The 72,089-nt window shown below is 35.8% G+C and overlaps 1 protein-coding gene across 1 annotated transcript; it reads left to right on the top strand.

Annotated features, from left to right (window-relative positions):
* The first annotated feature begins 30,079 nt into the window (after positions 1–30,079).
* On the top strand, positions 30,080–69,327 carry tnr (tenascin R (restrictin, janusin)). The gene is made up of 21 exons (XM_088927072.1): positions 30,080–30,554; positions 31,015–31,491; positions 38,258–38,521; positions 40,215–40,330; positions 44,618–44,768; positions 46,823–47,092; positions 47,452–47,637; positions 48,673–48,762; positions 49,232–49,495; positions 50,200–50,466; positions 52,727–52,846; positions 53,413–53,556; positions 57,349–57,468; positions 58,036–58,179; positions 59,860–59,990; positions 62,677–62,809; positions 63,417–63,568; positions 64,068–64,164; positions 66,802–66,963; positions 67,776–67,939; positions 69,148–69,327. The coding sequence occupies exons 1-21, from the start codon at positions 30,080–30,082 to the stop codon at positions 69,265–69,267; spliced, it is 4,047 nt and encodes a 1,348-aa protein (XP_088783198.1). The 3' UTR covers positions 69,268–69,327.
* The last annotated feature ends 2,762 nt before the right edge of the window (positions 69,328–72,089 follow it).

Here is a 72,089-nt window from a genome sequence, read left to right as displayed (position 1 = left end):
ATTTATATATCAGTGTAAAAGAGAAAAGCGAAAAGCCAGGTACGAAGCCTTGTGGTTCCATTTGAGACAATTTTGTCTGTTGTCAGATGCATAACCACTTATTTTAACAATGTGGATACTTCTGCCATAATAATCGCAGTAATAAAGACAGGAGCTATGTGAAAATCTTGAAAGATTGTTTATATACTGTATAAACACTATGTGTACTATTGATGATATTGTTTTGATCAATATTTTAAAGCTAACGTAGTTTTAAAATAATCTTTTAGATTAGTTCTAATGCTAGTTCTAATGTACTGTTCTATTTACTGTACAAAAACCCAATGGTTCAACAGGAGTAATATTGTGGGAGAAGTCATCTCCCTTGAAATGTAATTGTATTGTTTCTTTTCCATCTTCTCTAATTAATCCTCCACAATCAGAAACATGAGTCTAAAACCTGTCAACAGTAAGTGCCCAGCTTGAATTCCCAAGATGGTATTAAAAGCATATTTACACTCTCGTCTTCTTGCAAGATGTAGCCTGACAATATTCAGCTTTGAACTCTCTGACTCTCTTATCTAAGGAGTTCGACTACATCATTAAAAAAGTTTATGCCTCATATATAGAGTACCTTGCAACAGCTTTCATCCTCTTCCAATGATGTCCCATTTTGTTGAATTCCAATGATATATGCACAATTATACAGGGAATATTTTTAGTCAAAACTTGAACATTCAAACTGAACGCTTTCCTGGGTGAAAGAAGTTAAAGTCAGCAAAAACTGCAAAGAAATATAAAAACCTAAAATATGTTGATTGTAAAAGTACCCAATTCCTTGGCTATGGCAAACCTAAATTAGTTCAGGTGCACAAATTACTTTGACATGTAAGTAATTAAATGGGCTTTGTTTGTATGCAATAATAAGATTAAATACATTAAATATCTGTGTCTGTAAGGTCCCTCGTTCTGGTAACAAAAAAAAATGAAGAAGCTTTCAGAACAACTCAGGGATCAAGTTAACTCGGGGATAAAGACTATAAATACATTTCAAAAACATTGAACATCCCTTTGAGCACAGTGAAATCGATCATTAACAAGTAGAAAGTGTATCATACCACCCAGACACTGTAGATCCGACTGAGCACCCAGGCACTTGCTCATTTGTGTGAATAAGACATCCTTACCAAACCTTTCAAGATGACCGTATCAGAAGGAAAGTGCTGGAACTTTCTTAACAGGTGTTTATTCTTGGTGACATGCATATAAAGGCATTTAAATGGCTGGCAGAAAGGGAATATGTAATTCCCTGTGGATTTCCAGAAGGTTCCAGTCTAATTTAATATTGAAACAAGGAAGTGGAAGAAATGGTTACGATAAGATGAGTAAAAAAGGCTCTTAGAACTTAAATCAGAGAGGAGGAGCATCTGACAGGGTTGAAGGCCCACATGTCAGGTCAAACCTAGAAAAATCTGAGATTACAAATTGAGGGAGATTCAAAAGTAGGTCTTTTCATTTATTCTATCTGTGCTTTGCTTATGGAATATTGCTTTAATTAACATGCATGCTAGCCTCAAGAAAGAAGATAGGACTTTAGTCACAGAGGTTTTCCAGCTTAAATTGATTTGCTTCTATATACTCAAGAATCCAATGGTTTCCATGCAGAGATTGTTTTGTGTATGTACTACATTTCAATTCTGAAGAGTCTAAGGGCACACAAATAGCTTCATGTGCTGATGGGGATGAAAGCTGCCTTCCCTAATGCATATTCAGATGTAATGAGGACTTGATATAAATATCATGGCACTTCATTCAGCATAAAATATACTGCTGCAGTCTGACCCCTAGAAAAGAAGCTTGTTTTAAATTGTTTTTTGCCTGTAGTCTTAGGATGTCCTCAAAATAAGTCATGTTGTCCTAGTGAGTTATATACAGTACTTGCTTGCTCTAAAATGAATGAATGCATCCTGAAGTTGCATTGTCTTTTATGCTGTTGAGTATATTTTCTGAGCTAAGAGTCTGGTATGTGATGAAAATAAAGCTTAGGAGAACACAGGAGACTACATGTTAAAGATTCCCCCTAGTCTGTTTTTACCCTTATTAGGCACTGCATAAATTCTGGGAGTCTGGGTCCATCCATCTTCTAAACATTAGAGTAATTGTATACTTGTTAAAATAAAATACCTGCGCTTTAGCTCAAGGTGATCTCAAGTAAATGTAGCCTCAGGGGACTTAAGTATAAGTGAGTGAGAGCTCAATGTATTAGATAGAAAAACATTATTTAAGATAAAATGATCACTGTTGGTCAATGTCTTAGTACAGAATGCACTCTTTGTGAATGAACAATAGCTATATTCCATAGTTTTCCATGTTTTTTTTGTATGCAATTCTTTCATTAAGTTACTGAGCTTTTTTTCCTGAAGAAAATGCCAATACAAAATGGTCAAGTTTCCCTTTCATGTTAATTCTTGTACAGTACATACAGTAGTAAAAATGAATTTTGAAAAAAATAATACATAAACGTTATTCCTACATTAATATCTTAATCTCTAGTGCCCCTTCTATCTGTCTTTCTCTCCCTTTGTACTGCCAGGTAGGGATCCCTAATATACCCCCTAAACATGCTTACAACCATGTTTTTGCAAGACAACATAAGTCTGGATCTGAACCAACACAGCATTAGCAATGGTCTCAAGTAACTGGACATGTGCAGTCCTGTTTTAGATGGGAGTGTTGCATCTCACTGCAACAGTCCTGAGTATTTGAATGCATTATGTTGAATCTACTAATATGTTTATGCAAAAAAAATGAATTACTCAGAATTAAAAGTTTATTTGGACATCAAAAAGAAGAAATACCATAATATTAATATTAGTGTCCCTTTTTGTTTCATATCCCTTGCTTATGCTTTTGCAAAATTCCAAATTTTGAACTGAAGCTTTGAATGTTCTTATGAATATACTGTAGGAGTGCATCTATCTCAATCTCCACATCCCGGAATTCCGCTGTAGAACTGATCTACCGACTCCATGGCTGTCGATCCTCATGACTGACTTGCAAGTGATTTGTACTGTACTGCTCATACAAAGCCCCGCAGGCAAATCATGTATTTTCAATAAAGGAAACTGCAGGCAACAACAGAGTATCTTACTGGATGTGTAACTAGACTAAACATGGTTTCTTTTTATTCTCCCTTTGGTCTACCACAGAATAGATGCTGGATGGCATACCTATTGATATACAAACATTATTATAAAAGTGCTGGGTAGGGTGCCAGTATCAGAGTTTATATTTGAGTATTACTCAATTAAAATTTTCTGGTTAATATACCAAATTAAAGTTTATGGTGTCAGCAGATTAGTCCCATGGTGCAGCTTTGTAGTGTGTTGGCTGAGACAGATGCTTTTGCACATTTAAAAATATTGAAAATTGCACTAATGGGCACTAAATGGGCACTTACTGATACATTCAGTAAGTAGCGGTACAGTATTTGATATTTTCGTCCCATTGGATATTTTGTAATATTTTCCTTTCTTTAACTACAAGGCATTTCGTCATCATGAAACCTTTCAAAATTGCATTAATCTGAAGACAGGTATATTCCATTTTGTAAAGGTTTCTCCAGATAGATAGGGCACAGTGAAAGGTTCAGAAGATGAGGCTCAAAGATGTTATTTGGGAACTATACATAGGGTTATATTTACTTTTTCTCTGTGTCCAATAGATTGGGTCATACTTTGTTACTTTTATTATTAGTTTGTTACTTTGATTATTGTAATACAAGACACCCATTAATGGGATTCATGTTATTGTAGGGAAGGTTTTATACTAAAGGATAGTCGATTTTCCCAATAACATGAGAACAGCCATGCTATTATTCCACAGCTATGCCTGGTTAATAAACAAGAGAAGTAACTTTTGCATATCTTCTGCAGTATATGTTGTACTTACTCACTGCATTGATGTGGTCAAATGTGATGCCACAGAATGTCTAGGTGCAGCACAGTGCTGCACATTCCAAATGAAGACTGCAAGTTTTACAATTACATCAATAGCTACAATTTAGCAAGGCTTGAAAAAGATGCAGAAAAACTGTTTTTAAGTTCAAGATAAGCAGGAGGCTGTTGAGTGTGTTGCTCCTCTCAATTGGATGCCTTTCTTTGGTAATTGCTTTGAATGGAATTGAAAGTCCGTGCTGGTGCTGAGGAGAGGTTATTCAGCAGGTGAGGGTGCAGAAAGGACATTACCCTTCACAGATGGAGAAGTCAAGCTCCGTGAAATACCCAGAGATTTAATTAATGACCGAGCACTTCTGCTCTGACATCCCACATAGACACATACCAGGTTGTAAGCTAGGTCTTTTTTTGTGTGCTTTCGTTTTAAAGTGATAGTTCATCTTTTCAGGAAATACACAATATCAATTTATTATATTGCTAGGATGCCTCATCCAATGAGGCTGTGGATAGTAAATCTATAATGATCTTAAATTGTGATCATTTCAATAACCTAAGTACTGTAGGTGTTTTTTTCGCTATGCTGTGTATTATGGCTAGACTCCCTCTACTGGCCACATGATAACATTGCTCCAAAGCACTTCTTTTTGAAAAACATCTCAGGAAAGACTTTCATATATGCGATAATAATAAACTTAATATATGATCTTATTAAAGTGTAGTTAGGAATTTCTTATTGAAAACAGCTTATTGAGAGAGTACATAAAACGTTATGTCCTGCTATGTTGTTACCCTAATATAGTTCTACTGTACACCAAAGAAAGCTTATACAGTATATGTTTAAATGCATTTTCATGTACTGTATAAAGTTCATAAATAAAGAGGAAACAACTACATCTACAAATTCAGTTTTGTACATAGCAAGTAAGCTTTGAATCTGGTTTAAAGTTTTCTGGTAATATTCAATATTTGGTAACCATCAATTTAGCTTGACCACCTGTGTTTCTGAGACAGAAAAGGATACAATACTGTACGAACACTGTAAAAAAAGGAATTCCTAACCTTTTTTGGTATCTTTTGTTTCAGCTCAGTGGCATCTGCCACAGCAATGATGTGTGGAAGTAAAAAAAAGACAGGTTTCCATGAAAGAACTTTGCTGAGTCACTTGACTTGGGAAGCCAGGGTTTAAGGACAAAGGGAATATACAACAAGTGCCATAGCTGGAGGAGCTCACAAGCATATGTAAAAAGTAGTGAGGTTTTAATACTCTACTTCAGGAAAAAAAGGATTTTAATAATCATAAAGTAATATATTTATAATATATAAATTCCTGTATTGGAATACAGAATTAATACTCACACCTGAAGAAGGCTCCATGGCCGAAACGTTGTGTTTTCTTTCTTCTTTTTTTCAGCATGGAATAAACCTATTACTTGTTCCTTTGCAGCCTACACATGCTGACGCAGCTACCCACCTGAAGTTATATATTTATAGGTCAGTTGGAAAATATATAGAATTTGGGTTTTGTCATTGTTTTCATAGTTCTAAAATGGCATTGTTTTTTAAAATCGAGAAAATCCAGGTGTATTCATTTGCATTAAAGTAGGAATGAAAAAAGTGTAACAATACAGGAATGAATAAAGTAAAATAATTTCTGAAATACTTTTTTACACACATACTTAAACATGTAGATGCATGGACAAAAAGATATGTGATTGATTGTCCCTTCCTGAAATATAACATTGGTTGTTAGGACATGTATCCCTTCAAAATAGTTTCTCCTTGTATGTTTTAATTATTTACTCAACAAAAATTAGGCATAAATGCTTTTTAAATTAAGCGCACTCCCTTCTTAGTGTGTTGCTCATATATTGTACAGAAAATAACTAAAATAGTACTAATACACAGCAAAAGCAAGAAACATTGTAAAAGTTTTAATTTTGCGATCATAAAAAATGAATGTTTTGTATTCTGATCACATACAAATACAAGCAGGTTAATAAAACCTTGCCTGAATTAAAAGTTTAAATAAATATTGATTTGGAAAGTACTGTATGTACTTGATGTGTGAAAAAATATTGCACTTACTACAGTATCTATGCTTGTACACTGTAGAGCAGATAAAAGTTTTGCATTGCCCTCATCTTCATATAAAAATAAAAATATTAAAAGTGCAATCTAAAGCCATATTTTCTATATTTCTGAAATCTTGCCAAGAAAGGTCTGAAAGATCATGGATAAACATGGGATACTACAGTGTGTTGAGTAATTTGATTTTCATTGTAGATCTTATATTCTGGATTTATTTAAAAACAATGAGAGCATAGGTTTTCAGATGAAAGGTTTTTTTATGCTACATACTGTAGTTTCTTTTCCTTACTCAGGCTATTTGTTTCCTAGTTTTATTTTATTTAGCTACTCTAAGTCTCAGGTTTGTTTATACTGCCTAATTAAAAAAACATATTTTAATTCAAAATGTTTGTATTCTTCTCCCAAAGCTATGGAACTCTGTCTGAAACATTTTGCTGACAAATAGCGGTAAAAGAGTGCTTGAGGTACTGATGTACTACAGTATATTTTGTGGACTGTTATAATTTTAACCTTTATTAATATGTAAAGGGAGAGAAAAGCCATGAGCATCCTAGAGACATCTTGGTGCCATGATGAATAATCTTTCGCCCAAAGGCAAAGGTAAACATGAGAAGTCAAACAATTGTGTCGTTCAAAAGTGCTATGTAAACCAGAATAGACAATCAACCAACTTTTCAAACATGTGACTATAATCATATTAGCAACTTTACATATTTATAAGAATAACAACTGTCATGTAATGGGACTATTTCCAGTAGGTAGCAGGAGAGTTGTACTATAAAAAGACAGCTATATTGCCTATTTCCTCTTAGTGAAAACCTGAAATACAGTTTTTAGACATCTTCAAAGCCTGGACTAATGGACTAATTGTCAGCCAACCCTGACTAATTATAAAGTGACACCTTTTCACCCTTTTGGTCAGGCTGTCATTTCCCTTATCCCCTTTGGTCAAAGACTTGTCTCTCAAATTCTCTGCACTCTACAATAAAGCTACTGGATTCAGATTAGCTGCAGGTAGGGAAACTACTGGTTTTACAGAGCAGGTTTTCCTGTACTGCTTCTGAGCCAAAACCAAAGGAAAGCTACATCCGAACATTTACATGAGACATACAATTTTAATATAGATCAATACTTCTTGTAAAAAACTTTGAAACCATTCAGAATGACAAAGAGTTGTAAAAACAAGGATGACGAGGATTATTTAATAATAATAATAATAATCATCATCATCATCATCATCATATAGTGATAGTGATTGGAGACACATGTACAGTAACTATGATGTGTAGAACATGAGTGGTTTTTACTCTGTTATTCTGTGATTTTCAGCAGTAGCTTAAATTTAAAATTTGTAGCGTTTTGTCGGTATAAAATTGCATTGTGTCCACTGCATCTCAGTCCAACTGTTTACTGTATACTCTATGTCAGGAACAGGATTTCACCTTTTAATTTGCACTAAAAAAAATTAGAAGATTTTTTAGTCACAGTATCTGTGGAAAGTAGAAATGTACAAAGCTAAATTATGGATAGCCCCTATGTAATTTGTCTCCATCTGTCAGAACCTGAGTAAAGTGAAACAATACACTCAAAAAACACACACTTTTTTTTTATGTGAGGAACACCTAAAACACTGGTACTGTAGCTACTGTATAACACACCCTGCAGGTTAAAAGCTGTTTTAAGAATATGCACCATGTTGTTCTGTGTCGAAGTTTTAACAATGGACCCATTATGCATTCAGCAGTAGCTCCACATAAATCCAGCCATGTTTGCTTGGGTTTTGTTTCCTGCTGATTTCTGCTTCAGTACCAGCTGCCTTCTTGACATATAGCCCTTTACTGCACTGCTTCCCCTACTGCTGCAAGTATGCCTAGAATTACCACCAATCTCCAGAAAGGAAATGCCTTACTCCTAGTCAAGCTCATTGTTATTCACTATCTTCTAGATGAAGTGTGGAGCACTTAAATTGTCACATTCCATGTTAGTATCTGATTCGGAGTTTGGATGCTGCCCTAGACCTTGTAGGATGTCAGCACTTCCCCACAACTGTCTAATCAAACTGGATAAAAACCATGTTGCAAATGCTTTCCAAATCAGGTGCCACCCAGGTCACTCTCTCATTGCATTCCTCTGAAATCATTGAAATGCAATCCCTGCAGCCACAGACAACATTGGAGGCAGGAGAGCAGCTCTTGGTTTGCCAAAGCACTCACACGTGTGGAAGGTTATGTTGCTGAAAGTGATAAGGATGACAGTAGCTGGTGTCAGTTGTGACAGAACCTGTCAACAGCCTTGGTCTGCCTTTATCAAGCCATTTAATGGGTCCTTACATTGCTATATTCACTGAGATTGTCAACATTAACAAGCTAAAGTTGTGCACCTGCCTTTGGGCCTTGTCTATGTTTTTTATTCTATTACTTTTCAATCATTAAAATAGGCTGTGACAACGTCTAGACAGTTTTTGCTAACTTTATTTCTCTACGAATAAATTAATTTGAGCATAAACAATGAATGAACACCATAAAATACACTTCTTCTAATTGATTTAATTAAGGAGGTTGTATTTTTTGCTGTACAATGTTGTGTTACCTTAAAATTCAGGTATCACTTATTTATTAAGTCACATCTTTCTTGAGAAAAATAGATAGTTTTACTGTACCTACATCAGGTCGCCTTGTAGCCTTCTAGTTCCAGACTAAAAATATTCAAATATTTTACCCTGTATGTCTGACATTCCTTTGATCCTGAGAATGTATCATGTTGCTTTTCTCTGGACTGATTACAGAGCTGTAATATCTTTCTTCCATTTTGATGTCCCAAATTATACACAATATTATAAATGAGGTCTAGTGCATTTTAGTCTCAGAATGGTATCCCTCAATTTAAATGCTACTCTCTTTTAGCTATGTATCTCAACATTCTGATTGCCTTTTTCATTGCTTTCCCACAGTTCCTGAAAAGATGAAAACGAAGTGTCAACATAAATACCTAAGTCTTTCTTATAAGTAACCTTTTCAAGCTCAGCGATTCCCATTTTTTATTTGTAATATATGAAAGAACTCCTTGAAAGTCCTGTAGTCTAAAATCTTTTTAAAGGTTTACTTGAACAGTCATAGTAGAATACTAATGCCACAATTAATAGTATACACTTTAACCCTGTATGTTATTGATTAATGATATTGAATAACCGTTGACTCGAATTTAGTGTTACTAACATCTCCAATTACACTATCTAATAGTGCTTTGGTATTTAGAGAAGTGACTATAGATCAGGTAGTTTTTTCTTACATGTGATGGAGAAAAGGAATCCATCTGTTCTGAGATGGAAAGTGCATGGGTTCATTTTTCAAAGTCACGTGTGTTCAAAAGCTAGGTTTCAGACCCAATTTGTGCCAAAGCCTCTTCCCAAGTTCTATCAGAAGGAGGTTTGTGAAAGTCAAGCATACTATAAATTCAAATAAAGAGCCTGGTTTTGATATGACAGGGAGTTGGTGCTGTAATATATCCTTTATGAAGTCTCTAGATGATGCAGCATGTACTGCTGTTTGGCTCCTGGTGTTTGTAAGAGCTTTTAATAGAAAAGATAAAAAAATGCAGATGCATCAGCTTGTGTTTTCAAGAATCTTTTAGGAGACGAAATAAAAACAAATCTCACATCTGGAAGGATTTTTTCTTTCTTCCATATAAAGAGAGTTAGGTATTGTCCGTGGTCTGTTTTTCATCAGTTATACTATAGCTATATATCAGTTATCACAGCTCATGATTAAATAAGACTTTTCCTTGAATTCTGTGCTTATAATGATGTGGGAGAGGTGATAATATAAATCCATAGTGCTTCACAGAATCTAATTATAATTGGTTTTGCTGTACAGAACAAAGGGAATACTTTGTCTGCATGGGCTTTTCATCAGTTTCTTTTGAAAATCCCAGTCTTTAAAGGGATAGGAAAGTACAGTGTTGTCTGTACTATTGTATTAAGCTACAATAGACTGACAATTCCACAATATTGTATATTACACATTCAAACAGAAGGTATAATAAGATTTCATCAAATGTGTAGATGTTATATAGTGCAGAGGAAAAGTTTGCAGTTCGCCCTTGAACCATGCACTGTAAGAGTGAAACATTTTGTGTGAAGACGTCAAGCATAGTAGTGGGAGTATTATGGTTTGGGGCTGTTTTGTTGCCTCAGGACCTAGAGAGCTTGCCATCGTAGAAGGAACCATGCATGAGTTTTTTTCTGAAGGAAAATGTCAGGCCATCCGTTCATTAGCTGAAGAAGACCTTCAACAGAGGAAGAAATGTTACTATTTGGATTGGCCAAGTTAAAATCTGGATCTAAACTCAATTGAAATGTTACAGCAGGACCTGAAGTAAGCTGTTCATGCAAAGTAACATTTAAATGCCATTGGCAGATCTGTAAGGAAGCATCAGTCAAAATTCATTAAAGCCATTGCAAGAGACTGATCCAGGAAAATCTAGCTGAATTCATTGTTTCTCAAGGAGGTGCTACCAGTTACTGAATTTAAGGAATCACAAACTAATTCATGTGAGTATGTTTACTGTTGGATCATTTTATTAATTAAGTAGTTGAAATGTATCTTATGTTTTTGTGTTTAATTTGCATCTGTTATTAAGACTTTCATGATGATCCTGGGAGGTTCACAAGCTTTTTCTCAATTCTGGATTTTGAAAGAATTGGTTTTGGTAAAATTATCCCCCTGGTGCAAGTGTGTGCATTTTTGTCTGTGTGTGCCCTGCAACAGATTGATGTCCCATCCTGGGTGTATCTTGCTTTGTCCTGGTTGATTTCTCAGATAAACTCCTGCTCCCCTGTAACCCTGTATTGAATAAAGAGATTAAAAAAGAAAATAAATCTGTCTTAAATTCATAACATTTCACCTCAGTAAATAATAATTCTGATCCACAGCAATAAAAGAAATAATGAGATGAGCTCAAATTAAGATCTACAATGACATCTTTAACTTTTTTTTTCATTTTTTATTTAGCTTGTATCTTCTACTGCAAAGAAGTTCAATAGGGATTGATTGCAACATTATCTTTGTTTCTTATGCCTTTCCCTCTATATTATCTGGGGATCCACAATATTATCCACAATGTTCTATCTTTTAACGTTGTGAATATTAAATGTATTCAGAGCCAATGCATCAATCAATACTCTTGCCTTATGTGAGCATATATTTCTTAGAATTTCGTGGAAAAGTACTGTGTACAAAACATTTGACCTGAGGCAAAACTTTTTAGTTTCTTTTAAAAAAGGTTATTTGTTGCCCTAGAATAATATGGTGGTCTTGATAGTGTTTTGTGTTATAATATTTAACTTGTTCTAATTCTTTGGTAGTCATTATCTGAAACTGTCTTCAGGTTATACTCCCAAAATGGGCAGCTTTCCAATTGTATGCATATAGCATTTGTACAGAAAATGAGATCATGCCTCAGGCATCCTTTTAACACCTTTCTGACACCTTACTAATTTCTCAAAAATTCACACAAAAGAACTGCAACCATGCTGATATCTGCACTTTTTGCTTTACACAAGTTGTGTCAGGAATCTGGAACATTTGTTTGTTAATCACCAGCAGAATGTGAACAAACCAAAAGCATTAAGCACATGAACAAGAAAATTAATCATGTACACTGTCTACACTCATTTAAGATAACTTAATAACTTTCTGCCACAGTTTAGGTACTGCAGTTCTGAAATGCCCTCTTCTGCAGTATATCCTTTCACTTAATGAGTACCTTTGACTAGTTAATATTTCTGAATTGGTTTTCATTTTTTATTCAAATTAAACATCACCTCATTAAAGCCAAAGTGTAATACCTCTGTAGTTACATCTGTACGTTTTTCACTCTGCATACTGTATGTTATTTGGTAAAGTGCACATCACTTTGAATAATAGTAATACTTTGAGTAATAGTGAATAATAGTAATAATAATAATAGATTCACACAAATAAGTGTGAATAATGAAAGTGCATATTTTGTCATGTGTTTTTGTCATTGTTTTCTTATAAACTATTAAAAATGAAAGTATTTATCTATCATCTAATATCAGTTTAGTCCTGATTTGAGGGCAAATTGAAGCGCCAATTATGTTCCAGTCTGGAGTCAAATTGAAAACAGCATTATGGGTCAGATTGGGTCACAGTGCACCTTGAAAAGATAACAAATTCTATAGCAATTCCAGCATGGAAGCATGAAGAATACTCACTGTTGAAAGTCAAGAGTCTTAAAGCTGCCGAAACATACAGTATCTGCATTTATTTACATAAGACTAAATCTGGCACACATTGAGCTACAATAGTTAAATAAGGGCTTGGCTGTGTGTTTTCTACATACAGTAGGGTTTGTTGTGGTTGTGGGGGTTTGGAATTAGCCACTTTACATGTAATTGAAGAAGGCACCCAGGCTTCTTTCACAAAATGGCTGGATAAGATCCCTGGATGAATTAGCTGGTAGATCCCAAATGAGATAGATGGACAAAATGTGTTCCTTTCATCTGTCACCTTTCTTATGCTTCCAGTGTCACTCTAGGACTTTAAATTGCTGCAGCTCTGCTAAGTGATTGATTTATGGATTTTAATCAGTTGTCTTATCTGGCATTCTGAAATGTCAGATAGTCACAGATAGAAACTGCCAATATTGGTTCGGGCCTGCTGGGATTCAGAGGGATAGGAATTAATGACACTCTACTTGAATGGCTTTTGGTTAATTCTGCCTGGACTTGACTCCAGAAGCAGTGTGGAGGTCCTGGCAATTTGGTTAGGGCAGTTTTTCTAAATTGGCATGCAAGTTTAATTTATCTCAGTAAACTCTACTTTTTTATGTTTATTTCATCAATTCCCAGATTAATCTGTTTTTGACGGGTGTAAAAAGTTGATTATCAAAAGTGCCAGTCAAAGTTACTGGAATTCAATGAGAATAACAGAAATTAATAACACATTTGCTTATATTTTCATATACTGTAAATTAGCCTCAAAACTACTAGCTTTGAGTCTGCTTCAATATAAAAAGTGTATTTGAACCACTGGCGTACACTGAAGTTATTAACATGGAAAGTTAAAGGTTTACTTGTTTAAAAAAGTGTCATGTTATTAGTCTGAAAAAGATTAACAATTTGTTTTGTTTTATAACTCCCACAAATTTACTTTATATACAGTAGTGTGACATTTATTTTAAATGTAGACATTTAGCCCCCTTTAAAAAAATCATATACCTTAATTTTGATAAACTATTATTTTTGTTACACAATTATATCTCCAATTGAAAGATAAATATTTTAGTATTTTGTGAATTGGGGAGGGAAAGATCTTTATCTCTTAATTCTGATTTATCTCTTAACTCTATATACTGTTGGTGGCTGTTAACTGCATATACAGTAAACATACATACATTATTCTAGTGTTGATATGCTTTATTCAATACATTCACAGAAATATGTAAATTTCTTTTTTAAACCCACCATAGGTACAATTAAAATGTCCTCATTTTAAAAAGCTAGCATCTCTCGCATTAGGGAGTAGCCATTTTTTTAAAAATTAGAAGCAATTGCAATTATATTCTAAGCAGTGAGCATAAAGTAAGCTTATTTACTGTATATCGGTGTATAAAAAGTCATTCATATAATCTTCCATCTATACAAAAAACTTGACAATATAACCCCAAGATAACAATGGGGCAGTAAAACTATTGAGGCATACTTGCTTTGTATTTTTAATTAAACCCGCAGGTGAAGGTACCAATTCTATAAGATTAAAAACAGTAAAAATCCTGAGAGAAGAAGACATTGTTATCAATTTCTATAATTAAAACAAGGCCAAATTGCAATTGTTTCATGACATGGATTAAGTGCAATATGTGCCTAGTTATATCAACACAATTATTTATACATATCTTTGAATGTGAGGTTGAAATAGTCTTCTTTATGAATAATTCTCTTCATATTGTTGCCTTCAATAATCTCCAGAGTATTATGTATTTATTCTTAAGTGCTCTGTATTGCTTCATATTACTGCATACAAAATAGCATCTGCAATTTTTTATTTATTTTGAAGACAAATATTAAATAGCCTGCACTGAATTGGTAGTCAAGGCAAGTAATTTCCAGTGTTTACAAATTCAATGGTCATTTTGCAAATGCTTGGAGCAAAAAGTTAGAATCTAAAAGCTCAGGAAATTCTATTAACAATTCCTGAAAAGAACAGAACAGGTTGGTCTGACAGCTAAAACATTTAGATTTTCTTCTTAGTGTTTTCAGGGCACATGTATTTTTCTGCATGTAATTTGTTCCATTTCCCAGTTGTGTTTACTATTTATGAAACCTTTGTGGAGATCTCTTAACTTTCAGCTGCAACCTCAGTGATTTTTATCTTTCCATTATTGAAAAGAAATCTAGCAAATAAAAACAAATCAGCAAGATCGTATTAAAGCATAAAAAGATAAATGGCATGCATGAAGAATATCATGTACTTTAACCTTGCCTTATCTACTCTAAAGTGCATGATATAAGCATGCAAATCAAATTAATTTAAGGTACAGTGCATGCTGAATTTGTTATTAATTGCTGCAGAGGCATTTTTCCATAAATTGTTATGGTTTAATGCAATAATCCATTAATAATAGTATTATCTCTTATACAGGTTTCCACTTTAAATTCACCTAATTTAAGATCCATTCTATGCTTTAACTTAATGTATGTAATTGCAATCCTTAGTCTTTACTCATTTACTACTGTTCAGTAAAGCTTTGTGGAGATCTCGTAACTTTGCAACCTCAGTGGTTTTTATCTTATATGATTTTAACATCATCCATATGACCCTCCTGTCCATAAATGCTGTCCTTAGTTCCTTGTTCATTTTGTACTTATATTCAACATCAATGACATTTGTGTCCTTTGGTAATTCTTAGCTGGGGAAAATTTCTTAAAGAAAAGAAGTACAAAGAAATGCTTTTTGTATGATTTGGTACCCTAGCAACGCTCCTTAGGATAGCAGATTTAAGTGCAATGTGTACAACACAAACCACAGTCAACGACAATTACTTCACCAGCAAGAGATAAAGTGTTTCTTGGAACACTAAATGCTAAAGTTAATATTCCTGTATGAAAAAATTCAGACTAAGAATATACATGAATTGTAAAGCCACATGTAATAAATGTGTTTCTAGGTGAAACAGCATTAATTGCTGCTTGCTGTTTTGCCACAAGGCAAAAGTTATTACGTCTTTAACTCAAGTATCAATTTAAAGTCTTTTATACTGAGATGCAGGTGACAGCTACCCCCTAGCAGTCTTGACAGAAACATGTCCTGGATATCGTCAGTTTCTTGTGTCAAAGAGACTTATAATTTCCATTTCATATCATCCTTGAAAAAAGGTAAAGGGACTCAGTCCAACAATTTATTATAATTGCTTAATTCCAAATATTTAGTCTAGCTTACTTTACCTAATAATTTGCCATATAATACATTTCTTTTGCTATCCAATCTCTACCATTTAACCTCACACTATTGGAATGTCAAGGGCCAAAAAGAAGCTAATCGTGTCTACATTAAGAAAATATTTCAACTCATCAATCAAAAAGAGAGCAATGGTCATATGCCAAACCTCCATTCTGCTGAATTCCCTCAGTCTATTAAAATTAGAATTATTTTTAAACAAGTTGCTTCTGCACAGTACAGTAATTGTATTAGGGGCACAGAACACCATGAGGAGTTACATCTTCTGTTTTATGTTGGTGTCTTGCTCTTCCTTGATTTGAGCATTGGAATAGGATCTACTGTTACAGTAAGTAAACTCTTTCCTCGATTTGATTTTCACAGGCCCTTTTTTGAAGAGCATTCCTCAAAGTCTCATTTCTCTTTATAAAAAAAGCTTTCCTATGACAAGTAATAAATTGCTAAAGTGAAGTAATAAATCTGCTGTATCAACAGATTGGAAATAGGATCTCTAAAAGATAAACCACTGCAGGAAAAAGTGGTATTTCTCAGAGGCAAACCATCAGACTAACAGTAGTCATAATTTACTAGAGGTGTTAAGAAAGCGATTGTCTGAATTTTATATGAAGAGGCCTTGGTGAATACATTTTCTATGTACAGTACACACTTCACAGGATCTCATATGGTAACGTAGATCAGATAGAGGTTGAAATTAATGTTTCTATAAAGGTAAGCAAAATCTTACATTTTTAAGATTTTATATGTTATCCTTTTAATTGCATTTGATCTTGTCTTTATCTTGTAAACAATCTATTGCTTCTTCACCTTAGTAACTAATTTCAAACCAGCTTTTAGCTGTAATTCATTCATTGAAACAAGCAAACCTCATGTGGAGTCTCCGCAACGGTCTCTGCATAATGCTTGCTAATAATAACCTAACAATGTGTCCATGTATTTAAAGTTTTTCATTCAAGGGCAAATGGGACAAATGTTAATAATTAATAGCTTAATAGTTTCTTTACAAAATCAGAGGACATGGATTTTCAGGGCTGCTGCTCATTTGACAGATAACAGGGCTCAAAGGCAGACAGGAATGGAGTTTCCTAATATCCATGTAAAAACGTACTTCTTGTGCTGCTAATTAAAGCTTCAGGTTTGGTCAACTGATCAGTTAAAAATGATTGTTAGTTTTTTAGCCCTGTGGATATATTTACAATGTGACGATGTAAAATAATATACAACAAGATAATATGGAATAATACAAGGAAAACTGCTGATGTACTAAATAAATATTTCACTCATCTATTCACCAAGGACGAAGTCTAAAACAGGCCTCAGGCAGAGGAAGGACAATGTTCTGTATTATATACAGTACTACAAGCTTAAAAGAGGCAGCAGTGTTTTGGGTACAAGAAGCACTCAAGATTATTAAATCCCCAAGGCCTGATAGTTTTGTACCAATTGTACTCAAAGGAACAAGAGAAGTTCTTCAGAAACCATTAAAACAATACTTTGCTCAAGAACATGAACTGGAGAATTGCAGAGAAGTGCCTGAGTGTGAGAAAGTGAATCCAGAAATTATAGTTTAGTCTGACTTCTATTACATGTAAGGTTATGGAAACAAGTATTAGAACTAAACTAGATGATCATATGTACTATATGGAATTCAGACAATAGTGAAAAGTCAGAATGTATTAGGACAATCCTAGCCTAACTAACACGTTTGTTCTATGATCAAGTGAAAACAAGAACATGATAAGGGTTGTTTACATTTTCAGAAGGTACAATTAGTTCCCATAAACAAAAGTTGAAAGTTTCTCATAAAACATAATTTTCAAATTGCATTCAGGAACATATAGGCATTTGAACTGAGAACTGTGAAATAATAAGACAACAATACTGGCAAGAGGTGAATACGTACATTGGGTTGATATACTGTAATTAGTTGAGTACCCCAGGTATCAGTGCTAGGTCCAATTGTCTTAGTTTCTATCAGTGGTTTGCAGTTAAAACCAAATTAGGGGGACTACTGTAGCTAACACTATAAGAAACACTATAAAAAATAGAATTTTAGACTAGGCAAAATAAAAGACTAGTTTGTACATTTAATTTAATGCAGTTTTGTGCAGAGATGCAAACACTAGCAATTTATAACAAAAACATAATTTAAAAATACAAAAAAGGAAAAAAAACCTGAGAGAGAAGATCCTATTTATGATGAAGAGGTGTTTATGTTGATACAGTAGATTGTCTTCTAGACATGGGGAGTTAAAAGGGTAAACAAAACACTTTAAACAAGGAGGAAATGCAGCTAAAACTGAGACCAGGAAGCACTTTACCCAAAGGGTTGCGGAAGTATGGAAAAAGCAACTCAATCATGTTGTTGAAGATTATGCCCTTGCTTCTTTTAAGAAATGGCTCCATGAGATCAATAACCTACTACTAAATGGACTAGATGGATGGAATGCCTCCTTTTGTTTATAACCATTTTTATGTTCTTGTGATAAAAAAAAACATGTATTTATGCGCTGTGATGCACAAATCTGATTAGTAGATCATGGTAGTTTGTCATTTGTTTCTTTTCGGTGTACTACTAATAGCTTAAATGTAATCAAAGAAAGTTCGATACATAGGGCAATAACCTCAAAGAATGAGTTATTTTTAAATGATGCCAAATTAATTGTCATTCTGCTTGATATCAGCTTAAGTCAATTTATTGAACATTTTTGTATTGTAGCAAATAGTCCACAAATGAAGGACAACTGCAGTACTGTATGTGTGGTGAGATTAAATAAGGTAGTGGATGGGAATGCCAGATAGGATCCACATTTGTATGAACTAGAGTAATTCATCAGGCATCTATTTTCCTTCATGATCAGATTTGTGAAGATGTTTGCACGGTTCTTATGATGTCTCTTTCACCACCCTGACATGCAGAATAATGCAGTTGCATGCTTTATCATCTCTGGCATAAACCCATAGGATCCAGGCTTATTTATACAGACTATATATTTTTTTCTGTAGTGTTATCATTGCTTTTAATTGATCTGTGACATCAGCAACAATGAATCTGATAAATAAAATCAGAAAACATGTAGATTCTCTATAAGGATACGCTGGGTAAGGATCCGATATCTTTTCAGAGTGCTAGCTGCAGAGCTAAGGAAAATAAATTTGCCAGATGTTTCATTTTCAAAAAAGGGAGAAAAGGGAATCTTTGGGGGTTTTGCTTTTACACCTAAAAGGAGAGCATATTTATAGATTATCTTGACTTCTATTAACCAAGGGGTTTCCAGCTTTAAGTGAATATTTGCTGTTTCTATTTGGCTCTTAACTGTTTGTGACAGGTGCAGTAGCTAGGCACAGATTCAGTTTCCAAGGAATACTGCTAGAGAGGAGGTAAGAGCTCAAGAAAGGAAGGGCATCTCTCTCACAGAAGGTAAGAGCAAAAAGACTTTCCTTCCTCATTTACAATTACACTTTTACCTGTCATCTTCCAGCATGTCAGTGTCTTTTGCTTGACATTTGTCCTTTAGTTTTCATGCTCTGGATCTGCTCTCTGTATTGCCCATTAGGGTCTGATGTACAAATGAATATAAGGGATCACTGAACAGGAAGGAGTGACAGGAATGTATATCTTATTCTTTACGTGTGATTACAGGAATAGCATCCGCCAGACATCTTCTGTTCTGTTTGTGGTCATCTGTTTCAAACTGCCTTGTTAAATTGTTTTTTTTTTTAATTAAGAGTTTGTTGATGAAACAGTATGAGTATGCACTGTATATAAAGTTAAAGGAAAAATACATTTTCTTTACAGACTGATAAGAAGATAGGCATAGCTATAAATCACACATTTTATACTCTAAGAGGTTTTGGATCTTGCAATATACTTCTCAGATATACATTACAGCACATGTACATCAATATACAGTCTCAGATCCTTTTGTTGTATGTAATGATGGTTTTCTGTACTCAGAGATACGGCACAAGAAAAGCAATGCTTTGAATAAATTACTACCATCCAAAGTCCCTAAGGGTAGTTATTTAATTTCTTTAACACTTTAAGTTAAATACTTTAAATACGTCTTGAAAGTGTTAATTGCAGCTGGGAAGCTCTTTTGAAAGATTAAAATTCATAATGCTTTCATGTGTATGTGCCAGACATGATTAGGGTAATAATAAATAGACTCTGCAATGATGAATTGCTTTACTAATACATAGTAAACCGTGCCTAGCAGCGTGCTGTGTCATCTACCCTTTTGTGTTGTCTGCTGATGAATTACACCATTGGTCATTTCCATTGGAGGTAGTGGGAAATCTGATTAAAGGATCAAGGTTTAAACACTTCATGCAGTGCATGTAGGAGAGGTCATTTGTTATCAGACTTTGTTATGCTCTTGTCAAACTGTGATTGCCAAGTGGAGACATGCTTGATCAGAGCTTGGGTGGGCTTTGCCTTCTGGAATGCATCTTCCTTCATTCAGCCTGTTTGCAAAACACATGACATTGATGATTGCTCTGAAGTCTGGAAATCATTTATCAATTCCCTGCTCTTCCCTAAACTCACCCGTTATCTTTTTTGACCAGGACCTTGAATGGTATAATGAAATTCAGTTTGTCAGAGACAGCTATTAAAAATTGACTTCTTCATAAGCCTGGATCATATTATACATGAGATAAATTGTTTCTGGAAATTGAATAAATCACTAATAAAATATGTAATTCACTCTCGAAAATACATTGAACATATTTACAATGTCATTCTATGTACTAAAAGTTGATATTTTTTGCATTTTGTGTTGAACTGCTTTAATTAAGGATCTGTAAAGAACCATTTTGTTGTAGTGTATGTGAGCTGATAGAAAACAAGAATTTATCATCTATTTTAATAGCAGCTTCATTCTAAATACACTATCCCTAGCTTGGGTAAGTGATGTCTGTAAAGAATTGATCAGGATGAGCAGGATTTCTCAGATCTTATATCTCAAGCACATAAACAATGAGATGAATTCTATGATTTTACGTTTATTTTACAATCTGGTGTGACACCACTTGGTATTATGTTACAGCTAGTGTCTGATCATTTTAGAATGGTATTGTACATCACTGAATCTGTCTGCTTTCTTTTGAGGTACAAAAGCAGAGCAGAGACAGTTCATATATTTCCATGAATAGCAGAACAATACCTGTCAGTCAAGGCCCAGAGGATACAGCACACCCTGGAATACAGAGATAAAAGGACCTGTATAGTTTGTAAAAGGTGGGGGAGTTTGGTTGTAGAGACTGTCAAAACCAAGTGCTTGCACTGACAGACAGTTCAATGCTTTGTTGAAATTAATTCCCTTCTTAGTTACCTAGTCAGACCATAGGATTTTAAAATTATTTTTGATACCTTTATCCAATGTGACTTGCAGTGACGTAAAATATGAATAGTGAAAAAACAAGCTACTGTATAAAATTAAAATATTAAGTTCTAAATTGAGATCTGTGATAAATGAAACAAAAGCAATACAATATAAGGCACATAAATTGCTAAATGTTAAAATAGTGTATAAATTAACATTGCAATAAAAGAAGCCTTCATATCTTATCATGAATTAACTGACAACAGGAATAAACAACCTTTAGTCAGTTGCAACCTTTTATCAAAGGCTAAATACAATCTAAGCAACATTTAAAGACAACAGATGTGTTTTGTAAGACATTAAATTGGCCTATAGCTACTAGATGTTTAGGTTGATGACAAATTAATTGAAATTATGTACTTTTATACACAATTATGCTGAAATGTTCAATTCTTTGACAGATAAAAACATTACATTATCATAGAAATCTCCCAGTCCATATTTGAGGTTTAACAATCTTAAAGACAAGCTTCCGTTAAATATTTTTTGTCTTTCTATTTTTGCAGCAATAAATCTGAAACAACAGTTAAATAAAAACAATAGTATAAATCTGAGCACTCACTCTACCGTGCTAACTCTGTATTGTGCCTGGAAAAAGCAATTAGAATTTTAAGTTTATTAATATCATCAAAAGGTACATTTTCATATTACTTGAAAGAAAATGTTTCAATCCATGCTTTTATTCATTCACTTAAAGCAAATTTCACACAAAGCGAACACTGGAGGAATGAAGAGGTAAGAAAAAATATAAAAAAATAACTATATAGCTAAAAGCATAAAATTGTGTGCAAGGAAGAATGGAGCAGTGTGAGAATAATTATTCCAAAGCCAGAATGAAAACTTCTGATGTAGAACAATATAAAAATTCAATCCCACACAAAGCATGGTGGCTTGGCATTGAACACGACAAGACTGTAGCATCTAAATGAGGTTTGTGCTCTTATACAGTATGTCTCAGTATAAAAAGAGTGAATAGTCTGAAGAGTGACGTTTTTCACGTATTACATCCAGTTCTCCTGCTGTTATTCAAGAGGAATGTTAGTTCTGCCACCAAGTTACAAAATGGTGAAACATAGACCTAGAGTTACTGTACAGAATTGATGATTTTTCCATTTTAAGAGTTAATCCGTCCAGTTTGGGGTCTTGTCTGATTCTTTTCATTGCAATTCAACAGTGTTTGCTACTCCTCCTAATAAGGCATCATCTGCAATCATGACAGCTTTACTAACAAGATCAGAAGCTAAACAATGGATACAAATTAGGAAGAGCATTTTCGTGATACAAATCCCTATAGGACTCTACTTCTGACATCACCTCAATTTGTGTATTCCCCCCTTAATTATACTCTGTCTCCTATACGTTAACCAGATTTTAATCTGCAGGCATGCTTTACATTGAATATCTACTGCCTACTCATAAATAATTAAGAATAAATCTGTTAGGAGGAATATTATGAAAAAGCATTCTCAAATATATTATCAGGTGCTTATTTACAGTATACAGTATATAATTTTTCAAAGATCTGTCAGATGTTAAAAACGCCTGTAAACGTATTGACTAACCCCTTAGAATTCTCTTGTCATACACATGATCCTACTTTGATATCTTGCTATTAAAATACAGATGAGCCTATTTTGATTCTAATTATTGTTTCCATAACCACACATTCAATAGAAGTAAGAATAATTGTTCTATAATTAGTTTGTTCGGTTTAGTTGACCTTTTTACGGATGGATGCTACATCCATTATTACATCCATTTACTACATCCACTAATTTTCCAGTCAATGGGTATTACTCCTGTCTTGAGTAACTGTTTTGTGAGGAGCGAGGAGCTTTGTTAACAGTCTATGAATAAGATCTATTGTTTAATTAAGTACAATTTGTAGATTCAGAATCACCAGGCTCTGGAGATTGGTTAGTCTTAATTACTTCTAATACCTGTAAAATCCTTAACTAGTCTATGCAAATATTGTTTGATATAAAACTTTGTGTTTGCTCAGAATGGGACATATTATCAGTTTCTTCCTTACTAAACAGATGAGTGAATATTCATTTAAAATATTAGCGATTTTCCTTTCATTTTCTATATAGGTTCCCATTAGTATCTCTGAAACCCTTTACTTCAGCCTTCACTGTTTTTTGTTATTACTGTCTTTTAATCTTCACGGTAATTATTTTTCAATATTTTTAATTAGTCCAATATGGAAGCATATTTGATTGACTAAAACAACATCAGATACATAATGTGTAAAGTATTTGGATTTTACTTTAATATAACTGCCTCTGGATCTATAATATTTAAATTGTAGAATATGATTCTAAAGCACCAGGGGTAGTGTTAATATACAAGAAATAGGTTTATTCCATGCTGAAAAAAAGAAGAAAGAAAACACAATGTTTCGGCCATGGAGCCTTCTTCAGGTGTGAGAAAGACAAGGCAGTAAGCAAAGATAATGTTAATATAGTTTGTTACAATGGTATCATTGCAACAAAATTGAACTTTCTTCCCTGTTGCTTCTAAGCATTGAAATCTTACTCCATAAATATTTATTTTTATGCAGCTGTATCCAGAAACTACTAGTCTACTAGTCATTTAACTAATAGCTTCTGTTTCTAAACTTGTGATTCATAACCAAGATTACCTATCCACAGTTTCTGCTTTTTTTAAATATAGACCACTGCATTGCATGTCCAGTTCTGTTCAAAGGTTGAAAGAAATGGATTTTAAACTCCTAGGTCACAGGTAGAGGAAGGGAACAGCTTTCAATGATCCTGAAAGACAAGGTAATTTGGCAAGTGCATCCGCAATAATGTGAATCCAATCATAAAGTAGCATCACAGGAATTTACAACCTGGGGGAAGTGCATGCCAGCGGAGGCCAGGTGATAGCTATGCCTACATGTTGAGATGTTTGTGCATTAACCTGCTGCAAATAGAGGTCATGGATTCACTTCCCAGTGTTGATGTCTGTCTGTAGATAACATTTCTCCTAGCAGAGTAGCAAGCTATGTGATCTCTGTCAGAGATACTGTATAAAGATCTCTTCATCCAGTTGTTTTCTGCAAAGTTTTTTTTTTCTGAGCAGCAGAAATACACAGCCTTGTGTTCGCACAGTACAAATTATCACGGCAGGAAGCCCCTCATTGAGGGAACCAGACATCTAAATGTATTTTAAGCCACAGAAAGTGCAAAATGAGCTACAGTAGCTACAGGTCATTTAAAGCCAGTGTATATCTCCAAAATGCACTAAGTGGGAGGTGGAGCATGTCGAGGCTGAGGTGAGCTTGAAAGAAAAATTAGCTAGCTACCTGTTTTTTTTGTTTTTTTTTTGTGGTGGGACGACATGTCCAAGTTTTTTTTGCCTTTTGGGAGTCCTACAGTTTCAAAGAGCTGGGTGACTTTATAAACTGCACCTGCTTAAAAAGAGTTATAAATGCAAGGAGTATACTTGACACACCAAGTCTGTTTGGTCATTAAGAACTAATTGTATCTTTAAAGAAGGCAGGGTATAAGCTTTAACAACATGGCTGGGCAGCTTTTTCTGCACCCACACACCTGCAACTCTTTGCATTAAGAAGCGCCTTCTGGATATGCAGTAGTTCTAAATTCCACACAGTTCCCCATAGTTTCTACTTTATGTTTCACTCTTGATTCGCAGGAAGTTCACTGGATTCAGTTTATCAGTGCCTTAAAGGATTTTGAAGACTTCAATCATGGTGTGTTCAGATAGAATTCTATGAGACAGATTCTCATAGTATGCTGTGTTCAAGACGAAAAAGGTTCAGTTGTTTTGTCCGTGACTTTCCTTTAAGGTCTGGAATATACTGTATTTGGTTCCTTTTCTCTGTATGGATTCCAGAGCAGCAATATATTTAATAATGTGTACAAAAGTGTACACAATATCCTAAAAGTGCTCCTCTTTGTGCATTTTTTGCTTTTCAACTTAATGAATAGAATTGATTAAAATCATGTAATTTTCATTACACTGTACTGTATATGCTGGGATGTTATTTGCCCATTTTTTACTTCCTCACATTGTTTAGAAAACAATGCATTCCACATTTTGTACTCATAGTTTAAGACTTTTACTGCCTGCATTTGGCACCCTGAACTTATTTACAACACAGTAATCAGAGAAATCTGTTTCCCCCATCTTGCATTTTATTTGCTGCTTCTACAGTGTTTGTTAATCAACCTCTGTATGAATCTTCTGCAAACTTGACTCAGTTTCTAACTATACCAAAATCTAGGATCACTTGTATCAATTAAGAAGACCAGCAGTCTTAGTACAGATCCCTGTTGTACTCCTCTACATTATCCCAATTTCAGCATTCCCTTACCTTTACTCTTTTTCTAATTAATTCTCAATGGAAACATACACATTTCCCCAAAATCTATTGTCTGTCATTTGCACCACAGAGGAAGTTCATAATTCAGATATCAAAATCCAATCAGCATACCTGTGCAGTGCAGTTCAATATTTAGTGTATTATCTGACAACTGCTTTTATGCAAGAAAGATGAATGCCAGCAGAGCTACAATGCAATTTCTTTATTTCTTTGATCCCTTAAGCTTCCAAAAGATTTTTTTTTCTTTTACTACAAGACTCTCGCAGGATTTTGCATTACAATGGAAGTGCATCAGAGTGAACTCAGGGAAGCACTTATTCAACATTTCCTCCTTCCTGTGGGTCCCTTTTATTAGTATTTCTTTATTATTCCCTTGAATATATGAATATATTCCTCAAAAATGTCAGCGAATAAGAATATGTAGAATCTGCAGTGCGACAGGAATCTCTCTCCAGATGACATTCATGTCCTGGGAAGAAGCTACATGAACATGATCTTGAAGAAGCCAATGCAAAATGACATGAACAGGCAGGTACTGCATGGAAGTTGTCTACATTTACAATTTGAAGTGTCTAGAGCTCAGTAAAAGACATTTTTTGAGTGCCACCCTATTACATTTCTGTCAGATATAGATTACCTCAATGTCTGAGATAACCCTAACCAAAGCTTAGTGGAGTCATAATGTGTAGCACTGTTTTGCCACTGTCTCCTAATAAACATGGAGCTCTTCTTCATGCCAATTTGGAAGTAAATGTGTAAATGATCTGTGATAATGCTGGACAAAAGGCCAGCTTAACCACCTGTTACAGAGGTTACTATCCTCTGTGCCTGTTGTTAAAACACTTGGCATACATATAAGGGAGATTGGGTAAAGCCCCTGCTAAGCTTTTAGTCAGGCTGTTAAATTAATCTGAATAAAGCAAGCAAAACACTTTGATTAACAAGACAATGGGAAAATGCATTCTCTTTGAATTTATTTTGTTCTTTTGTCTTTGATGCCTTTGGCTTCCAAAAGAGAAGAGTTTTTTTTTCTTTTGCTACAAAAGTTAGGCAAGACATTGCATTACAATGAAATAACATTAATTAACTCAGGGATGTATCTGAGAAACACCAATAAGATACTACAGATATTTTACAAATAAGTTGTGAAATGACTTTAGTGTAAGGCATCTGCCCCTAATGAAACAAGATAGCACACAGATTAAAAAAAAAACTAATTCTAATAAACTCATAGTGACTTGGTGAAAGGTTTTGACATGCAAACTCCCACACTGACATTTCAATCCAATCTGTATAAGCATGTATACTGTAGATGAAGGAGAAAACCGCAATAGTTGTCAAAGCTGATGATAAATTGAATTGCCTGTCTTGATGTTAATATTGTTTTCACATCAAGGTGAAACCAGATGCCCTGGATACATGTAAGGTTCAGTAAATGTGTTAAAGAAGTAGAGATTTCTCATATGACATGTTTCAGGTTTTCATAAACACCAGTGTAGATAACTTGCATTATTCAGTTTTGAGACATAGTAAATGACTTTACATCCGTCTCTAGACACATGTTTATTAAATCATTGCTATATAGCGTTTCTTGATATTAGTACTTTCAGTGTTAGCACTTCGGTGTCAAGCAACACTATTGAAAAATTGGGAAGCATTTATTTTTCTTTCTGAAAGCCCTCTTTGTATTACAGCTCAGACATCATTAGTGGGAGCTGGATGGCTTAAGAGGTTTGAGCAACCTTATCTGCTACCATGACAATTGTTTGGTGCTCCATCCAATTTTTCTAGGCATGAATACCATATTATGATTACTGATTTCAGAAGTTCCACCTTGTGTTTCATATACTTTTTAGACTGGGGACGACAAAAGTGTTCTTGCTTTCATATTCATATATGTTTGAAAATAAACGTGTGCTATTTCTATAGAGATCAAGATACTGTATCTTAGTAACCCTCATGATTGCTTCCTTGCTCTTAAATGTAAGCTAAAATCAATCTTGTTTGATAACAGGAGTCTTGAATTCTCCTTGAGAAATAAATATAAGCAACACAAAGCATTGAGTGCACTCATGTTCAGTGGGTTTCTTGATGTGCTACATTTTGTTGTTAATGTCATTTTTACATCAGCTATTATTCTATGTTTTGTTTTTTTGGACAAACACTTTCAGGGTAGGTGCATAAGAGCAATGTGTGTGTTGGGTGGTTTTCGGTTCTCATCCTCCAAGCAGATAAAGATGTCCCATCTCTTTCTAACCTGCTGTTAATAGCCACTCAGGTTTTGTAATTTACAGAAATGGGTTCTTATCGATCTCTACACACAATTTGTTGCAAGCCTCTGAAGACTCTGACAATACTTATTAGGTATGATAGTGGCAGTGCAGTCTTCATCAAAGCAGAGAAAAACAGTGAAAATAAATAACCCTATAAGGGATTCCTGCTGCTCTTTCATATCACTTCACTTTCCCAGTTCAGGAAAGAACCAGCTCATGAGAAAGCAGTAAAAGCTGACCATGAATTCTGCCACTAGAAATACAGTAGGTATATACAGAGCATGTAGCTATTACTCCTTAATGTGCTGTGCTGATTTGTTATTTTAAGCATCTCAGAGAATCACTTTCTAAGAAAATAATTGCTTTAGTAGCAACATACCTTTAATTATATCATCTTATTATTCAACTAAACTGCAACACTATAACATTAATATTACCATCCATTAAAACATAGTCATGAAACCTAGGTCATTTAGCTTGTAATATGAACATTTTGTGGTTTTACAGTTCTATTGGAGACAATGATATGGGCAATATAATTAAAATGCAGGCCTGTGCCACAGTTTTGTTCCTAGGCTGCAAAAAAAGCTTTCAACATTTATTTCTATTTTAGTATGCTCACTAAATACCCCCTGACTTATGCAAGTTACAATCCACCCATGAGAGACTGGTCTTCAAAAGCCACAGTACCTTATTGTGAATCTCTAGACTGTCACTTTTAATTTTGAGCATAGCATTGGAAAGCGTATTTATGTGTGGAGGGTAATTCTAGCTAAAGACACCAAGGCCCACTGCACTGGAACAAAATAATACAGCAGTAAATTGGGAGCCAGGGACGGCAGCTCTCCAGCTCTAAAAATTCTAACACTTGTCCTTGCAGGACAGAATGCCTAACTAAATGGGCTTTGGATCCTGTCCCAGTAAGATGGTACTGTGTTTTTAACTGCTGAAAGCATCTAGTGTGCCAAGAAAGTGAATCTCAATTGGTTACAGTCCTCCCATTAAGATACACATGACAGACAGGAGAGAAAAGAAGGCACCTCAGCCTCTTAATGATGTGAGCTGACCTAGCAGGACATCTGCCTAGTACTGAAAAATAAGAGATACTGCACACGAAGAAGAAAAGGATGCTCAGTCAAATTTAATTTTAAGTTCCTGCTTTCTGAAAATTTTATTTGTGTGTTTGTCTGTGTGTGCCCTGTCTGGCTCGTATTCTGCCTTGTGCATTGTGCCAGGAGTGGGGTGCTGGAGCTAGTTACAGTAGGCTATTTTATCTTTGATGTGACAACAGTTTTCATTTTAAGTGCAAGTGACCTAGAGCTTTGTTTATAGAAGAGTTCTAGGCATAAACTAAAAATTTCACAAAAATAGACAGGTCTTCACCCTTTTCCCAATCCCTTCACTTTCTTTTGCCCGGCTAGTCCCTCTTCCTAGCATCAAAAGAATTGCGCCAGCAGGAAAAGATGGGTCTCAACAAAAGATGCAGATTCAAAAGCAGAAACGCTGTTTGCCATGCTGTTTTATAGCATGTAACACTAAGTTATAGCCTTTGTTGAAAATATCAATGCTTAACCCAGGTTTTCCCCTACTCATCTTCTCCTTTTTTCCTTTTTCCCTTCCTTTTTCACTTACTGTACTGTAGAACTACAAAATTCAGTGAGAACAGTTAGAAAGAGTAGAGGTAACACCCTCAGCCCACGGAACACTCTCTGTATCTTTGCCCCATGTTTTGTCATAGACTGAAGGCTCACAAACTTCTGCGTATGAGGTGATGAAAAAAAGAAGCGCTTACACTTAGCAAAAAAAAATAAATATCTCAGGCCTAAGATTAAAGGGGACACAGAACAAGTGTGCATGATGGTAAGATGCTACTGGAAAAAAGCTAAAAAATGAAATTCAGCATCTACCCTTTCTTACAGACTCTGAGGCTTTTCTTATAAGCCTCAACTAAAGCCTCTGGATTCAATACTTCTAAGTCTTTTTTTATTCTGCAGGTTTTCTTTGAAACTTGAAATAAAATGGATTCATCAGAGTCAATCTGCCCTCTCCTGTCCTGACAGAGATCAAAAGTGGCACTGCATTTTCATCACATTTCTTCCTTGGCTGTGACTCAATTTTAGGGCATTAGAGAACAGAGACATTTATTCTTAGAATTAGCTCCTGACTGTTGCGTTTTCTAATATGTAATATCTGCAATAACGCAGTCACCCAATAACTGTGTGTTCAGCAAAAACACATATACTGTATTTTTAGATTTGCAATAAAAACAGTATCCACAGATGCAATATTTATGTTTAATTTTTTTTTCATTGAAGAAGAAAACTCATAAAATTTTGTTCTGCAATGCATCTTATGTAAGTCTATAGAGCAGGGACAATTCTATTCCGCCAAATCATAATATATACTGAATATTCAAATATCTAAATAGATATAAGGAGTTTAATGTCTTTGCTTGTTGTTCATCTTTCTTTTTTTAGATTGAAAAGAGATCTGAAGTCCACAACATCTCGAATGTGCATTCGTATGCTTGCCGTCCAATTTTAACAAGACTATTCAACGTGGGAGCAAAATGACCAGAAAAGGGCTTTTAAGTTTCACAGCAGTTCTTCTGGGTGTCCTTATAATCCCTATTGATGGAGGGCTGGTTGTGAAAACTACTAGAGTCAGGAGAGACACAGCAGAGATCGAGGGCCATCTTGCCAACCAAAGTATTCCCATGAAGGAGCAGCCAGTGGTCTTCAATCACGTGTACAACATTAATGTACCTCTGGAGTCCCTCTGCTCTGTTGACCTAGAGTCGGCACCTGGCCATGGAGTGAAAGTCGAAGAGCAAGGGGGGGCCACACAGTACACTGAGCAGACAGCAGACCGAGAGAACCAGGTCACCTTCACCCACCGCATTAACATTCCCAAGCAAGCCTGTGCCTGCCCTGGTGCTTCCACCATCCAGCAGCTGGCTAACCGCATTGAGATGCTGGAGAGGGAAGTGTCTCTGCTGAGAGCGCAGTGCACCTCCAGCTGCTGTGGGGAAAGTGCAGCAGTAGGTAAGTTAAGAAGGCCTGCTATGGCAACAGTCTGCATTATAGTGCTATTTTGCCAAGGCAACGTAAAGCACATTATACCAAAGCCTTTATCTATGCTCCCCACCCCCACTTCACATGTTCAATTAATTTCAAGTCACGTGAGATCTAAACATATCCAAGCTTTATCCAAAGTTGCAGTGGGTGAGACTAGAAAAGTAGAATCGGGCTAAAATTAAGTTAGATGAGTAGTAGAGTAGAGGAGTTTATTGCCATATGTCCATTTGAATTCTTATTCCTTCTGATCTCTCACGACCTGCATGGTACAGCGGCCGACAGTACATCAGACAACGCCATACAATGTAGACATTACAAATCGAACACCTAGTGCCTAATAAGTGGTAAAATGAAAAGGTTGGTTGAGCTGGTGGAGAAGGATGAAGGCCACAGCATCGGTCCTTAATTGTTTGTTTTTTTTCTCCAGGCCGGCTGGACTACGTCCCCCACTGCGGTGGGCATGGAAACTTCAGCATGGATGTCTGTGGCTGTGTCTGCGACGAGGGCTGGACCGGCAAGAACTGCTCTGAGCCGCGGTGCCCGGGCGACTGCTCAGGCCAAGGCACGTGCGTGGAAGGGGAGTGCGTCTGTGACCGAGACTTCACTGGAGACGATTGTTCGGAGACCCGCTGCCCGGAAGACTGCAGCGGCAGGGGGCTGTGCATCGACGGCGAGTGTGTTTGCGAGGAGGCCTTTTCTGGGGAGGATTGCTCTGAGACCCGCTGCCTCAACGATTGCTCAGACCAAGGAACGTGCCTGAATGGGACCTGCCGGTGTAAGCATGGCTATGTTGGCGAAGACTGCTCCCAGGTCACCTGCCTCAACGACTGCAGCCAGAAAGGACACTGCAAGGAAGGCATGTGTGTTTGTGACGAAGGCTATGTGGGTGAAGACTGTTCGTCAGGTAAGGCAGAACTGAGTGGTAGAACTCAAAGCACTCGAAGCGCTGTATATTTCTGTGTTTTCATCTAAAGTAAATTAAATTAGGTCAAGTAGGTAGCCACGTCAGCCTGAGTAGGCTGCAAAGGAGCAAGTAAAAGTTTATTCCATGCTGAAAAGAAAAGAGACACAGCGCTCTGACCTTCTTCAGTTGTAAATTAAATTAGAACTGATAAGTCTTTGAAAGAAATGCAGTTAAATCCCTGTTTTTACCAACATCTTACCAACCAATCAGACAGTTGGTTAAAAATAGCTTTCCTGAAATGACTTTGCCTACTGGGAGAGAAATCTACTGTGCCACTATCCAAAACGAGATGTTGATGATAACTAGTGTTATTAAGTTGAAGAATGAAGCAAAGTTTTAAAAATGGGACTGATGTCTTTCCAAGAAAGAATGTGGTAGATATTCAGTCTGAGAATTTGGCACTCCCCTGCCTATTTCAGGAGCAATACAGCTGTTGGTCGAGTATGGGCCATGTCTTTCACTAATTGTGCTTGGGATTCCCCAGGTAATACAGCACAGTTGGCTGAGCAGATCTGGAGTGGGGGGTGAGCTTTAGTCTGCCAAGGGCTTCCAAGCTTTTACTGCACAAGTGAATCCAGGGACCTGTCAGGCCCCTGCAGGCAGCAGTAATCTTAATAAAAGATGCACTGCACCTCCATTTGGTGTTCATTCTCCTGTTAGACACTGTGGAGCTGACAGTATGTCAAATGATAAGTGGTGCTGACAGCTGTGCATGTTTGGAGGAACATCTCCACAGACCCTTATTCTCCCATGAGCTACAGGTACTGCTGAAATAAAGTTGAATCATAAGACCATAAGGAAGGTCCAAAAAGAGAAAAGGTCATTTGACCCAGCTAGCACGTTTTGTTGCTAAGAAAGTGCTGGTGTCAACAAATTGGGTGGGCACAAAATAGCAATTAGCACTTTACATTTTTAAAAAGAAGTCAAGTAGCTAATGCTAGGGTATGGATGTTGTTTCACTTTATTAGGAGCAAATGTTCTTTGACTTCCATTAAAGGCTTTGCATTTTTTAAGAAGCATACACATTTTTTGCAAGTCATACATACAAGTACAACGTGCTGTTTTTTTACATCTAAATGTACTTCCTATATAGAAGAAGATCTAAAACCGACACCAGGAGATACTTCTGTAAACAAAAGGTTTTGAAAGTATGGAACAAGCTATACAGTCATGTTGTTGAAGCTCATTTGTAGCTGCTCTTATGTCTACTCAGTTTGTGCTTCTTTTGCAACGAACTGTCCTGCAGAGAAGAAAAACACCAGTTGGTAATTGGTTGCTTATTAGAATCACATTATAGAATGGGATGCTTTTAACAAACAAAAGCTTTATTTCTGCTATGTTTGGGTGGAGTTACATTTATTTGACAAAAATTGCACTTGTATCTAAAAGTAACATTCTCTCATAGAGGCTCTTATAAGCAGATATTGCAGATGGTAGCTGAATCTGTCCTTAGTCAGGTTCAGACAGCTCTCAGAAAAGATCCAGGAGCACAAGGCTCTCTTCTGTTATGCAACTGTGGACAACTGTCTTCTGAAAGTGTTAAGTTTCTTGGCATAAAAAGCTAAAGCTTGGTATAATCAGGGCTTTCACTGTGTTGCTTGTGAAGCAGGTTGTGGTTATTTCATTAGAGTCAGTGGGAAGACAGTAGGGGAAGTGTGATCAGAGGGAGATAATCAGAAAAAAAACACTGTTCATTTACTAGGCAGTACACAGGCACTTTGAGGTTCTTGGCAGTGTTATGCTTTATACAGCTCAATAACAAACACTATTTATGGGGTTTAGCTTGCACTGAAAAATCCCTCTTCTGAGATTCCACTAGAAAAATGAAACTATGGAAACAACGTCGCATATGCAAAGGATTGTGCCACCTGCGTTAGAAAATTTAGCAGTAGGAAAAAGCAATACCATTTATGTCATAATTGCATTGTTCAATCTTCAGATATTACTTCGCACTATTAGTAAATCGCTGTTTTTCAAAGAACATAGAAATGTGAATTTATGTCAGAATATACTGTATAAAATAAAGATGACGATAATGAACAAAAATGGTTCCTTTTAAATATGTGCTTTTATTCCAAAATAGGTACTTATAGCTTTAATCTCAATTAAAGGAATTTACCTATTTTAATTTTTTCCCAAGACACTACTGTCAATGTTCACCTATTTCAATTATTTTTTGCCACCTTCATGTAAACAGACATACAGAGACAGCAGTGCTCCTTTAAATGTCTAATTATCTGTTTTTTTCTTAGACAAAAGACAGTTATTCCTTTTCTAAACCTTTTTCTTGTGATAGACACTTAAGTTGCAATTTCCATCATTTTTAAAAGCAGACTGCAAAGATGTTATTATGTTAACTTTGTCGATGTAACAGCGATTATATCGTAATTGATTACACATAGTACCATACTTTTAATATCAAGAGATTAAGAAGTACATTTTTAAAGTAACTGGCAATTTCCTTAACAAAAGGGTTCCAGATTGTTTTGTGTTTTTGAGAATGGGGATTCTGACATTTTTTGAAAATTGGCATAAGTTCGTTGCTAAAAAAAAGTTAAGTTAGCTATCATTCAGTGCAAACACCAGCTCTTCCCCTCCTCCCCTGTCACTGCATTCTGTCAGCATTGTATACTGCCTTTCTGACAAGATCACTGCACAGAAGGAGAAGCATAGACAGCAGGCACAATTAAGCTAGTAGTCTTTTCACATACAGTATATGTAATTATTTTAGCAGTGTTTAAAATTATTCCATTTAAAAAAATAAAATCCTGAATACATACATGCATAATGAATTCAAAGAGCAAAATAACATCTTGTAAAAAGAGTGCCCCAGTCCCTAATAGTCCATTTTCTGTAATAATACCTCATGCAAGAGGGAGAGCTTAAAAAAAATTATTCCCTTGTCTCCAGTAATACCATAGAAGTGTTATTTATATTCAAAATGACTGAATGTCAAGAGCTGTAAAAGCATTGTAACAGACAAGTGCTGTTTTTCCTCTTCTGACCTCTAATTTTAGGGACCATTTACATGGAAAACAAAAGCCGTTGGAAGAGGTGTTTAAAAGCACACAATTTATTTATTGATCTGGAAAGCTTAATAGTTTTTATTTTTAAACACATCCTCACACATTGTGAGATAATGAGGAATATGTATGCTTTCCTTCAAACACGCATTTTTCAGAGCCACTCTACAATTTCCACAGCATTTACAGGAAAGTTAACAGATGCCTCTTCAGCATGGCAAAGGCACCAGCTACAAGATCGACTTCAAATGAGGAGCTAATTCACCTTAAAGATACAAAAGAAAATTCTATTTACTGTATGAAATCTGTCTTTGGTCGGAGATTAAAAAGTGTGCTGCTGAACACAGTCATGGTGTTAAAATACTTAAATGTTCTTGGTACAGCATAGCAGACCAGTATACAAGATAGCACTGAAGGAAATGAAACATCCAACAGAAATGATTGAACCTGAACATAATTGTAACGAGTAGACATGTGAGTGCAGAGCAAATGAGATTTATAAATACAGTATAATGATATAATAAATGCTCCCAAAGCTGTCTGCTTAATACAACCGAACTTGCAAATGAGTTAACCACAGCAATAGAAAACTTGCTTCATGTGTTCCATACTGTACATGAACATGTGCAACTGAATTTTGGCCAGTGGGGCCAAAAGATATTAATTGTAGTCAGTTTAACTCTCTTGAAAATTATTTCATATTATTTCATCTATAATATGAAATAATAGGGATAATGAAGCAAGTGAAAAAGAATTCAGGTGTTAACAAACTAATTGTGCTTGTGCAATTAAATATACAGTACCATTCATGCAATTACAGAGTCTCAAATGGTTTAATTTGTTTTATGTTGATTGGAATTGAATATTTAAGTGTTTTAACAGAATGATACAACACAAAGATTAAAGGTTGATGCAAATTGTGGTTTAACTTTGTACGCATAGACAGTGCTATGACAAAAAGAGTACAAATAACTCAAAGATCATTACTTAAACATTCAAGGGCAGAAAGACTGATGATTAATGGACATCAAAAACCAATAAACTAATTATTACAGTGTTTTGGTTTTAAGTGACAGACAAAATGTCAGAGATTGAGTAAACTGCTTAGACTTCTCAGAATGACATGAATCTGATTGGCAGCCACATCATTTCACTGTATTTAAAAAATCTCAGAGAAAAACAAACTGAAGAAAACCAACAAAATGTTTAATGGTCTCCTTTGTTTTACGCACAAAAGTGGTGGGGTATGGTAATCATTTTCATGGTGCAATAACCGGTTCTAGCATGATGAATGGTACAATGACATTACCCAACAAAAGACTAATTAATATGGCACATCATTTTGAATAATTTCTTTTTTAACATAAAATTATGTACCCCTGAACAATTACGGACAATTCATTCTACCCTGCATGTCACACAGTTTAGTGATCAATGGAACAAGTCATTCCCTCTGCCCTGGAGTAGATTAAAGCACTAATCCAACACCAGACAACTGAGTTGGCTGAAAATCATTTTTACGTAAAGGAACTGATGAAACGTGCCTGCCAAGATATGTCTCTTCATCTTCTCTGCCTGTCTGTGGCGGAGGATACCTGTGATCTACATTGTCAGCCGATAGAGAAACACAGTAGAAATGTTTATGCTGCAAAAGATGATACTGAAATTGTAAGCATGAAGGTGATAGACGACTGTTTGCAATATTTTTCCAGAAATACGAAATACATTAACCACTGTTTTCCAATGTGGTGTAATTATTTTAAGAATTTCTAAAAAAAAACATGGACTGTAAAACTACACCAACCCTAAGTACAATACTTGATTTGTAAATTTGTGTACATTTCTACATTTCAGATTTTGATACAACACTGAGTATACCATGATACATAAATCTTTTTTGTGATATATATTTTCAGAATCCTATTGTATATTTCATTTAACATGCATATGTTATACAGTTGAAATACATTGCAATCCCAATAGTGTTTCACAGATACAGGGCTTGTCCTCTTAAGAAATGGCATTCTTACAAATCAAACTTTCTGCTCTTTCATGTGGTCTTGCAGGTTAGCAAATAAAAAATGGATATGCAATGCTGCCATACCAAGTACTTGTAAGGATTATGAAACAGATCATTTCTTAGGAATTGGAAAATATGCCATAAAATAATTTAAATTGTATTACGTTTTTGCAATCCAATCGATACTAGTTCCCGTATTTTATCAAGAGCAACCTCCAATCTCATCAATTTATTTTAATAAAATTTCAAATTCTGGGGCATTTTAATATTCTTTTTTTCCCCACTCGTATACCATAATACCTCAATCTCTGCTGATGCTTTCTGATGGCCCAGGGATCAGTCTGAAACACCTTTGATTTTTTGGCTTTGCAAAATGTAGTCATTATACAGTTCAAGCCTTTTCTTAAGCTAAAGAAAGACATTTGACTTTTAAATGACTAGTTCGATGAGTTGTTAAAATCGACCTTTCTTGGCTCAGAGAGGGTCCTACTTTGCGTCTGCTGGTGCTGGCTGCTTGCCTAGATGTTGACCCTAAACCTCCAAGTAAATGTGCTCCCAGTTCTTCTCTACTTCATTTATGATTAATGGACAGCAAATACTCTAACTTTGTCCAAGGGCATTTAAGCAGAACACTTATATCAGTGCTTTGCAATTGCAGTATATGTAAATCACTGTAGCCTTCTTTATTTTTCATTTGTTTAAGGGCAATTGCATTGATTTTTACAATAGTTAGACACTATATTTTGCTTTCTAGTGCTCCACATCTGATTAAGTCATCAAGGTGCTGGATTATTTCTCACAAAGAAACTTATTATTTCCTATTCAACAAGCTTTCCCATGATTTGAAGACACAGTAGACTTTCCCTTTGCTTTTTTGAGGGGACTCTTTTGTGGGCAAGAGTTAACCATAATTCCAGATTTTCGTTTTGTAATTTTATCTGGAGTCACTTATAATTTTCTTCTTATACCCTGAATTATTGTTGATTGCTCATTTACTTATTTTCTGCAACAGCTCACGAGCATAATGGTTGCTTGTTTCCTCTGGAACATCCCCTGCCTTTCTGTGACTCTTCATGCCCTGTACACAAACAGTAGATTTAAGTGTCAACTGGAGAAATGATGCAGCTCTCAGTGATTGCAGTGCATGCTTGCAGAGACCCTACAAGACACAAGGCTTGCTGTTGTATAGCAAACTGAGGAGAAACTGACTCATGTCTAAGCCACCACACTAGAGTCAGCCAACTGTGTGTCGTTGTTTGGGGATTCCAAGTCACAGTTACATAGCTCAGATTTATTTAAACAAGTAATTTCTGGGCCCTGTCTGCATTCCAAACAAGGATGGAGAGAGACTATACAGTATACGATCTATGAGACTCTATGACCCTTTGATTGTTTCAGTCATTTCAAAAATCAATGGCAATACTTATGAGATTCTAAAGGAACAATGAATGCATTATGAAAAGTGAATAATTATAATCATGTTACATCTATATAAATATGAATTATAGTAATTGTTATTTTTACTGAAAAGTGCAAAAATACAATCGGATATGTTTTTATTAAGTTTTGTAAAATTGATTTAATGTGCAAGAGATTTTATTTTATTTACCGAGTGTTATTTCAGGTTCTTTAAATGCATTATTGTTTGTTTTTTTTATTGCAGTTGCACCTCCTATGAAGCTCAGAGTGGTGGGAATCACAGAACACACCATTGACTTGGAATGGGACGGCTCTGTTGTAGTGACTGACTACCTCGTTACTTATGTGCCAACCACCCCAGGAGGAGTCCAGCTGGAGTTAAGGGTGCCTGGAAACACTACCAGCACCACCATCAAGGAGCTGGAGCCTGGCATCGAATATAATATCAATGTGTATGCTGTGCTCATCGACATGCTCAGCGTTCCGGTTAATATCCAGGTCTCCATGTGTAAGCACACTTTTTCTGTTTAGATTTTTTTTTTATTTTCTAGCCATATGGTAGGTAGGTGTACCATAGGAAATACTTCCTTGCACTTCTATATCATATAGATAGATAACAAATATCTGTAGATAATAGATAAGTTCATTCTATAGCTAAATGCGTCATTTCATTAATTTAGTTAAGGGATGTATTTTGATAAAGCAGTTTAATTAATTATCAAGCCATAGTTTTATCGCCAGCAAAAGGTTAACTTCTCTTTAATGTACTTGCACTGCAGAGGTGGGTAGGTTAGGGAGGGCTGTGTTCTTGGAATAACATTTAAAACAACAGAATTCAGCATTTCTGTGCAGACATCCTTTATGGATCGTATACTTCAACTCAGCTAATTGTTCCCGGGAAACAACAATGGACACATTTAGTATTTATTTAAAATGGAGAAAGTAAAAAGGTACGCAGTCTACAATTCCTGTTGTTTTGTACTGGCCTGTGGGTTTTATTTATGTGACACCTTTTACCAGATATTTTTGCTTTTATCACAGCCAAAAAAAAACTCTACTCTTTTGTCAGAGGCTTTGATTTTCGAATAAAAGAGCAGAACTCTTTGTAGAATGTTATGAAAACAAACATGCTACTAACATATTTGATCGGGAAATGTGACACAGATGAACTTTGTCGGCACAATATACCTTAAAGGAAAATGCCCTAAGTCTGCCAACTGTGAAATGGGGAAACATCTGTCACCTGGTGTGTGAAACACCATCTTGGCAATCTGGCATGCAGACATGCTTGTGGGCATGTTTTTTTGATCCGAGACCTGTCAGTGACATTCAAAGCGGTATCCTGAAATGGAAAATTCCATTTAACTACAAATGTTTAACTGTTCCATATGGGCAAGTTGGGCATTTTGTCAAAAATTACCTCGTGCTTTTGGCCTCTGTTACAGTCATCAGCGATGTGATTCCTTAGATTGTTACTAATTGAAAGATAACAAAGAAAATTACAAATGAATTAGGTATTTTCTTTACTGTTATTAACTTTCCTTAACAGGTTAAAATAATTGTGATTATTTGTGAATTTGTGAATAAATGTGATAATGAAACGAGTTTTGAGGTAATACTGCTAAGACCTTAAATGCTGTCATATGAGGATTCCTCCCACATCATCCTGATGTATTGCCATGTTGCACTACTGCTGTGTCGATTGTAAATTAAGAGTTGAGCTAAAACTAACGATTACGCAGAAGTGCAGAAGGTAAATCTTTATTGTAGTAGATAGGCACTGATTAGAAAATCCAGAATCCAAAATCTAAGAAATGCTGATTAAATAAGGTCATCGTTTTATGGATACTGTAGATGTAATTACTTTGTACTGTAACTGAAAACTCAAAAGAAGCTCCTGTAAGAAAATAATAAGATTTCAGTTGAAATGTTGCTCTTCAGCCGTGTTTAACAATGACAAACCGGATTGGAAACAGATGAATAGTTCTTTCATTCTCCCGGTATATGCAGCACAGTCAGTGACTTTTTAAAAAACTGATCCCCAAATACCACAAGCACTGAGGTAAAACAGCACATGGTTTACATATTCCCCTGCAAGCCGCTGCCTACATCCATCCCCTGGGAATAAGATGGGCCTCACAGCTGATTGATTGAGCATATAGAAGATGGAGACCGATAATATATCTCTTGTTGCCTTATAGATCTCTCCACTCCAGAAGGTTTACTTTTCAAATCCATCACTGAGACATCAGTGGAAGTGCAGTGGGAACCATTTTCTTACTCTTTTGATGGCTGGGAAATTAGCTTCATTCCGAAGGTAAGAATTACTGAGGTAGTAAAACAAGAATTTGTTTGTGACACAACTTTATTACAGGAGGGGAATTACTATATGAGTGAATATATATACAGTACATATACTTGCAGCAAGCAGTTTATTTCATTCTTGTGACCTCGGAGTCCAATTTTACATTATCCAACATTTCAATTAGCAATTTATAGTCTCTCTAAAGGGTGGGATTCATCTGGTGACTTGGGGACCTGTAGCATGATCTGACCTTTTCTTATTTGATTAGAGTTAAGAATACACAAAATCCAAGGAAATATGCATCTAATGTTCCATAGCTCATGTAATGCAACCAATATTCCTGTAAGCATTTGTTTTTGTTATGTTTTAACATGAAATTGCTCACCTGCTGTTATAGAAAAATATTTTCCTTTTTTTTAAATTGGTATTCATTTGAACAGTGAATTTAGTGGGATTTCAAAGTGTGACCTTTGTGAATGTCCGTGCATAATTAATTTTGACTCTCAGGTGACAGTTGTAATGCAGCTTCAACCACCATTAATATTTTTTCCATTTATATTGTTGTTCGTTTTGTTTTTGGAAGGGTGCTTGCAGATTGCCAGTGTTGTAAAAAGTTACATGTGATTCTCGGTTCTACATACAGTTGTACGTTTCTGTTGATTACCATAGCTCTACTAAAACAAACCAGTTTGATTTTTTTCCTGCACGTTGTGACATTTACCTTGGAGAGAGAATCTATGTCACTGTATTACAGGTCTACATTTTGATCAGTGTCAATTCACAACACTCTTATTTTACTATGAAGTACAGAACTCACAGTCAGCTCCAGTCATATGCATTGCAAATGAATGGAGAAAACAAAACTCCACAGCAGAAGCCTTGCTTGCTTTGTGTTTGACAATTGCTTATTTCCTCTTTTGAAGTAGCAGAACAATTGATGGCATCAGGTGGCACGACTAGTCTTTCACAATGACATCATTATGATGTGCAGTGCAGGAGCAAATTACTATTATCTACAGCTATTTTTTTAACAAAAGGCAATGTGAGGCTCTAGTGGATTTGTAAAGAAAACCTCTGGACATTTCATTGTCTCTCTGTCTCCAGGGGTGCACTGTTAATGCGTATATATATATATTTCTTTTTAAATCCAAGTGAATTTCTACTTGATATATGCAAATAATCTTTTCAATGAATTCTAATTGTATTTGCATACTGGAAAAAACTGAATTAATGTATGAATTCCCATAATGCCCTAGCATTTGATCTCTTTTATTATATAGAATATAATAAGAAGCCCAGACTGATCAATGTTTTGGCTTTTTTTAAAACAAAAATATTGGAACAGGCTATTTGTTATTCTTATTTTAAGGTTCTTTACTCTCGAAAGCTATACTGTAAATAGTAGCTTTTTTCAGCTCAGTTTTAGCCTAATAAATGAGATTGTCAGCTGTTCAATATCTGTAGAATATTTTTTTAGGCTAGAAATATTAGGGTCATTGGCATTGAATCCCTGAAAACAATAGTGCGCTCCATCACTAAAACATCACAGAAAAGATTTTAAAACCTTGTGTTAGAAAGGCGGAAATACTACGAATACAAATTCAAAAAGCTTACAACTGACTTGAATACTAAAGAGGAATATTGTGGTAAGGAGAAGGTAAGTGCTACTGTAGGTGCCTTTGTTCTTTAAGATGAAAGTAGAGATGATGCACAGTATATACTTTATATATAATATTGTACATTCTAAATAAATCAGTTGTTCTTTATACAATAATAGCAGTGCGAACATTGAAAAATGTTTGCCTATTGTTTTGAAAGGAATGCTGTTTGGAGTAAAATGGCCCAGCAGGTTCAGTAATCCTTTGTCCCTGAAGAGAGAAGCTGAAACCCAGCTCCTGTCACTTGTGAAATTACATTTTTTTAGTCTTTTCCCAGTGGATATACAGTAAGTCCAAATCATGGAACTGTCCCACAATTTCACTCTTGCAGACAGTGCAAAAGCAGGCTTAATAGTGGTTAAGCAGAGAGGAAAAACTAAAATGGTAACTCAAAAGGCTGTTTCTCTAACAGAGTTTGTAATAAACATTAAAGAATAGCATAGTGCATGTGTTGAAAATCTATATAAAATCTTAAAATGCCACATAATTGTAATAAAATCAAAAAGCCCAATTTCTGCACGGTATACTTCAACACTTCATATTGGAAATTACAGTGAAACATGCTTGTTATTTCACCACAGAAGAACCACTTTGTTTTGGATTGATTCTGGAATTCCAAACTAACTTCTAAACTTTAGAGAAGCTGAGCAATTTTGTCATAAAGTGTCAATAACTGCCCTAGTCTTATTCTAAAGTCTTTTTCTAGCTATTTCACACCGAAGTGCACCAAGGATGTGATGAAACATTGATACAACAGCCCACTAGCTCCCTCTGTTAAGGCACTCATGCTACAAAATGAAACCTTCCAATTTCCACTATCTTTGCTTTCCTGACTGTCATGGATGCAGCACCCTCTCTTGTCTCATTTACTTTACTTCTAGCTGCAGCTTCTCACCAGAAACACTGCTGAGTCGGGTGTCACTGTGTTCCCACTGGGTGTGTTTGTGCTGGAAACTCTGCTTACTCCACAAAACCTATTTTATAATTTACCATTTCAGCTTCCAGGAACCACAGATACACATCTGGTTGCAGTGAGACAGCAAATATTTATTGTACTGTATGTCACACCACGTTCTTTGGTGAGGGTATCACTTGCGAACAATATTACCTCAAGAACTCTGAAGTCATTCTTTTTTTTTAGATTTTTTGCCTTTAAGAAAGTATAAGAAATCTTGTCCTGTTAAATAATATGATATGTTTGAATTATGTTCTAATCACAATTTCTACTGTCCAGACAAGTGCTATGTTCAGAACAAATGTCTTACATGTCTTGTCTCAGATTTTCCTTCGAGGTATGTCATAGTCTCAATGCAGTTGATCAAATTATGGTGTCAAGTCCATCCAGTACACTAGCCACAGGCAACAACTCTAGCTGGAGTGTCATAATAACTTCAAAGCACTGAATACAGTGGGAGATCTAGCATTTTTGAAAGCAGTATTGAACATTTGTTAGTTACAAACTGAAAAAGGAAGAATTGAATACACGTCAAGGTGAAGGTATATAAATTAGAACTGACTGCATTGGCACAGAGATGGATGCTAGTTTCTTGTTTTGGGAATGTGGTAGTTTTGGCAATGTAATGCAAACCTGCACTTTTTCTATGTGTATACACTATATACAGTATTGTAGGTGTTATTATTTGTAAAATTAAGGATGATTAAATATGTGCACAATTAGTTCTGCAAGTATGATAGTTTTGTTTTAAAAATATTTTATAAGAAAATGTGTGCTTCCTACTTTTGACACAAAATGTTCTTTTTAAAATCGCAACTTTTTAATATCAATATCGACAAATGTATTAATATCAACAGCTTGTCAGGTTAGACCAGAATGTCTACCATTTTTTGAGGTGAGTTACTAGGGAATGGCTATCTAAGCTCTTTTAAAGGTCACAGTAGAGGTTTAACTGCAGTAAAAACCCAAATTTTCCTTAAATTTCCTTTCCCAAGTCTCCACAGTCCATTAATACTACCTGTGTAATATGTGACGCGGGAGATGTTTTTACATTCTCTGTTATAAGGAATATGTTTGTTCTTGTTTCTTATTTAAAAACATTTCAAATAATCTCACAGCCTCTTTATAAACAATAAAAGCTAAGGTCTGTTAATGGCACTGCATTAACCAAGTAGAATGTAGACATCACAAGTATTTACTTTCAGCATTGGTTTCCAAATAGCAACAATTCCAAATTCTAAACACTGAATATAGAGATGTGCCTTGCTGACCCTAAAGCTGAAAGTTGAGGTTTTAGAGAACTAAAACAATACTTAATAGAGTCATAAGAAAACCATAAAGAAGGTCTGGTAAGACTTTAATTGCTGCTTTAATAGGTGATTAATGATAATGATTAATGATAGGTCTCAATAAAAAATTAATAAAGTATAAGAGGTATGTTATAAATATGAAGTAAGCACAATGTTGAGAAAGAACACATGTATTTAAAGACATATTAGATGTGTTTTTAAAACAAGTTAAAGCTAAATGTTAAAGCAAGAATGAATGGCAAGGGGGAAATGAACTGTTTTTCACACCTGTATGTTATGACCACACCAATTTATTTCAGTATTGAATGCAGTTAAAAGCATTGGTGTAAATGTTACTAACATATTAACAAGAATAAAAAAGGTTTTCCTTTTTCAGGATAATGAAGGTGGAATGACTGCACAACTGCCAAGCACCATAACCTCATTCAACCAGACTGGCCTGAAGCCAGGGGAAGAGTACACTGTCAATTTGGTTGCGCTAAAAGACCAAGCTAGAAGCCCGCCTGTGTCAGCAACTGTCTCAACTTGTGAGTGATGGCCTCTAGAACTTGTGTGTCTCAAGTAGACCTTTCAGTCAGTTTTAAATCAGTGCATAAACCACTTTTGTTATTTTTGTGGTTAACAGTGAAATAGCTCAGATGAGAACTGGGGTGGGACAAAATCAATAAGTTATTGATCTGTCTGTCATTCAAAAACGTTATAATGATAAGAATATAAGAATGATAATTACCCCCAAAAAACCTTCAAGAGTTTTAAAGAAGACTTTAGTACAGTTAGATTTAATGGGAAATGTCAAAGTGATGAATGGGTCAGTCTTAGAGCAATTATATACTTAATGTATAGTTCAACCAAGTATTCTTCAGTCTGTCAGTAAAAGAAAGAAGGATTCAATTTAATTGAATGATTCCATAACACTTTAAACTAAGTGTTCACAGTACAAGTCACATTTACAATCACTGTGATAAGAATCACTGGTGGTTGCAATTAAAGCAATTTTCATTATTTATAAACACTAGTCAGTATGAAATAAGCATGCAGCAGTTCAGTGCACAATGTTTTTGTTCAAAGTAACACAGTGTATTGAAATGGTAATAGGGTGAAAGATTCATTTGTGATATCCAATATACAGTACTGTACTGTATATGTTCATCAACATACAATATAGATAACACCTGATATTTCAGATTTCACATTCATACCCTATCAATACAGTAATTATGAAAAATACTTGCAAGAAAGTTACCAATGATTGTGAAGCAAAACAAAATCATCTATATTGTAGTAACCTTTTCCTTATTTATTCCGTATTAGAAAATAAGATTGAATAGCAAAGTTTTCTTTAGCCACAAGATATGTCTATTGATATCTATGTTTTTATATGATCAGTACATATATTTCTATATGTTATTCTTAATGTAATTTTTAACCTTTTTATTTTAACTTTGCCTTAAATTTGCTCTTTAAACCAGATTTTTTTCCAACTCTTTCATGCTACAATTCTCATGTAGTGGAAAAGATTATGCCATTTAACATGTCACAAAATCACAGATCAGCATAATATTTAAAAATAGACTCTGTGTGGGAGGTGCTGAAAGCTCCCACACTACTATTGATCACCCACATTAAAATACTAATATTTTAATTTATGATTCATCTCAATTAGATGACATCAATAATAAGCAGGCCTCTAAATCAGAAAGCGCTAACACTTCCTTGTTATTAGACTTCTGCTGCCTTAACTAACTTACCCTGCTGATTCTGTATTTTATGGTGAACTGCCGCACTGAATTCTGTATTAGCTTTAGAGAAAGGTTATTTTCTATCGACAGCTCTCTGACATTTGACTATTGAACTTAACAGCTTACAACTGGGCCCCCAAAGAGTACAGCTTTTAACAGCTTCAGGCAAAGTACTTATCATAGAGGATCTATGTTTTATGGTATTAAGCAGAATAATGAGAAGTCACAAGTAGGCAGTGTATAAGGGGAAAGATCATTTTAGAAAAATCTAATATATGTATCCTGCATCTTTATATGTTTTATATATAAGCAAATAGTGAATTGTTTACTTCACCCAGAGATGTGAATGTTTTTTTTATTTCCATAGAGAGATGACAGGTAACAGCTAAGCATTCCCCATCTTTATCCCCCTTTGCTAACACACACATTCATTGTATGAACAGTAGGCAGGAACAACACAAACATATAAGACAGGCCATTTATGTTTGTGGATACTAATATACAATCCAGTTGTATGTGTGTTACACCATCAGATTGAAGCAGCCAGATATTTAAAATTAAGAATTTCTAGAATTTCATCATCAGTCACTGATTGTGGCAAAGAGTGTTTTCTAATGCTCTCACACATAGGACAGTTGCATCATCCAGTCCAAGCTGTAGTCTCAACATTTTAACCTGGTGCTACCAGGTTGGTGTGACCTTTTCCAGGAATAAACAGCTTTCTGACAATGGTTGGGTGGCTGGATAGATGGATGCCTAGATGTTTGTTCTGTACTGCTAGAATTGTCTGTGTGGAGCTGCATGCAATGAAAATTGCTGCTCACAGTAGCTGTTGTTCACAGTGATCGATGGGCCAAGCCAGCTGATGGTTCGAGATGTCTCAGACACAGTAGCCTTTGTTGAGTGGACTCCTCCTAAGGCTAAAGTGGATCAGATTGTTCTGAGGTACAGGCTGATCGATGGAGAGGGCGTTAGGACCACCTTCAGACTGCAGCCCACTTTGAGCCAGTACTCTCTACAGGTTCTGAGGCCAGGCTCCCATTACGAGGTGTCAGTGAGTGGTGTCCGGAAAGGGAACGAGAGCAATGCTGTTTCAATTGAATTTGTAACTGGTAAGGCGTGACTTCACCTAATACTGTGCGTATGTATTACTGTGCTTACTCAACCAATTCCTAACCTCAATTTTGAGCAAATAGTTTGACTTTCTGTCTTGCTTTACTTTTTTGGGGTCTGGAAGTGGTTCCTTTTTTGTGAATCCCAATATATTCATTGGGGTAAATGTCAGTTTTTTAGATTCTGTTTGCTAACTGATACAATAAAAACAATAGTTAAACTTACTGTAGGAGAGCTTTGTATAATCCTATGCTTGTTTGGTCAGGTTACCATCAAACCAGACAACAAAATAGACAACCACTCCTAAGACAGTCTTATAGATTCAGAACAGTATTTTCATTTTTATTTCTTTTCGCAGAAATTGATGCCCCCAAGAACCTGCGTGTTGTCTCAAAAACCTCCAGAGTCCTGGAACTGGAGTGGGACAATAGTGAGGCTGAGGTGGAGAATTACAAGGTGGTTTACAGCACATTAGCAGGAGACCAGTACCATGAAGTCATTGTCACCAAGAATGATGGGTTGACGACCAGAACCACATTAACAGGTATAAATGACAAAAACAACAAGGTCAGGTTCAGGTCAGTGAAGCTGCCGATGATGAGGTTTTGTAATCAAATCCTTGTTTTCTTTCCGCTTCATTTTGTAACAGTGACACTTCTTTATTAAATTTGAGCACCGTACAGTAGATGTGGATAGGAGCACAACTAAAACTAATTCCAATCGCTTGATTCAAGCTACTTTCTAGCTGACCAAATATAGCTTCATCATTGTTAATTTATGTTTTTAAGTAATTTCTTCTACAAGAATCACACAACAAATATTTTGAAGATCAATTACAGATCGTACATTAAGTACTATTCACTCAGATCTCAGTTTAATGTGATTTCCTTTATATTTCGGGCGGCATGTATGGTCTTTTTTAAGAAACCGTGCATTAGTAGCACTGGGTGGTAACACTGTTAGCAACTCTTTTTTTTTCGGTAGGACATTTTGAAAAAAAATAATGAAAGCCACAATCCTTACAAGAAAAAAAAATGCTCTAGAAGCGCCTGACCTGGAATATATCCAGGTTTTGAAGTGCATTGTCGCCAGATCTGTGGAAATCGATGCCCGCTTTTGCTGTTCCTGTTAACTGATAAGCAGGATGTGGTCAAATTGATTTTTGTTTTACTTATTTGTTAAAAAGGGTTTGCTCAAAATGGATTAAAATTGCTCATTTGCAGTCTTTCATTATTTAGATGTATTTAAAACATCCTTAATGAATGTCTTCTTGGCAGTCAGGCTTTTTTAGCTTTTCTTTCTTTTTTTACATCTTGGGCCATGTGATCATACGTATCTCTCTCTAGTTGATTGTACTTTAACGTCTATAACGTGCCACAGTTCAGTTATCTTATTGATTATTTCCATTTAATATTCACAACTTACAGAATCACCTTGAAACACCAAATCCTTCCTCTTTGCATATGTGAAACCTTAGAATGACTTCACGTTACTTAAAAAGACAGACTTTTAAAACACTGCCTTATAATGGCTATGGGTAATATTGTTATCACAATTACTTATTTTCTTTTCTTTCCAGACTTAGTGCCTGGAACAGAATATGGCATCGGGATATCAGCCACTATAGGGGGCAATCTCAGTGCCCCTGCGACAATGAATGCCAGGACAGGTTAGAAATTTAATTCAGCATCCAAAAAAATATAGTTCTAAGAGTAGCTCTGTTACGTATATGCCAACTTATGTTGAAACCATACTGTATAAAGCATTTGTTTTTCTCTATCTTCTATGTGTAAAGGAATAATAGTTTTAGATTCATTACTCTGCTTTTTGGGGAAAGCTTTCTTGTCAATGCAAGAAATAAACAGACTGGCAAAGCTACATGTAGAATTTTATGTAATCTGTAGAAATACTGTCCTCATGCACTGGTCTTCTCTCCCCTCGCCCAGAGCATTGACTTTTTGCCGGTGCTTGCCACGTGCCTCCCCCTCTGCACTGTCACATATACTAATTATATATATACTGTATATATTTCCTTACAGTACACAAATCATTTGACTTTATGTTTAACAGCATTGGTAATAATATACTCCTTATCGTAATCTGTATTTTCTAACTACATTTTTTACTCATTCTTCAAGGTCTTGACAGCCCTTTGGATTTGACAGTGACGGACTCCACAGACAATACTATCTCCTTGGTCTGGGGGAAGGTACACGGACCCATTGACAACTACAGAGTTACTTACACCTCATCCGCAGGTGTTACCTCTGAGGTGATAGTGTCTAAAGACAAGTCAGCAGTGACCCTGACTGACCTTGAGCCTGGCACAGAATACACCCTAACCGTGTCTGCACAGCGAGGCAGGCAGCAGAGTGCTGCAGCCACCATCGACGCTTTCACAGGTACAAGAAACTCATTTTCAGCATCTCTGCTTGTCTTCTGTAATACATTATAAGGACCTTCCAATCATACATTTTGACAGTTTAGCATTGTGTCAAAGCCAACTCTGTATGTCATATATGTAAATAACTACAGTTTAAAATATCCACTAGTACAGAGTATCTTAATCGGTGAAAAAACATTTTCCCAGCTCTGTTGTCTCAACTGGTGAGCACCAAAGAATCAGATTCCCTAATGCAATCATGCTTCTGTGTGGCCTAGGTTCCCCATCATTGCCCCATTGCCATTTTTGCATACGCCATGCAAACATCAGCATTTCTCCTCGCTTGCTGCCAAGTCAGGTGCTTCTCTTTCTTCCCTGCTACAACCGAGTCGTGCTCTACCTCCATGTCAAGATTTGTCGTTCTGATGGACACTCTTCCATCTTCACCTGCTGCTGAGCGTTTTGCATCCTGTACACCACCGAACTCATGAAACCCCATCCCGTAGCCAGCGCAGTCAATGCTTCAGGTGCCACAGAGGTTCCATTGCAGCGAGCTTCTGCGCACTTGCTCATCCTTCATATCCTTGGTCATGAATCACTGCGCTGCACCTGCATAACAGACGGAACGCTAAGTCTTTGCAAGTGCTAATCCTTCTAATGTCAGACTCAACTGCTTACACTGTATGAAGAGCATTCTCCTTGACCAAAAGCTTTGGGTTCCAGGATTCCGACCGGTTACGCAGCTGTACTTCTCCGACATCACTTCCTCCACAGTGACGGTGGCGTGGAGTGCCCCCGCCCCACCCGCTGACATGTTCGTCTTAAACTACAACCCCCAGGACCATGGCAAGACCATGGAGATCACACTGGAAGGCTCAAAGACACAAGCAACTCTCACTGGCCTGCAACCATCCACAGAGTATATTGTCACCCTGGTGTCTGTTCAAGGGACTAAAACCTTTGAGCCAGTAGAAGGCTCAGTTATCACAGGTACACCTCAAAACGCAATAGGATATACAGTACAGTACAGCATGATTTGAAATATCTGATATCTGTGCATTGTAGAGTATCTAGATCTCATGAAGTACTGTGTGGACAGAAAGTGACAAAAATCTTTCTTAGCGACCCCCTAGCCCCAGACTTGGTTCTCCAAAAAACAATTATTTGATCAAGTCCTAATCAGTGGTTTGTCAATGCAGTGATCAATCAGAAAAGGAAGAGATATTTCTGATGTTTATTTATCAGGTTTTACAATGAAAACTTCAACATAGATGCACTTTTTTTTAAATAAATGCCTTTCTGTGTAAGTCCAAAGAAATACTAGAAGGTTATTAGGCTACTGTGAAAATCGGCCCTACTGTGAGTGAGTGCATGTCTGTCTGTGTGTGCCCTGTGATGGACTGGCATTCCCTCCTGGGTGTTCCCTGCCCTGCCCCCATTGCTTGCCCAACACTCCGACTTCCACCTCAGCCCTGAATTGGATGAAGCAGTTAGAAAGTGGATTGATGGCTTTTCTGTGTAATTCGCTCTTAACTGTCACTCCTGGAATGTGGAAGTAACTACAATTTCTAACCAAGGGAAGGGGGAGCTGTAATTTGCAGCTGCCAGTGTGAGATATAAGACTTATTATCATAACCAAGAGCTTACTCGAATTATGGCAATACAAAGGTCATAATTCTGTACAAAAAGACCTGCCTGATACTATTTCTCCAAGGCCTGTCAATACACAGACCTATAATAACTCATTTCAGAGGAATGGTTGTCACCCAATAGTATAGAAAACACTTCATGTGAAACATATTCTGCAGGATAAAACAATTTATGCTTACAATTTTCCTACATTTGATCTGTTCTACAGGTAAAAAAACTTTACACTGTTTTATTTTCATTGTGTAGAGGTTTTCATCAAGGGCTCTACATAGAATTTAAATAGGCTAAGAAATTAATGCAAGGTATACATTTATATATAAATGTGTATACAAATATATAATGTAGTGCTTTTATAGCTTGCTATTGTCTGGCTCCAGATTGTATGGTTTCCACATATGTTTTTGAAGAAAATTTTAATATTCAAACACATTTTTGAGCATTTACTGTGATTGACAGTCACAATGAATAAAAATATTGGAAATACGCATTCATGAATAATTACAATTGAATTGTATCAGGATGCTATCTTCAGCCAGAATGTAAATGAACTTGAAAAACATTACTTTACATTGGTAGCCTATTTCAAAAATTACAGCTGTCATAATGACATTACACAATAGACAGAATAGCAGTTGTTTTTTGTTTTTTTCAAAGCTATTCTTAAAACTACTCTGAACCATCATAGAAAATTCAATCTACAGTGCTGTCATTAAGACATTATTCCTCGTTCTTTCAATTTATTTTAAAATCTATTGTTTTTTCTTCCTAGATTAACTGAATCAGAGCAATTACATTTACATAAGGCTTTACAGATAACCTTCCCTGTCACACTAGTCTATTGAAGCCAGAAGAACAAAGCCATACAGAGACAGGTTCAGGTTCTGGTGGTCAAAAAAACTCATATTGCAGATCATCTGCTTTTTGTCTGCTTGTTTGTTTTAATCCTTCTTAAACAAAGCACAGACTTTGAATGTGCCTGCATTAATGCCTTTGTAACTTTTCGTGCTGCTTCTGAGGCATATACAGTACAAATAAAAATGTTTCAAAATAGACTTTAATCCGGCAAAATTATACACTTTCTCATCCAGAACTGGCAAGTAGACAAAAAAAGCAAAGTCTCTATTTGTGAACAGCATCTTTGCAGCTGCAAGTAAGCTGCCATCTCCAGTACAAAAGACATTTAATTTCAGTGTAACTCAATACATTTGATTGCTGTAATTGACATGGGTTATTTGTTGTAAAGCATGCTTTTATGTCATGCAATTTGGAGGAACTTCCCTTTGAAATATCAAACAGATAGAGCAAAGAAAACATTGTGTACAGTTTATATTTACTGCTTGGCATATACCGTACTGTAGGTACAAAGGGGAAAAATATCATCATTTGGAAGAAAACTTTCCATCTAATAAATTAAAGATGACGCCATGATTTACTGTATAAAGTAGAATGTAAATAGTTCAAAACTGACTACACACCTATTATCTTCTGTGACTCTGGGATTCAATAGTAACAACAGTAGCAAATAGTAACACTTTGGAATGTGGGTTAAATTCTATTTATGAGAGTGGCATTCTGAATAGGTTCATCTATCTTCTTCTAGGAATGGATCCTCCAAAAGACATAGCTGTGTCTTTCATCACTGAGAACTCGGTTACTTTATCCTGGACCCCACCTATCGCACCATTTGACTCTTACAAGATGTCGTACCAGTCATCACGAGGTGCCTTCGCTTTTATTTTTCAATTTGAACTAACAGATCTAACAGCCTCCTTTTCAGTTCGGTTTAATCGGATGTAAAACTCAAACGTTACACAAAAGACATTAAAGCAAAAACCTCTTTCAAGTTTTCTATTTTAAAAATAGCAGGAAGACATCTGTAAGAGAAGAAAGAACAAAAATGACTTTTTTTCTGCTTTCTTGTACAATAGCTGCTGATAAACTTCAATTTAGTATGAGAAAAGCTTTTGAAAAATTGACATGTTCTGGATCTAGAAACAGAAAATTCATCCTGCACATCTGTGATGTTAAAAATCCAGCAAGGCTTTATTAATTTAATAACTTCAATTAATGTGCATAACTTTCATAATGACAGTTGTTCTTATTGATCTCTGCTTCAGATACAAATAAAAGGCATTCATCACTTTAATTTCTTCATAAATATGTTTGACCAGCTTGTGCAGGTTGGGCCAGAATACATAATATACACTGTCAAAGGTGCTACAAGCTTGAGGCATTAATTGTCTTCTTTTGCAGTCTAACAGTTGTTTGTGTTGTTGGGTACCACAGGGAGAGTGGACAGCCTGGTGATTGACAATGATGTGACTAACTACACACTCAGCAACCTGCACCCAGCGACTGAGTACGAGATAAATCTGAACGCAGTGCGTGGGAACCAGGAGAGCGAGCTTGTCAGAACCAATGTGCACACAGGTCTGTAGCTTGAACTTACTGCAAGAATCGGCTGCACAACATTTCTGAAAATACATCTCACCAAAAACTGTGTGAACTCGAGAGGGACTCGAGAGGATTTACAGCATGAAGGTCTGTCCTTCCATAATTTCTGGGATTCCTGCCTTCTGATTTAAATAATATCCTTATTTACCATACATTAGAAGTTATAGCATGTTTTAACTAAGGAAAGAAGTAGTGTAGTATAGGAGGTGACGTTCTCCAGATAACACAATAAGCTGAGGTCCTGAATACTTCCAGTTGCTAAAGATCCCAAGCCAGATTTCCAAAGAGTATGGACATTACCCTCCCCATATGCTTGTTAAATTCCACAATCTGGCTCACTCTTAACTATTCCTCCCTGTGTAACTAAGTAGGATGCTGTTTTTCTGACTTCAGTAACTCATCACCAATCCACTGTTAATTGCAGTCTCAAACTTAGTGTGTTATTATTATTCAGTGTTGTGTTGTTATCATCATCTAGGGTAGATCCAGTCTAGTGCTCCATATGGTATGGAATGGGTTTACAAACAAGTTTAAACATTTTATGAAAGGAATAAAACATGTTTTATGTAGATGCAGGTTCTAAGTTCTATTGGATTTGTAACGCATTCACTGATTTTTTTTGCCTTCTTGTCTTTGACCTCTTCTGAGCTGCATTTCAGCTCTTGTGTTGTATTGAGCATCAAATTAATGAGAACAAAATCGAAAGAGGAAATGTACTGAAAGAGCTTATTTGGTAAATATTGACGAGAAATAAAGGAGATTTCAAGTCTTTGTTGTTCATGTAGTAGGCAGATGGCTGACTGCCATATCAGTAGCACATAAGAATATTAAACAACTGAGTAATTAAGCCTCCCCTGGTGAATAGTTTCCCCAATGATTTATTTTGAAGGTTCTGAAGAATCTGAGCTGAGCAGGATGAGTCTTCTATCGATTGTTCTTTACACTTTGCAATTCCAGTATTAATATAACAGCTTTCATTGCTAATGTACTTCATGTGACAAATAAACAGCGTGCTGACTCAACCCCATGTGTGGGACATTGGGACATGTGAAACTGGTTTATAGTTTTTTAAACTTTGTAACTAAATATTAACCTGGTCTAAAAATTCAGCATGCTTAATAGTTCCCTATTAATGACTTTAAGCCACAATGATAACCTGATGTGTCAGGGAAAGCACAATAAAGATGAGTTAGATATGCATAGTTTGTTTTGACCCTATTCATTTTCTTATTTGGAATGCTTAAGCATTCTAAATTAGAGGATGAATAAGGTAAAAATTGAAAATGTTATCTGGGACGCATTTACAGCTGCTTCGTCCCTCTCAATAACCATTCTTAGTGTAAACCTGAATAACTCTCTGTCCTATGAACCCTGCAAAGTTATTTTTAATCGCCATGAAACAGTCCCAACACACAAAATTTAGCATAATCTAAAATGTAAATGAAAGTGTAACCCTACAGCTATAAGTTTGTATACCGAGTAATGCTAGGATCTCTGATCTAGCTGACCAACAGAATAAGCAACAGCCTAAAAATTGAAGTATATTAAGTAAAACACACTTAATCATTTACAGCAGGCTTATTGACATTCGGAATTTAATTCTATTATATTAATGCTGTCATTTACACTATCATTTTAATAGAATACCATGTAGGGAAATGGCTCAGGTTTAATTGATAGTTATAAATACTAAGCTCCTCATCCAATAGAATATTACACAGAGGGCCTTAATTAATATACTCTTAGCAATCAGTGGGTGAAAGATAAAATGTGTTACAAGGTCACTACACTTAATTGGCTTAGCAGAAGTGAAGATCCAGAATATAGATTGCAAAGAATACTGATTAAATTGGAAGGAAAGGAGTTTTCAGACAGTATGCCTGAAGCGTTAGATATACTGGATTAAAAATGCACACAGTAAGCTTTCTGTGCTCTGTTACAATAAAAATACATGTATAACATAGTTCCCAGTCAATTTCTTTCCTTTCAAAGTACGGTATCTGCATGTTTTTGAAGTTCTGTAAAAGAAATGTTCTGGAGTCGTGACTGGGAATCCCTAAATTCAAAGAGAACTAGATGTATAAGATATCAGAAGCTGACAAGGTTGCTTGTCTAATTTGTGGGTCCAAATATGCCACATGATACCAATCTGTCATAGATAGACTGTTTTACATTGAGCTTGACTCGATTGATTCGATAGGGTGATGTAGTGTTAAACAAATGACAAAGTTCAGGTGTCTGTGAAGCAAAAGTCCCTTTATTCATATGCATATGGAAGTCCGGCTTGCGACCACCAGACTTAAAATATAAGTAGCTGGAGATGATCCTTTATACCTTAAAACACAAAGAGTTACTATGACATATTCTAAACAAATGATAAAACAGCAACACCTGCCAATTAATTATATCTAAGTTGCAGACTAGTTAGCAGTTAGTTCTTTTCATTTTCTGGGCGTATAGCCAGCTTACCAAATACATGCCCCTTATCTTACTGACCAAGGACAGGCAGCATCTTTATATATATTATCTTTATATTTATTATCTTTATGTATATATTTATATATATCAAATATATATAAATATATATTTTTTTGAGCCGCTGGACTGCATAGTTTGCAAAAAACATACAAAAACATGAAAATTATATTATTATCTCACTTCCCGGGCATCTCTCTTATCTCTTCATTCTTCAGTGAATCATGTCTTATTGATCTAGATCGACCTTCTATTTCTACCGTTTCCATATTCCCACCTTCTGTTGTGGGGTGTTTTCGAAATGCTGAAAGCTTTGCAGTGGCTCCTATCTCCTGTGGTTTAATATGTATATTAGCAATTTCTGCTTTAGCATCAATGAGCCCCCTGATATGTAAGCTTAAGGGTTGTGTCCCAACTTCTTGAGATATGTTGATCTCATCTTTACCAAAACACATCATTTAGATGAAAATGGATCAACCTGAAGTTTCCAAAGGTATCAAACGGGTTTTACCAATTTCAAGCCCACTATTCAGTGCACAGGTTTCAGCAAAGTGTTCCAATTCTGTGCCAAAGAAGACTCCACCCTAGTAACCAATTAGTAGAAATGGTTCTCATTAAACAGCCCAAATGTATTAAAAAGAAAAAGTAATTTTATAGTTTAATATAGGTTTTAGACTTTTGTTTAGACTGTTTAGAGACAGACACGGATTTAGCTCTATTATGCAAAGAGCTTTGCAATAACTTAGCGAAAAACTTAAGAGAAGTGAGATAAAAATAGAAAAGAAAGATTCCTTACTTTTATATAGCTTTCTTCCCTTTTAGTTACATACAGGGAGAGAGCCACTTCATCTGCCACCGATTTTCAGCACTCTACTTTGTAAGAAGCTGCCAACACTCTACACCAGCAGATCGAGTGGGAAAATCAGCAATTTCTTCACATATTGAATTAAGCAGGAGGTTTAGATAGATTGGATTGTACACGCGTGGGATAGACAAAACTATAGTGGGATAGAACTTAGACAGCATACTTTAAATGAAGCAAAAATTGGAAAGAAACAACTTTAATTCTCTCAGATATGTACTGTACTTAACATGTTCTCATTGAGATTTCACTGCCTTTTTTTGAAATTCACCAAAATAGGCCAATTTAATTTATGATTTTTCCTCTAAGTTCAAGCAAATGCTTTCCTCAGCACACATGACACTATTTGATGATTCCACTGCAAAATGCATGTGACAATATTTCTATGCCTGCCTCTCTAATATTCCTTTGTGTCGTACTTTTTCGCTCAGCAATGGACAGCCCTCTGGATCTGGCTGCTTTGAATGTTACTCCAACGGGAGCTCTGTTGAGATGGAGCTCTCCACTCTCCAGTGTGGATAATTATGTCCTGATCCTCACTCACAACCAAGGTAAGGATGTGCAAGTCAGAAATAATCATACTCACATTCCACTGTTGCTTAAGAAACCAAGACTGTATAGTTTCACATGGGAAAATAACAATTTTCCTTAACATTCTTGTTCTTTATAAATTTCATTCTTCATTATATTTAGACACTATATTTATACATGATAAAGGATCTTCACTAGACTTAGTTGGAAAAATGTCATTTGTACTATTTTATTAAAAGCAATTGTTTCTCTCTTACACTATAACCATTACACAACTAGAAGTTGACTGTTTCAAGGTTGATTGCTAAGAAGAGAATGTGATGCCACTGACACTGGAGAATGAATGACTCAGTGAATTTGCTATGTTAATGAAGGAATTTTCGCCACAGGACAGATGTCATCACTTTTACCAAAAAAAAAAAGATCAGGTTGGTTGAGTTAGATTAATAGATTAATAGCTATCAAATGAGGAGCCACTTTGAGGCCTTGAGCTAGTCACACTGTTCGCTTCCAATTGGATATCTACCATTAAAATTCACTTTATTTGATATATCTGTTCCAGTGATCATTTGTCTTGATTCTCTTAGTAGCTGCTGACACTATACTGATAGAGGGAAACAAGCAGGAGCAGGAGCTGAGCAGACTCATACCCAGAACAAGCTACTCTGCAGCCTTGTACGCCACTAAGGGACCTCTCACCAGTGATACCGTTACTACCAATTTCGTCACACGTATGTAGCCCTGCTTTTGGAAAACCAAAGCCCTGTTATTTTTCTCAGCTCAACAGAGATGTAGGTCCAAGCTTGTTTTTCGGATTTAAAAAGAAAATTCTACAGAAAGTAAACGCTAAAAATACAAACCCATTTGATTGTTATAGTTACCCAAAGCAAATTGCAGTAAGGCTAAAGGTTGGTGCACAGATGGGACCATTTCAATATCTCAATAAAATAGAGCTGAAGACCAAAAGCTTTTCTATGTACAGTATTTGTCATTCTGTGTCTGTAAAACAAACTAAACCAAATAGTTATGTGCTGTCAGATTGAAAGGGAGGCAACCAGTGCTACTGCAGATCAGGTAGCTGTGGCTTCCGTCATTATAGACATCAGATTTGAATTATTTGAGATTTTTCCCTTGTGTTGAGAACAGATTAATTTGTACATAACAAAACTGTCTGGGAACCTTCAAAGCCACATTTTGGAATTGGCTAAGCATAGAAAGTTCCAAGCCAGGTTTGTTATAATTTGTCTGTGATTGTCGCTCACTTTCAGAGTGGTTATGCTCTAATAAGAGAGCCCTTTTGGATGCAGTTATGCTCTGATAAAGCATGACAATGTTGATTGTGTGAAATGCACACTTTGATGAACATCTGCATGTAATTTAATCAGTGTTAAACTGTTATTTTCAAGGGTGTCTAACTGAGTGACAGGCAAAAACAAGTTGTCATCTTTTTCCTCTGTGAGACTTGTCAAGACATTAACGCTTCTAACAATTTCTCAATCATAAATTAGTACTGATTGATGTTTTATCATAAAAAGTACTGCTATCTCTTTCACCATGAAAAAGCTAGCTGGAAGGTTGTCCACAAAGATTGTGATAAACTGTTCCTGTTCTACAAGGTTGTTTTGAAGCTGTATTCGAGAGTCATAATCATGCTAATGAGACTCGCAAAATACAGTACAAGCTAGTTAGGTGGTCCCTGCAAATTGCAAACAAAACAGCTCCATTAAGTGTTTTTGGGCTCATTTTGCTAATCACTTCATATATAAAAAACTGCCAACAGTTGCTAACTACTACTAATGAGCTAAAAAGAAACACATGTGTGAGTCAATTCTGAGAATAATTAAAAGAGAAAGAAGTGGGCTTTGTGATTGATGGGAAAGAGGTGAAGATAGCACTCAACGTAATGGAAGGCAGAGAAAACAAACCACCATGGATTCTTTGACACCATACAAATAAAGAAGTATCCTCCTAAATTAACAGCAGCATTTGAACAACTGTATAAATGTTTCCAGTAAAGTTGTCATTTTAAGAGGAATGACACTCAATCACACTGTCAAGGAAATGCAAAAAAGTCCCCATTCTTTTTCGCAAAAATTGCAAGAAGCCTGTCATACTTTCGGTTGCTCAGAAAAAGAAAATAGACGTCTACGAACACAATTTACACATTCCAGGTGTTAAAAACAAATTTTTGGTTAACTTTTTCTGTTATTGAAGGCACAAACCTTCAGCTATTTGGACTTCACAGGATTCTGTGCTCTATAAAATGGGAAAATGTTGATAAGCCATAAGTAGCTTTGAGAAACATCTGAAAATGCAACAGGAATAAATGGGTTGGTCCTGTCACAGTGGACAACAGACTGAGGAACAGATACTACGTTTAGCACCTGACACCTTGTCACCCCTCTCCATAGCCATGGATGCACCCCAGAACCTGACAGCGAGTGAGGTCACCCACAGGAGCGCTCTAATTTCCTGGCAGCCACCCATTGCCGACATTGACAATTACCTCCTTACCTACAAATCCAGAAACGGACACAGAAAGGCAAGTCTTTCAAGTTCCTCCTGGGCAACATATAGTAGCCTCATAAAAAACCTAAAGCATTCAAGCAGGAAGCCTTTGATAGGTAAATTATCATATTAATTAATACAAAAAGCAGCATCATTTGCCTCATATGAGTATTAATTGATTTTCTCCGTTTTCACACTGTCTTCTGTCTGATATGAGTGTTAACTCAGGAGATTTCCAGACAAGCTGAAGGAGTTTATCGGGGTTGTTTTTTTTAAATCGTTATGATTCCAGTAAATTAAAAGGACATATTATGCAGAAATGTAATGTCCTGGGCATGTAAGAGTTTTTCTGCAATTGAAAAACACATATATGTTTGGCCTGTTGGTAGCAAGACTTTTTCATGTAACTAAATAATATGAACATAGTTAATATGAACACAGTTAATTTTCAAAGATTACACTGGCTTGTTTTTTTTTTGGTTTAGTTTTCTTCCATGTGTGCCCTTTAATAGATGTAACATTAGATCCAGGTTGCAGTCTCACTTTATGCCTCTTGCTTCCAGGATAAACTCAGTGTAACTATGAGCCTTGCCAGCAATAAGCAGCTATCTGAGACTGAAAAGCCTGATTAAATGGATGATTAACTGCCAGGATGTACTAGCATGAAATAAGCTTATCAATAACACAAAGCAGTTACTTCCCTTTGCATTTAGTAGAATTTTCATAATTGTGTCCATCTGATTGCACTGCTAATGGTCTTTGATAGGTATTAATTTCTCACGCTTTTGCATATAATATAGCTCTATTTATCACAGTTGATGACAGTATCTGTAATTTAGTAGTCCATTAGTTTAAAAGGTATATAAGGTTTTTGTTTTAAAAAAAGCAGGGTGAAATTGTTTGCAGTTGACACAGTTCAATACTTCAATACACACTGCACTTTTGCGGGTGAATAACACACTAACGTATTTTATACAGTATAGATATTAGATGGCACTTTCAAACAGTATTTAGGGCCTTAAGAGAGACACATGCAAGGGATCATGGGGATATTAATTACCAGTTTGTTCCTCACATCACTAGAGTAGACATAACTATCTTATGGAACAAGTAACGTGACACCTGAAGAAGGCTCCACGGCCGAAACGTTGTGTTCTCTTTCTTCTTTTTTTCAGCATGGAATAAACCTATTACTTGTTCCTTTGCAGCCTACGCATGCTGACGCAGCTCCCCACCTGAATAACTATCTTATGGCTTCTCAAACCATGTTTTTAAAAATATTGCATTTTTCATATTCATACCCATAATAGATGAGGAAAATTACATTTTATATTGTACAAAAGATAGACATAATTAAAAAATTGTGTTTTAGGGCATTTAAGGCAAAAGTAATTTTTCAACTGTTTAGAAATGCCGCAGTTGTGTCTGTGAAAGAGAACACAGAACAATATGCTCATTCAACCTACTCTAAAACTAAATATTTTTTTCCTGAGATATCTGCTTTAAAACTAGAATATTTTTCATACAAATTCTCTTGAATTGTACCAGTTTTTCATTCATTGTCGCTTTTCACATTTTCTACAGCCAGAAGAGGGCAATATTGTAAAGGGATAGCCGCCATTGTCCAAATAAAATAATTGGCATTCCTATGCCTTTTTTTCTGTTACATTTCATCATGTGTGTCTGTTGAATACATCAGTGAGCTATGAATACAGTTACAATCCAAGTTCATTTTGTTTTGCTGCCTTCATAAACAATATGACTGTCTACTCTCTCTACAAACAAATAAAAATATATTTTCTAATTTTATTAATTTTATTAATACCACTTTACGGTCTTAGCTAAATGACTTATGAATTAAATATGTTTAGAAACATTTAATATTTGATAATCCTTTTTAAAATGTATGTAGCTCATGGTCATGTTAGATGCAGCTGTTCTCTCTGCTGTCATTAATCAGTCCCTTACCTCTCTCAGAGAACACACTGAATGTTCAATTTATTAATTTATTGAAATGTACCCTAGATTTTCAAAAACATGAGACCCCACTGGGGCATGGTTCAGTAAAGACAAATTTGGCAAAAACAGTAAAGTCGAGTGAACTGTTTTTACCTATGGAAGCTAGAGACCACATATAGAATTTCCTGTCATTATCACTGCCATGCAGGTCAGTGTCAATCACAGTCACACTTATCATCTGAAGAAGCAGTCCCCAGTTACAAACTTCATCCGAAGTGCAAAAATGTTCACTTTCCTAAAAAGAAACATATTTCCTGCAATGACTTTGTATTACACAAAATGTGAAGGTTTCATCCCTTCCTCTCTGATTTTATAAAACAGAAAGGCAACACCTAAGATCACTTTATTAGCCATATACAATTTGTTGCATTAGGAATTTGTCTTTTCACATACCCCAGCTTGCTCTCCATGAGACATAGACAGGGAGAGAGAAGCTTGGGGTCAGAGTGCAGGGTCAGCCATTTATATAGTGGCCCTATAGCAGTTGGAGTTAAGGGCCTTGCTCAGGGGCCCAACTGGAGTAGGATTCCTCTGATGGCCGCAGGATTTGAACCAGTAACCTTCCAGCCACAGGCGCAGATCCTTAGCCACAGTGCCACCGCCTGCTGAATGCAAATTTGTCTCCAGAATTCTATATTCCATTTTATGCAGAAGCTTTAGAAGTGATATTCATGTCTTTTGCAATCTCTCTTTTGAATTAGGAGCTGATTATTGATGCTGAGGACACATGGATTCGGTTGGAGGGCCTCACTGAAACAACAGAGTACACAGTGAGGCTCCAGGCTGTGCGAGGCTCTGAAACCAGTGTCACTGTTTCAACATCCTTTTCCACAGGTAGACCCAAATCCCTTTAGGTCACAGTTACCGCTCGACTTTAGTTTTTCAAAGATTCTGGTTTGTGGCAAAATCTCCAGACTATGATGAACACTATGCAGTTCTACATTTCTGTAATCTAATTGGTGTATTAGCCGAGAAATAACAGTGCAAGGCCCCCCATCTTTCTTCATAATTCACAGTTTGCTGCTCTCCCTGTATCATCCATCAGAGGAGGTGAGTCGGAGTCTAATCCAGAAGGCACTTGGTGTCAAGTGGGACTCCATCATTAGTGGGCACCAATCCATCACAGGGCACACAGACATGCCTTAACTCACTCACACAGGGGGCAATTTAAAGGTGCCAATTAACCTGGGCAGCATTTGTTTAGACTGTGTGAGGAAACCAGTCATTAATTAAACACTGAAAAAACGTTTTTGTCGTAGTTTAACAAGGTTCTCCTTCATATTTTATGAGACTATGATATGAGTTATTAGGTACGTAATGGACACTGTATAACAAGAAATATTTCTTGTGAAAGTGAAAGTGAAAAAGAAAACAGAAGTCCGCCTATACACACGAGTTAAAATGTCTTCCAGTAAGCATTATCTTTCCCTGTACCTGCCAGGAAATCGCCTGTTTGCCACTCCTCAAAACTGTGCTCAACACCTGCTGAATGGCGAGACCTTGAGTGGGGTTTACACTATTTATGTGAACAGAGACCCCAGCCAAGGAGTGCAGGTCTACTGTGACATGATCACTGATGGTGGAGGATGGATTGTAAGTATCTGTGTTTGTGATAGTAGGGTACACTACCACAAACAATGCTCATATCTTAAAATGGTTTCTAATGAAAGGTAAGAAAGCTTTGCAGTCAGGATTTTAACGGATATCAAATCCCAGAAGAACCATTAGGAACAAGATTAGAAGACAAAATTAATTAAAAATGACAGCAGTCCTGATATAATTAGGGCTCCTGCTTTTCAAGAAACATGTACAAAAGGAAATGCTTGAACCAAAAAAGTAGTAGGATCATATATACACAGTATACATTTCACGCTGAAAACCAGAAAAGAGAAACATGACTTTTCGTCTGCAGAACTTAATTGACCTTGACTTGTTCCTTTGCATCCAGTGCATGCTGATATTGCAACCACTTCCATATTAGTCTGTATTGGCTTAGCAAAAAAACAAAACAAAGCATGAGCTAAGGAAAATTTGTCTATCTCCACAAAGCTATTAATACTGTACATGTGTGCCATTTATTTTTGCGTCCCAGGTATTCCAAAGGCGTCAGAATGGCCTGACCGATTTTTCCAGGAAATGGAACGACTACAGATATGGGTTTGGCAACCTGGAGGATGAATTTTGGCTTGGTAAGACAAAAAAAAATGTGATATCTCTTTCTAGGTGCAAGAAAAGTGGCTGTTTCCTTAAAGGAAAATAAGATACAGTATTTGTTTTGTTAAGTTTTGTCTAAAAGTAATAACTAAATGGCATCCATATTTGTGATTAAAATGTGTTCCTAAGTATCTATAAAAAACATTTAGCATTATTTTGCTTTCAGAAAAACATAGCATACTGTATATACTGTATATCTGACGATTTACTGTATGATATATGCAAAATAATATTTTCGGTACTGAAAATACTGAAAATAAAAATTTTGCAAAGACTTTCATACATTAGTTCAGGTCTCCAGTATAAATGGATATCTATAGATAATCTACAAACTATTTTTGTACTTATTGTAAACATTATTCCTGTACATGCTTTTATGCCAAGGGTTGGCTTTAGGTATGTAGCCGGAGCTGTGGTCAGGATTAGGGTTTTGTTACTGATATCCAGTTAATCTACAGTGTGATGGTAGTACATATATATTATGTCAATCTATTGAAGCTTTAAATATATTTCATTTATAAAATATTTCTGAATGGCATTTGCAACCTCTAATCCGAAGAGTTATCAAAAGCATGCATTCTTCATTTTAAATGGGAAACATTTTATGAAAGATTGTCTAGGGTGAAGCTTGATTTTGTTTCTCCTCCAATTAGGTGGTTATGGGAAGAATTCAGCCATTAAAAAAATCCTCTGGTAGTCTGGTACACATTTAAATGATAGAGCATGATAGAGACACCTATTGGCAATACATCTTAAGTACCTGGCATCAATTCAGAAGCTAAGTGTCCACAGTTAGTGTAAATCTTTGGAGCCTTTGACATCAATAGTGTCTTCAACCCCCTGAACAATAATGGTCCTTCATTACCCTCAGTACAGCAAACCTCAAGATACAGTATTTATACAATATCTATGGACATACAAGGGTATCAATTGCACCTATCCTTTAATTTACAGTACATTGCACTGTGAAGAATAAAATGTTTGTTTGTTATATAGAAGTTTCAATATTTTTCTGCAAATAATATGTGTTAATACTGATGTATTATACTGTAATTACAGATTTAACTTAATTCCCTTCATGATGAAATGTTATTAATTTTTATTTAAGTATATCATTGTTTTATGTTACACTCTAAGTTAGATAGTATAACACTACTAATGTACAATTTAAAAGTATACCAGGGCATCTTTATCTTGGGTACATTTTCTAGTAAAATGATATTCTTAACAAGCATGATAATCATTTCATTACATGTGCTATTCACAAGTCAAGTTCCACTATTGCATTAGTTGACGTGGGAGACGAGACAGCTTTTTTCATTTTCTGCATGAATTTCTCAAGAAAATGCACTCATAAAATAATAATGCGATGAGTAAGAGTGAGACAATGGTGCCATTTCAATCCAGGTTATTTCAAGTTAAGTTTAAGCAAAACCCTTATGTCACATTTAAAACAGACTTTTTTATTTTAGATTCTGTAAATTGCTCAATGTTTATAAACCTTATTAAAGCAATTCAGTTTTCTCTTGTCTATTAGAGCAGTGTTTAAGTGATGATTTTCCCTTGTGCTGTCATGTTGAAGTACTATCCCAAGAGGGTACAAAAGCTACTTCTTTGTTATATATGTATTTTTATTCTTGTTTGAACTTGTGTTTTTTTACATGTAATGCCTCCCCCAGGAGTTCACCTATCACAGCACTTTAATTATCTGACAGGATCAATGAAATGATTAATGATTGGTCTTGAAATACGGAGCCCCAAGTTAAAATACCACTCAACATAAACAGATAAGCTCCCACTGCTCACCCCTATCCAGCCCAACTGAAGTTCCATCATTTCATTTTGTTAAAATATGCCCCTTATTTCTTAAAGTAGTCATTATTGTGTTTTATTAAATGGTTAAGGATCAGTCACAGGGAGGCTGTGAAATGAATAAATTGAAAGGGACACTGTAGATCTAAACAAAGCAATATCTTTGCGTTCTGTTAATTAATAATATATTGTGATTACCAACGGGTCAGTAATAAGAAACAGTGTCTTATGCAGTGAGGTCATAAAAGAATTCCCCTGATCATTGACGTTACAGGAAATCTAACTGTGCAGAACGATGTGGTTACTGAAATAATTACACTAAGCAAATTAAACTGTGTAAACTGTACAGTACGTGCTTGATTGTATCATCTCTTCAATGCCTTGCCCTGATATAAAAGTGTAAATGATCAGAAGAGTAAGAACACATGGAATAAAACAATGATAATAATGTTGCTTTCTTTACAAATCAGGTTCTAGTCAGATAGCTTTTTCCTGTCCATCAAAATTAAAATTAGCAGAGTATCAGTTCTATGAGTTCTAAACAAATAACATCAAATGACATCTTTTTCCTCAAATAAGCATTTTGGGATAAATGTGAACACACACCTGTGGTTCCTAGCTGCTCATTTGTCGAGGTCCTGATCAATGAAATCTATAGGGGTCTTTCATTGTGATGTACTAAGACACTGCTTCTCCTTTTCAAGTCCCTAGCATGTTGCTGCATTATAACATACTGTTTAAATTAAAATGAAACTGCTTGCAGGGCCTTGGGAAGCTAATTATGATTCTCTTTCTTGAAGGGTTGGATAATATTCACAGGATAGCCTCCCAGGGCCGTTATGAGCTACGGATTGACATGAAAGATGGTCAAGAATCAGTATACGCCAACTACGATAAATTTGCAATTGGAGATGCTCGGAGTTTGTATAAACTCAGAATAGGGGAATACAATGGAACTGCTGGTAAGCTGAAATACATTTGCATTGATTTTTTTTTCCATTTACAGAAGAAAGTCTGCATCAACTCAAAATTCTTTCACCTGACCTAAAATCAGGATCACGATGTGGATTTGTAACAGTGCAATTACAGATGATGTTTTTATAGCCAAGCTCACCTGGAGGTGAGAAAGCTGCAATCCATGATCCCCAACAGAACCAAACAAGGGAATGAAATTTCACAAACTCCCCTATACTTTGCTATGCAAGCACTTGAAGGGTATTTCAAATCAATACAACACAAAATAATCTCATGTAGCCCCATTTTAACCTATCCGGCTAGTTTGAGTGAGCTTGGTGGTCCTCTAATAAGAAAGGTAAAAGAACATGTATATAAAATTGGATTTTAATTGTGCATTTTCCTTTTTAACCTATATGCAATTTATACAATAACATGTTACCAGAAATCTTTAGCTGGATGGTTTGTTGTTGAGTGTGAAAACAATGTTGTTCCCAAAAGAGTACAGTATATTGACTCTGTCAAGGTGATGTAATTATTTGTTAGAAGAAATCAAAAATAACATTTTATTTCCAGAAACAATGTAAAATACATCGCTAGATGTATTCGAGACTGCTATTACCCATAACGTTGCCTAATTACATGGACTTGGTGTCATTGCTATTGTCAATTTAACCAATTGTAACCATGCATATGAGGTGCTCCATACCCCTATTTCAATGTTGAAATAGAAAAGCAAGCTGTTTCCTGCATTTTAAAATGTGTTTTGCAGTACTGTGTATGTTGATATTTGCCAATAACATCTTTTTTCAACCCTCAGGGGACTCTCTGTCCTACCACCAGGGACGTCCCTTCTCAACCAAGGACAGAGATAATGACATCGCTGTCACAAACTGTGCCCTTTCCTACAAGGGGGCTTGGTGGTACAAGAACTGTCACAGAGCAAACCTGAATGGGAAATATGGAGAGTCAAGCCACAGTCAGGTGAGCATTGCTCGGGAAGGAAATTCTCAAACGCACATTAGGTCACGGCCCATCCCAAAGGACTTGGCACACAGCTGCATCTGCCCCTCTCATATCAGCCAGTGTTCTGGATGTTATTGCGTTAATAGAAATTCATTTTTCGCTCTGCCTGTTCCTTTTTTCAGATGACCTGCATTGCAGAACTGCTCTAGGGTGACCAACTGTCCCAGTTTCATTTTTTTTTTCATTGCAGTGCGCTGAAGAGAAAGAACAGTTTATGCCCAAGGCTATGCCCTTCACTGATAGCTTTACTGCTTATTTTCTAATTTACCGTTAAAAAAGTGGTTGGAATTCAGTGACTATATATATATAAATATTGTTTCTATATGAATATAGAATTCACTTATTCCTTGCTCAGATTTACTTTGCTTTTGTTAAAATGGAAATCAATACTAATAACAAATTAACAAATAAAAAATAGAGAAGGGGAGCAGAAACACAACAGCAGAGATATTATGTATATTTATAATAAGATTGCACATATGCAGTAATATTGATTTAATTGTTCAAGCAAACAATCTGTTGATCCACACCCCTTCTTCTGAGAGAGATTATGCTTAGGAAAACTCAGGGCTCAATCAGAAGCCTTATTTTAATCAAACCAGATGGTCTGAGCTAAATGACTTTGACGGTGCTCTCAAACTAGATGGAAGAGCATTTATAAAGGCCAAGTGGGTGAAAAGAAAGCCCAAAGTGAAATTCTGTATTATAAAAATGAAATGGAAAGATAAATCCAGTTATATGTAATTTTGACACAATAGTGTTGAAAAACAGAATGTGATTTGAGAGGATTTGGCATCTATTGCAGTGTTTAATGGGCAATCAGTAACACAACATTTTAGAGACCTTTTGTAGAACAATATGGTAATCTGTTGCACAACATTATGGGCTATCAGAAACAAAATTCAGTGATCAATCTGTTGCAAAACACGATCTGAATCCGTTGCAGAACACCAGGTGATATTTTGAGGAACAGTATGGGAATGCATTGCTGAACACTATGAGGAAGTCACACATTTTTTGTTACTCATTTGCATTTACATTATTGCCAGACAAAATCCCTAACTGAGTTTTAGTTTTAAGATGAAGGCTTATCTTCAGACAGATCTGCATGGTACTCTTAATGTCCACAGTGTTTCTTTTAAACTCTCACATTCCTTTTCCCCCAGGGCATTAACTGGTATCATTGGAAAGGCCACGATTTCTCCATTCCCTTCGTAGAGATGAAGATGCGGCCGTACAATTATCGCAGCATCAGTGGGAAAAAGAGGAGGTCAACTCGGCTATAATCCCACAACCCCATTAGTTGTTCCTATTTTTATGTAGGAGAAAATAACGAAAGAAAGAAAGATAGAACTATGTAATTTATGAAAGCAAACAAAAAGTGAACTAAGCAATGTGGTCTTACAGAAGGTCAAACCTGTGAAGAAAGGGGAAGTGAACCAAGGTTTAAACACCATTTTTGTTCCATTCATATTCTCGTTATATTAGGGTTGGCACTGGATGGCTTGCAATAAAAAGTATACAGTACATTTTCAGCAGCTGCACAGATGTGGAAAGATCATGTTTTTGTTCTGCTTCTGTTCCTGACACATAATTGAAAAAAAAAAGATTCCCCCCTAAAGCAAAGAAAACAGATGTTTCTATTTTTATAAGTGAAAGTATAATCAATGATTGCATTTCAACCACCTTTTACCATCTGAGATCGTTTTAGATTTATGGTGAATTCTTGGCAAGGAAATATTCTTGGCATTTGCAATTTTATTACTAAACACAGCAACATAGTTTTGAAGAATTATTACATTTTGGAGAAGGAATTCATTTTTCACATAATAGCATAGATTAAAACAACTGTCATCCCAGGGCACTAACGTCTATTAAAGCTATTGCTAGTTAACAAACGTCAGTAAAAGACACCAACACAGCAACTTATGAATTAAACAAAACAGGATTATTTATTTATATAAATTATTTTATCTTTTAAATTATAGAGATTTTCCAGATGTGGAGTGTTACTTAAAGCACACATCATTAAAAATTAAAGGGTCAGTAAAGTATGTAAATTCCTATAAACTTTGTAATGAAACAAACAAAAAGTTGTGGCATTAGTGTAACGCAATTCAAAGATTTCATCTGCATCTAGTGCCATGCACTTATTGAACATTTTGTTTAAGAGGTTTAAAAAAAGAATGTCTCTTTTAAAATATTGGTATATAAAACAATTGGAAATAATATAGTTTTAATCTGACATTCAACATTAACAGGAGTTTAGTCCCTTTATGCTAAATAGAGAGAAATTGTTAAGACAAAGGCAGTTGAATTCCAAAGACCGGTGAAGTTTAAATGTCCTGTCCTACAGCATACTGTACATTGGAGGATTCTGAAAATTGCCCAAAGATGGGAGATATCTATTAGTGTCGACAGCCAGCCATAGCAGAAGATTGGTTGGTTCTTATACCAGTGTAAAACCATGCTTTCTAACTTGTATTGTGGTCTTATTACAGCCTCTTGAGTTCTATTATAATGCCAGCTTTCAGGAACCTGAAACACAACCTTGTATTCCATACCAAACAACCTGTGCTGTAGTTCCTTCACATTTAGTGCAATCTGACATTGAGAGAAATATGCAGCTCAGATGGTGTAGTGAAGGAGTTTTCACTGATCTATGGAAGGAACCTGATCACCATTACTTCTGAGCTATGGTTTCATAATTTCAGAATAAGAAATTACCCAGCAGTTGGCCACACTGATAGTGTCAGTGTAGCTGCCACAACTTAAACCAAAGACGCCCGCCTAAACGTCATTCATTTTCTGAGCAGGTTTTGTTAATGGATGATAACGGATGCTCAGTAACACACTGTATATTCAGGCTGTCTTGCATTTCCATAGAAACAGAAGAGACAGACCCAAGGTCTGATATCTCAAATTAATTAACAGTAGATGGCTGCATAGACTATATCCTGGAAACCCCATCTTAGAGGCATTTTGTAGTTGAATGCTGTCCTAAGTAAAGTAAATGTGAATCCTGCCAGTTCTGGTCGACTCCTTGAATAGAAGCATGTCTTTTACTGGGTTTGCTCTGGCTGACCACATGCTGAGCTATCTCCTTGAAGCCGAGATTTCAGTGCTCATCTTGTGTTTATTTTTTTGGGGTTTTCAAGTTTTCATCCCTTACTTCTGCTGGCACTGTATTGATAGTCTGGATTTTCACTCACAATTAAAATGGAATACAAGAGTTTTTTTGTTTTCCTTACCCCCCAGGTGACCTGTTCATTTGTTAACTTTTCCTGTTTTTAATGATACAGTACTGAGTGAAATAATGTTATACAAAAGGAAGACTTAAAGACAGACTATACAATCTTTACTTGTGTTGGTTTTTGAGAATTAAGTTACCAGAGAATTATGCGCTGAATGACTCAATTTTTAATGCTAAAACTGCAGAGCAACACAATCTTCTTTTAATTGCGATCTGGTGATTGTATTTGATTTAAACAATAAGAATTCTAAGGAAGAAATCAGATTCAGACTGCAGTTCAGAAGTGCTGTTCTTTAGCTGATGCAATCATTGTTTTGACAAGAAGTAGTTATCAGCCACCAGAACTGAACTTCTCATATTTTGGAATATAACAAGCCCATCCCCATTTATTTCTTGTAATTAAATTTTATGTGACACTTCAAAATATAACAGGGCTCCTAAAGGTTGTTTTTATGGCTTGATTAAACAAAAGTTCATTTTTTTCTGTTTCTTATTAATTTAGCTTGTTACAACTGTTACAACGATGACCATTGGTATGAAACCAAAGATTTGCAGATAAAACAGTTCTTAAGAAATCACACAATTGCTTAATTCCACTAGTAGCCTAGAAAATATTTAGATCAATCCAACTGTATCTTTTGGTGTTTTATAACTTTTCCTTGTGTCTACCAAACAAATTTGGATAAAGTAAATTTGCCATGTTTGCTAAAGTTGCATCTCAGCCTGAAAATCCTTTTGTCCAGTTTTAACAGGGGTTAAAATTAATATCAGCAATTTTAGTTGGCATTGAATTACAATTGAGATGGTATATGGGAAATGCATTAATGAAATTATTTTTTATGTAACATTTCTTTA

The sequence above is a fragment of the Atractosteus spatula genome, chromosome 11 (genome assembly GCF_055471065.1).
Source record: "Atractosteus spatula isolate fAtrSpa1 chromosome 11, fAtrSpa1.hap1, whole genome shotgun sequence".
NCBI lineage: Eukaryota > Metazoa > Chordata > Actinopteri > Semionotiformes > Lepisosteidae > Atractosteus > Atractosteus spatula.
This window is presented reverse-complemented; position numbering and strand designations above follow the sequence as displayed.

Coding starts and splice junctions, on each gene's coding strand:
- tnr (XM_088927072.1), top strand. CDS start 30,080: ATGACCAGAAAAGGGCTTTTAAGTTTCACAGCAGTTCTTCTGGGTGTC. Junction 30,555..31,014: donor TGGGGAAAGTGCAGCAGTAG/GTAAGTTAAGAA, acceptor TTTTTTCTCCAG/GCCGGCTGGACTACGTCCCC. Junction 62,810..63,416: donor TTCAACATCCTTTTCCACAG/GTAGACCCAAAT, acceptor TGTACCTGCCAG/GAAATCGCCTGTTTGCCACT.